Source organism: Cyprinus carpio, chromosome B19, assembly GCF_018340385.1.
Source record: "Cyprinus carpio isolate SPL01 chromosome B19, ASM1834038v1, whole genome shotgun sequence".
Lineage (NCBI taxonomy): Eukaryota > Metazoa > Chordata > Actinopteri > Cypriniformes > Cyprinidae > Cyprinus > Cyprinus carpio.
In genome coordinates, this window is record NC_056615.1 from 21,686,981 (window position 1) to 21,752,585 (window position 65,605).

General features: G+C 37.2%; 1 protein-coding gene and 4 pseudogenes across 1 annotated transcript; 2 read left to right on the forward strand and 3 right to left on the reverse strand.

Annotated features, from left to right (window-relative positions):
• Nucleotides 1-5,412: 5,412 nt before the first annotated feature.
• On the reverse strand, nucleotides 5,413-16,474 carry LOC122140837 (annotated as a pseudogene).
• A 2,439-nt stretch (nucleotides 16,475-18,913) lies between these two features.
• On the reverse strand, nucleotides 18,914-19,354 carry LOC122140838 (annotated as a pseudogene).
• Nucleotides 19,355-23,457: 4,103 nt separating this feature from the next.
• On the forward strand, nucleotides 23,458-27,960 carry LOC122140839 (annotated as a pseudogene).
• Nucleotides 27,961-47,330: 19,370 nt separating this feature from the next.
• On the forward strand, nucleotides 47,331-48,003 carry LOC122140758 (dolichol-phosphate mannosyltransferase subunit 3-like). Its single transcript, XM_042745632.1, has one exon. It carries the CDS (start codon nucleotides 47,383-47,385, stop codon nucleotides 47,659-47,661), a length of 279 nt encoding a protein of 92 aa, XP_042601566.1. The 5' UTR covers nucleotides 47,331-47,382; the 3' UTR covers nucleotides 47,662-48,003.
• A 10,001-nt stretch (nucleotides 48,004-58,004) lies between these two features.
• Nucleotides 58,005-65,605, reverse strand: part of LOC122140840 — a 32,433-nt pseudogene continuing 24,832 nt past the window's right edge.

The window sequence follows — 65,605 nt, forward strand, 5'->3', positions numbered from 1 at the left end:
AGGGTATAAGGTGGTATTTTAACTCCAGAAGCAATATATACAGCAGGATCACAACAATGAGATTTATTCTTATTATGAATACAGGATGATTTCTTTATGAAACGCTGGTTTCTTTTATTGTTTCATTGTTTATTTAAGTTAAATTAATTCTTAAAGGTGCTATGTTTGTCTTGAAGCATGCATACGCTAACTACCTTTTCAGCTCATTTGACTTTAACAAAACATATTTCAGAGTACAGCATGAAATGTTGCATTAATAGACATGACATACCTTAAGATTAAGTGCGGTGTCTTTTCCTGTTTTTAAGTCTGATAAGTGTTGTTTTGTTGAGATGATACCGGTAAACACGCAATTAAAAGTACAATTTGTGCGCCATTATCAGAACCAAACTACAAACTAATGACGTTTCTAAACCTAATTCCCAATATGCTTAATTTCTATTGGTCGAGCCGACGAGTAGTCCCGCCCCAGACTAACGCTATTTGGCAGAGAACAGCCTCAACGTTTTCTGATTGGTTAAAAGGGTCGCGTTGTACCAAAACCTACAACGTAAAAAAGAGCACGAAAGATAAAAAAAACAATGATTAACACATGAACTCGTTTTTTAACTTACTTTTATTTTCAATAGTTCATTTTATTTAAAATAGTATGTTACAATGTTTCAACCTACATGATGTTTCTTCAAAGTTTTTTTTTTTTTGTTTGTTTGTTTCATGTTTTTATAACTCTGGTGTAGTTTAACCTTCACACATTTCAGATATAAAACTATTGTATCCCGATATTATTGTTAATTTATGCCACTATCTAGGCTACATGAAAGAATGCAACGCCCGTTTATCTCCTTCACTTATGCATTATCTCTTTTTCCATACAAAGCCCCTTTCTAAAACCCACCACAGCAAAGGCTTGTTTCAAATACCCCTTGATTTCAGCAGAAAAATAAATTAATGTTTTCAGTCAGAAAAAGCTACAAAAGACTCTGTCAGTATTAACACATACGCAGTAAAATGTACAGATGAAGCGCAGAACAAAGACATATAGCCATTAAACCTGTCAGTAATCGTCCCGACACACAAATTTTAGGAAAAAAAACTTAAAACATTAATAAAACTTTCAAGGTGGGCCTAACGTTAAGAAAACACTCAGTGGAAGGTTAAAAGCTGGTTAGTGTCTTAACTTTTAAACTGAAGCGTTGTGATGATCTTAACTGGTTGCAGTTCAAGTTAATGTCCAAGAAACGCTTATAATCATCCATGTTATAAATACAAGTTCTGGTACATTCATATTCTTTTTTCTTTCCCCCTGGCACACTTGACACAAAATAAAAAACACACTGACCCAACAATTAATATTTTATAGCGCTGTAGGTGAACATTACGAGGTGGAACCTTTTGACATTTCCGAACAATACAAAAAGTGTCGCACCTGCACTCCTGACGAAAGACAAATTACACAAGCGTAACACACATAGGTCTTAACTTTTTTTTTTTTCTTCATTCACATTGATAAAACTGGCTGAACTAATCAAATACAGAAAATACTGAAGACACCAAATGATGTTTTGTAAATATGCTTAGACCACAGATGCTACTGGTGCTGCTATAATAGGAGCCTTTACCTCTACCCAGAGAGCAATCTGATGTAGAACACACACACACACACACACACACACACACACATATATAACAAACTCATTTATTGATCAGGGAATCGTAGCCAAGGTGGGCTTAAGCATCTGGATTGAGGATAAGCTGATTGATCACTGTATTGTGCTGGAATGGCAAAGCTTTTGACTTGCATTTAACATGCATGTCTGTCAAAGGAACAGTTTCACACCCCAAATGAACATCTGATGAATATTTACTCACCCTCAGGCCATCCAAATGTAAATGAGTTTGGGTGAAAATTAAGCACTGCATCACTTGCTCACCAGTGGATCCTCTGCAGTGAATGGGTGAAGCCGTCAGAATGAGAGTGCCAAACAGCTGATAAAAACATCATAATAATCCACACCAACTCCAATCCCCTCAATTTACATCTTGTGAAGTGAAAAGCGAAGAAGAAACGAACTGAGAGTGAGTACATTTTCATTTTTAGTGAGCTATTCCGTTTTAAGAGAAAATGGTCAAAGTGTGCCTGGTTCCTGTGACAAGGGGGACCCACTAATGTCCTTTATTTATATAATCTTTCCAGCTATACTACATTTTAATCTCTGGTTCTCTCTCTTATGCGTTAAAAAATAAGAAGAAAGAGAAACCTGAAAAATATCAAACAGACCACTTTGAAAAACAAAATGGTTTGTTTATTTTCGCATTCTGTGGGAGAATTTGTAAATGAAATTGAAAGCAGTTGCCTGCTGCCCCAGTTCTTTTACTACTCAGAACCATATAAGAGAAGAAACAATGTGCAACTATTCCTGATATTCTCAATCTATTCCTTGTTTTTTCCACTTCGGATCCTGTCAGCAGGTACGGTGTGGTGCTATTGTCTCTCTATGACATGAGCAAGGGAAGCCTCTGCAGTCTTAAAAACAACTAAAATACACTAAACCAACTCAGACTAAGCCTCCATTATGCTTCCTCTGAGAGCAACAAATAAACTGACCTGTATCCTGAGCGCAGCTGCTTATGTGTTTGATGCTGGGGCCCCCTGCAGGTCGCTAATATAAACTACACGGGTCTATAAACACTCACTGTCCCCGTCACTTCACACACACACTTGTTAACTCCCTCATTTAATGAGAAATAAGATGAAGAATGAACTCATTTTGAATCAGCAATACTGGGAAAATCAAGCAATAATGCCATCACAATTTTTTGTTAAGGCAATGACTTCCCCCTCCCATATATCATACTGATTTTTATTTTTTTTTTTTAACAGTTGCCATAGCGGCTACTGTACAAATCACAAAGTGGTCATTCGTTACTCTACTCGCTGCCGTTGATAAACAGCGCACCTCTAAAAGTAGACTTAGAGAAGAGCGTGTCTCCTAAACCGATGGCGTGGAAGATCTTTATGTCTGGCACCTATGTGGTATTTACATGTACTTAAGCGAGTTTCAAAGTATCTATTGATGAAATGACCAGCAGAACCCACATGGGTGCGAAAATCAATCCCCGCAGCGATAGTTTTGCGTCTGCATTGCCAAGATGGGATGGCAATTTTGCGTTGCGTTGTGTCGTCCAACAATCTGCATCTGAAAGGCACACTTTTGTCTCCGTGGGGAAACAGAGATAGGTGGTATGTTAGGGCGTCGCTAGTGTTAGTGTTGCCGTGGTGGTAAGATATGGTCATTATGGTCTGCTTCAGTGTGATGATCCAGCACACAATTCCACAGGGGCTCATCGAGGGGAGTTTTAGGAAGTGGCCAATCTCCGCCCCCTAGGTGGCGCCCATCCCTTCTGCTGCTCCAGTGGCGAGAGACGGTAATCTGCAATACAGAATCGTCTTCATTATCCATAGGCTTTTCTGAACAATTAATAGAATTTTAATAAATTCTGCTTTCTGTTTATATAGGCCCCACCAAGTTTAAAATCACATTCAACACTCTCAGACATCCGTCATTTATCGTGTGGCGTGTCAGGTGGATATAATTTGATGATGAATACTTTACCCTCACTTTCATCAGCGTAAAAGTTCCGTATAAGGGAATGTTGTGGTTCATCACCCCCATTGAAACAAAAACAGAGCTAAATATTATACTTGTATATAAATGTTTAAAATCCAATAAATACACAATAAAACCATGCATAAATTAAAATATGTATAAGTTTTTTATATATAACAAAAAAGATAACTATATATTTTAACATTTCAACAAAATGAATATATAACTAAATTTTTAAATATTTATAAATATATTTCATATTTATTATAAATAATAATGTATCACAAAATGTATTAAACAATCTTCACATTTACACCATATATATATATATATATTTATAGTACTATATAGATATATATATATATACCTAAATATAGCCTATACACTACACACACACACAACACAAAACCCATTCACATTATAATTTTTGGAAAAATGATTATCAAATAAATACTATACTTCATATTTAAAAAAAAAAAAATTCTATATATTTTTTATTTTGTTAAAAAATGATGTATTCATCATATATAAAATGTATTAAATATCTTTATATTTAAAAATATGTGTACATTTAAAATATATTATATATATATATCTATATACTATTTATAAATATAGAACATATATACACACACATACATACACACACACCCACATATATATACATAATCATATTATATTATACATCATACTTTTAAAATAAATTATTTATATAATATCTTTACATTTAAAGAAATAATGAAAAATTAACAATCTAATTCTTTATATTTAAATTAATATAAATTAAATGAATATATTTTACCATTATGAATTGATATAAAATATTATTATAAAAATGTAGTACAGAAAAACTATTAACATTTATTGTATAATTAATTTCACATATTCCCTTCTATTGCAGCACAAGCACAATTCCAAGTGGTGGCAATATTATTATCGCGTTAATGAATAAAAACAGTGTTCAATAATAAAAAGCACATTTGCGGCGATTTCCAATCACATGCTGGCCCTACAAGTGCTAGAATAAGAATCAGTTTCCTGAGCATTTTTGTTTTTAGACGATAATAAAGCGAATACATTTCCAATTAAATTTGAATCTTTTGGGAGATGTGCAGGTTCATTTTTATGCATTGACTCGCATCAAACAGCAAGCATCACAAGCGCATGAGCAAATGGGACTCTATACTTGTACTTCAGTTAAAATGTTGTGTAAGAATGAACCAGTATTTCAGGTTGTGAGTGCGAGTATGGTTACATCACACATGAGTACACTCAGAAAAAATCCCATTAATCGTGTGTGTGTGTGTGATAAATGAGGGCAAAAGGTTTTTCCTTCTTACCATTATTACTACAGTTCTTATTGCCTTTGTCGAGGCCTCGGCTTCAACCTCTTGACATCTAAAAAGCACAAAAAAAAAAAAAAAAAAAAAAAAAAAAACTACGTAAGAAGACGTAAATAATTAACAAATGACAAGAAAAGGTACAAGAAAACTCTTAACACCTAAATGCAAGTTATTAATACCTGTCTTTCGCTCCATTTGTTTTTGCTTGACACCCCCATGAAAACTCCTCGCAAAAAAACACTTTTCGTCGGCATGTAGTTATAACTGGGAGAAAGGGAACACAGGCACACACAATTCAAGGACTATTTCTGTTCAAAATGTTTCTACAAAACTACATTCGAAGTTTGTAAATAACTTGACAGCTCACTAATTCCTAATATTTGGGTGACTTACATAAGGATGTTGAATATTTTTTGACCCCACCAGCGAGGTTTCTTTTCCTTCCGCAACATCCCACATATTCAAAGCCAGAAGGCCATTCCCTCTTCATCTGTGTCCCCATCTCTGGCATCTCTGACCATTCGAAGACGATCACCTGAATGCTGTGAGGTCACAGATAAATTTATTTACTAAGGGACAAGCAAACCAAACACGTTCTCACAGAAGTTTGGTGATACGCTTTAATATGTATAGAGACAAATAAAGCATTCTAGGCTATAAAAACGGTTTTGGTACACTCTGAGCATCACCTGGCCCACCTCAAGGAGTGCCGTCCTCTGTGCAGGCGCGTGAGTTTTTGAAATGCTTCATACTGATTGCTGTGATCACATGACCTTTCCTCCGTGAGTCACATGCACAGTGAGGGGACATCACCTCATTATATCCCTCACATGAGCGCAACAGACTCCCAGATACTGAAAAAAGTACACACAATTGAGTATTGCATGTTAAAAATGAACATCTTTTTACATGTTATATAATTTTGATTGTGCTTGGTGAACCAAAAAGGTAAAGGTGGTCCCCAGGTCACATTCACCCCCAAATCGAAAAAAAAAGAAGAAGACACCCGATGAAGAAATTGTTCGAAAAACAGTAACAGGATTTGTATTGGCCAATGTAAGTTAAAACGACCAATAATCTATACTTTTTTATTATTTGTTTAATTTCAAATAAAAACTGAAAAAAAAAAACAAAAAATAGAAGAAAAACTCTAAATACATAAAATGTTGCCGTGGCAACTTGATCTTAAATAAAATACGTTTAGTGCCCTTAAAATTACTCAATCACAATTAGTAAATGTAAAAAAACGTACTAAAACATGACAAAAACATAGAATTACGAGAACTTAAACACTAGAAAAAAAACAATTGAAAACAAATTCCAAATATCAATAAAAAACTAAAACAGTGTTTTAAATAATACTTTGTGCCATTTGTGCCATATTATATGTATTTTACATTACACTAATAGAGAAAGATTTGTTTTGGTTGCTTTAATTAGGATTTTTAAGGGACATTAAAATAAAGTTTGCCTTTTAATTTGTGATTTTATTTTTATTATATCATTTTTATTTTGATTTTGAGGTGAAGTGGGGCCTGGAACTTGTTATTGACAGGTTTCAACAAAAAGATAAATAGCATTGTCTATGCAGCATTTTAATGATGGATAAGTATGAGAGACCGTTGTCAATCTTTCGCTCTCTGTTTCTGCTAGTTTTTGCAGCTGGTACGCTTTATCCTCTGCTTTAATGAATCCCTTCTTTACATCATCCGTGCCTGAAAAAACAAACACAGAATGTAAAAGATGAACAGCTCTGACTGATATGATTATATGAGGATACGCTGAAGAGCTGTTGAGTACACCAAACCATGAATTTGTTTTTAGAGGCAATCTTATATGACTTCTGGATATACAAATATGCTGAATAAAATGTAAATGAGCATGTGAGACATTAACAAGAAACCTTGCTAGCTGTACAAAGTCCATTTGTGCTGTTTATGGCCTGAATTTATTTTAATGTGTTTGTACTCATTGTTTTAGTCTCAAAGAGTTTCGTCATAAAGAACGTTTTAAAAAGTCTGGAGACACTATATTAATTTAATTTGCCATGAAGGAGAGAAGTGACAATAAAGTACTGGTTAAGGCCATTGGGAACTGACCTGATGGAAGCAGTCCCGTGCAGGGCAAGAGGGTTGTCCCGCAAGCAGTTCCTCTTCCTGTGTGCTGAAGAGCCACTTCCGCATTGTGAGACACGTCCCGGGCACAGCAGATGTGTAGTTCTGAACATAGAGCTTGTGCGGGAACTCATTAGGAGCCAATTTGCGCACTGACAACACAGAGTTTTCAGAACAGTTTAGTGATTTATGGTAAGTCTAATTTATTAGACAGCAGCTTTGTATGATGTACAAAATTAAATCTGGTAATTTCACAGAAAATCTTGAAACCTTGAAAATGAATGGGGTCATTACGTTTTTGTTGGAAAGTAATAAATTATACTCTAATTATTACATTTTTTTCATTTATCAAAGAATTCTGAAAATGTAGTATTACAGTTTCAACAAAAAATATGAAACAGCACAACTGTTTTCAAGATTAGTAATAATAATAAATATTTCTGAAAATCAATCTTTGGATTAATCAGGATATATTTTAAAATATAATAATAATAATCATTTTTTATTCAAATAAACAGCCTTTTGAGTTGGATAACTTTTCTATGAATTAGCTAATCCAGTTCACAAACTAATTTATTAAAAGATGCACTGACTCACATGATCTCGTCCAGCTCAACACACAAAGCTATCGTATAAACTAGGAATTGTGCATAACATTACATGGACCACTTTAATCATAATTTGCTGGTACATTTTCTCCTCCATTTTTGAAGCTTAAAAGCCCCATGCAAGTTATGTTTTCTACACTATTTGATATTGAAAAAAAACTATTTAAAAACTATTTAGTCACATGTGGCATAACCACAAACATTATTTCACAGACAAAAAAAAAACATTCTTCAATTTCAGAAAAAAGTACAAAGCTGTATATATAGAATATATATATAGAATATATATAGAATTAGGTGCATTTGACCTGTTCCAAAAATCCCCGTTTTTGCAAAAACCAATAAACACATAAAATAAAAACAACAAATATGTAAACTTAAAATTCCAAAAAAATCCCCTTATATATATAATATATATATATATATATATATATATATACATATACGCACATATACATCTTTGCACACTTATTTACCCCTAATTTATTAGTAGTAGCTCAAAGGGTACATTTTGTTAACACAAGTTGATGACATTCACAACGTTAAAACTACTTGGGATAAGCTGATTGTTGTCATGCTGCATACGCAGCCAATACAGCTTGCTGCTTTACATTTAAATGGCTGGTGAGTATCCACTAGACCATTACACAGCATGCTTTCAGAGTTCCTCTAAAACTCCCCACCCAGGGTTCCCACACCTTGATTAACTTCAAATTCAAGTACCTTTCAAGGACTTTCTTCCAGCTCCAATAATCCCTCAAATTCCAGGACTTGATGTGGGACACATTTTCAATTGAGAGCGAGGTTACGTCGTGTTATATTGTAAGAAACATTGTTACAGTTTTCATGTCTCAAACACAACTATGCAAAAAAGCTTTTTTTTGCATTTATTTTTGGCCATGATAGAGATCTGATATTCTGTTGGTTGTATTTCTGTTTTGCATAAAACTGAAGAATATTCAGTACATCCTATACTGTATTTTAAAATGATCTGATATTAACTTTTGCATGGACTTTATTGTAAAGAGTTTAGGCTCATGTAACCAGAAGTTTTAAGATATATGAATATGCTTTTAAGTTTTTCTTGCCTCATGGGTTTACATTATCTTAACAAGCAAAGCTATTCAACATTAATTTCACGGATTGTCCTGTGAAACGGTGAGGTACCATTGTAGTAGTTTTGTGCGCTTATGAACGTCATGTAGGGTGACCATATTTTAGTTTTACAAAAACAGGTCTGGTTGGTTGGTGGTTAAAGTAGTGCCCAAAGTAGTGCAATGACCATATCCCGAATATCAAAACTGAAGTTATGTCATTTCCATACCTAAAATACATTTTTTACAGTTACTGTTATGCATATTGATCATAACCACAGCTAAAAAGCTTCCTACCAGTGGCCCTCCTTCACAAAACTTAACATCTAGCACAGTTTTATCATAGGCAGAATGCAAAAATGTTTCCATACAAACATGTCAGTCAAATGTAATTAAACAACATTTGAAACCTTTAACCCACGGGGGAAAATCAACCCATTAACAGTTTAAAATAGCCATAGGAAAAAAAAAATTCAGACTTGGCAGCCCTGCATTCAACACGAGCTGCAGGAGTCAGATTTGACTGATCACGGGTTGAGGAGATAGAGATGGCTGATAGACCATGCTGGAGGTCCTGAGCTTAATGACAAATATCTGACCTAACTCAAAAAAAACAATCAATAACCCAAAAAACAGAAGTGAAAGTGAACAGCGAGCGCTCATTTAAAAGAGATTTAAATACTCTGCATATTGATAGATGCTCCCTGATGCACGAAAATTATGCAAAATTGAAATGTTTGTGGGAGCGGGGGGACTGGACACAAAAATCACAGGAGCGGGCAGTAATGGTCAGAAATTCAGTGGGAGCAGATTAAGAAAACAGTTCTAATACAAAAACCACACACAATGCATTTGCCGACTGTATAAACGCAAAGGCCGAATCCCCCCAACATTTTGGCCGATTCAGAATCCCAATTTTTTAAGATCCAAAAAGAGGACATGTCCGGAAAAAGAGGAAATATGGTCACTCTAACCGTCATTGCAATGTACAACACAAAGTACCTTCACGTGGAAAACCCTTAACGTAACACGTAAATCCACGTAACTAATGTAATTCAAGCCAGCTAGTACGCATAGGCCATGAAGTGTTCGGCGAAATAACACATTAGCGGACCAGAGGGAAATAATATGGAATTTTTTTTCCAGAAAACATCTGGCACAAAATAGATTCAAGCAGTTTCAAGGACCTGTGTCAATGTATGCTTATTTTCAAAAACTTTCTAGAGCCTTGAAATTTTTTTTTCAGATTCACAAACTTTCAAGGAATTCAAGGACCCGTGGGAACCCTGCCCACCTTCCCCAGCTCCACCTGTATAGATCTGCTACGGGTTATTATTTGTGCAGCAGCAGTATGTCTTAAATACTCACAGCACTGTATTGCCATATGCACTGGCTGTAGCAAGTGCCTGTACTTGCTTTGCAGCAGCAGCAATAATTTACAAACAAAGCAATAACCAACAGCAGCAGCAGCGTAGCAGACCTATTCCGCCAATACCAAACACATTAATAATGTCATATCCATTACCATGCTAAAATCTTCCAAGAGTTGTCATGATAGATATTAGTAGTACATGTGTACGTTAGTACCTTTTTAAAGGGTAACCAGTGATAGCTTTGTAACTTTTTTTCTCTGAGAGTGTTCTGTAAGTCTACGTAAGAAGGGTTTTGCAAAATGATTTACACTTAAATTTGTTTCTGTTCATGTTTCATTAACAAGGCTCAGTGTCCTTTATGTGCTAGGTAGCACCTTATCTGAGCTTGCCAGCTGGGTCAAAAATACAGAGGGTTTGTTTGTTTGATTAAGAGGGTATCACAAAGTGGCAGTTTAATTGCTCTTAATAATCATAAATAATTACTTTTGACTTCATAGCAAGGTCAACCAATTTCCACAGTGAAAACCTAAAAGTTTAACCTAAGAGTCAGAAACTGATTCAAAACATAAATGCTTGAAGGAAAATGGAGCAATTCCTCACCAAACGAGTGGTTAATAACTTCAAAGAGAGCAAAGTAACTGGCCATGATGCTGTCCATCCCAACCTTTATGACAAGAGCCTGAAAAAGAGGGGAAAATGATGATTTATGACAAGGATGCTAAAGGCTTCTGTTGAGGTCATTTGATATTTGAATAGTCAGACTGGTGTATTATATTTTACCTGGTAGACCTGGTCAGTGGTGCTATTCTTTCTTACTCTAACTGAGGCTGTGGTTTTATCAGGCAGTGCTATTCGTAGCTCGACATCACTTATGCCGTTGTGGTTCTTTAACACAAGACACGCGATGAAACGGTGTTGCTGAGCAAAACTATTTTGTTCTTGCACACATATATTGTACTTACCTCGTTCGATTCAGACAGGAATTCTTGCATAATGTCACTCTCACCCTATGACCCGCACTGAACATACTGAAACATGTCGACAGACAGAGTGAAAGACAGGATGTATATTTATAGAGAGATGTGCATTTCATAGCTCGTGCATCTATCACAAAGTCTCTGTAAACAAGCGTGCAAAACCACTTCCATTTTGGCTTAGTGGAAAGATGACAAAAACAAAAAACAGCCTCAAAGCAATACAAGTCATTTGTAATAAAAAAGAAGTTGTGTAATCAAAATTAATCACTGTGTAAAATCAGGACAGTCTGACAAAAAAAAAAAAAAAAAAATTAAATTAAATTTCCAGGTCACTCCCCAGTCCCCCCCACCAACAAGAAAAAAGAAAAGACACAATGAAGACTGTTTTATAACTATTAATATGTTTTTGTATTTACCTAGTGTTGTAAAAAAAAAAAAGAATAAAATATAAATATTTGATGAAAAATAAAATACTGTAACTGTAATAGAGAAATTAATGTGCATTAATAAACAATGTGCAATAAAAAAAAATAAATAAATCTATGTGTAAATCATAAAGGTAATAGAATGCTGATTATCTACAATTCTGTTTGAGAGATTTAAAATGTATTGTAAAAAAATAACTTAGAAAATGTATTTATAAAAATAACTTGTAAAATTATTATTTGTTTTATTAACCCCATATGCAGTTTTGAATTAATTTGTTTTAAAATAATATTTAGTGGGTGAAAAATTAGGACTATATATATATATATATATATATATCATGATTGTAATAAAAAAATAATGCATAAGAATTAAAGGCCCGAGGTTAATTTGACACATTTTACTTCCTCCACTCTCTGTCCTCTGTCTCACCTCTCTCCAGGTATTCCTCCAACCCCCTCCTGCGAGCGTCCAGCTGCTGTTCAGACAGAGAAAAGGGCCATTTCCCTGGCAGCTTTGGGAAATTGTAGTTGGAAAACTCTCTCTTTAGGTTCTGATTAAGTATTGCAAACTCCCTGTAGCGCTTCGAGCACAGCTGTCTGCCTGACATGTACACATTATACACCTAAGACAGGAGGAGCAAGACCAGATTAGCAAGATTATCAACACCAAACAATAGCCAAAAAGTAAAACGCTTTCGTTCTTTCTACACGACTCACCACAAACTTCTCTGAATGCTGTTCCACATGTTTGTATGTGGGGATTGAAATGGGGACGGCCTGCTTGTCGCTGTAGTCGTAATTGGGCTGCACTGAGCTTTCCTCGCCACCTTCAAGTCCGTCCGCTTCCTGTGCCGGCACAGAGAGGACGGTCAACACCAGCTCCCTCTCTCCAGCCCTGATCAGATCCACCACCTGCTTGTGCGTCGCCCCCTCCACGCTCACCCCGTTACTGCAGGAGAGATGCAAAAAAGTGTGTCATGTTACAGGGGGTGAAAAATTAAGATGCGGTCAGTAGTCTCTCTACGCCTATGAATCTTCAGCCTTTAATCCAGGCTTCAGTGTCACATGATCCTTCAGAAATCATTCTAATATGCTGATTTGGTGCTCAAGAAACATTTCTTATTATCAATGTACCCAATATCTGCGTTTGAAGACACTGGACAAAATTTTTTTTATTTTATATGTTTAACTGTCATTTGCATGCACTTTAACATACAGTTTTAATTGGACATCTGCCACCAAGGAACTGCTAATGTCTTTTTAAAAAAGTCTGTAGTTATAATTTTTTTTTTTGAGTTGCCTGGTTTACTGAGTTTTTCAGTTAATAAAGGTTAAGGGTCATTGGGATCTCCATTTAGATATGATTTAATATTGCATATGCACATGAGCCCACCAACAATGAAAGAGAAAGCACATGCCACCACTGCCCATCACTTATTTCCACCTCACTAATTCATAACCCAGGAGACAGATGGAGGGAGACCGTATATTTCATGATGGGACACACAATGGTGGCAGACAGAGCTGACAGTCAGCCTTCTACACTCCCACAGAAACAAATCCATAGTGATTTCATTACATTAAAGGGGGAGAGGGAAATTAAAAATCTAAAACTCTTCAGGAATGACTGATTTACATCCCCAATAGGGAACAACATTATTAAAATATTATTGGACAATAGAAACACTTTTTTTAAAACAAACAAAAAAAACTGAACACTTAGGTTCTCTTAAGAGTTAGGTTCTCTTATGTCAAGGTGTCATACTTTCATCTGATTCATCTAAAATCACGTGCTTGAAAACTTGAACATACTGAATAATGAGTTTGGAACAGGAACAAACTGTTGTATAACATGACATTCACCATGACCAGCTAGTGACTGCAATGATTCCTTACTGCAAACTTCCTCATTTCAGACTGGAAGTACTGCTAACTGTTAAGTGAAAACTTGATATAGGGCCCTGTAAACATACCACATTTAATTTCTTTTTTCCTTCTTAAAACTTATTCATGTTTACAGTATATTATTGAACTGAGGACTGGAGAGACACTCACCAAAAACTAAATGGAAAAACAGCTCAGCGCTCATAAATAAACTTGGGTTTGTGAACCCACTCCTTCTTCCTCAAAGGAGTTCCTCAGGAAATCAGCCTTGGGCTGATGAATCCTTTTACGTATTAGGAACATTTCCAGACAGAAAAAAGATCATGCTAAAACATTACGAAAATAAGTAAATCAAATCTTGGAAACTCCAGTTCACAATTATTATCCCAAACCGCTAGATTCTTTAAGATGGTCTAGATGCAACATTAAAAGACATGGTCCACCGAAAATTAAACTTTTGTCATCATTTACTGACTCCCTATGAGAATACATTGTGTTGTTTACGTTCAGATCAAAGTGTACATACTGTACGTATGTGATACTCTCCAAAAAGGTGCTGTAGGGTGACTGGAAGAGACGAATTGTTGAATAAAGTTTGTTATTTTTTTGTTTTCTTTGCACACAAAAAGAATTCTCGTAGATTTATAACATTACAGTTGAACCCCTGATGTCATGTGGAATTATTTTAACAATGTCCCTGCTACGGTTCTGAGCCTTGATCGTGTAAGGATCCTTGCTGTCTATAGGAGGTCAGAGAGGGCTCTCGGACTTCATCAAAAAATATCTTCATTTGTGTTCCGAAGATGAACAAAGGTCTTACATGTTTGGATGACATGAGGGTGAGTAATTAATGACAGAATTTTCATTTTTGGGTGAACTAGGTTCTCCCTTTAAAGTAAACTTGACCGAGGCTCAGTAAGTAACAAACTTCATGTCCCTAAGAACCCTTCACGTTTCCTTCCTTTCAAGGAGGGGTAAATGTTTTCATGACATTTTCAATGAATGTAATATTTCAACATGGGATAAAATTAGCAACATCGAATCAGATCGTGCTCAATGTGAAGAAAAGTTTTGTTTTAAAGAGAACAATGATCGATTTTTTTTTTTTTTTAAAAAAAGAATATGGAATAGTGCAGCATCATTTTTATATAGAAAACAGAATAATAATAGAAAACAACTTATAGGTCCCTGACACTAGTGTGCAGCACACAAACAATTTCATTGTTTACATACACATGCCTTGAGTTATCTATTACACACAAATTAGTCATGACCGCACTGCATATCAAGTTCAGGTGATAAAGACCGTCTGGGGGGAAAGCGGTTTTTGAGTGAAGCTGGCAAAGGTGCACCACTAACATTTGAGTTTATTGACTGGGACTGACATTATGAAGACTACAGCACATTCGGCAGCCCTTGTGAAGCCTTATTCTACTTCTGAATTTCCCTTAAGATAAAACAGTGACCCCAATATGTCTCATTTTTTTAATGCTGATCACGTTACCTGTGACACCTCCAATGACTAATTATGGCCAGCGGCGTGGCTCTATACATGCATAATGCAGCTTATGAATAAGTATGCAATGTACAGCGTCTGCAAAAATATTCACTGAAGGAAGATACTTGAAGGAAGATACACTAAGATATTTCTTAAAACTGTTCTCAGCGTTCACACAGTTGTTCAGTGCAGTAAAAACTGCACATTACACCACTACACAAATATTATTATATAGTAAATGTCCAATCAATCAGCCGATATTTTTAAATTAATGTTATTAGCACTGGCCTATTAATAAGATCTGTTATTCTGCCTTATGTGAAAATTTATAGACATATGTTATGTATTTTCATATATTCTTTAGTGAGGTTTAAGCAAATAGGCTATTATTTGTGGTTGACATGACATAATACTGCTAATATAATACTGACATATATGTAATATAGGTTAATATAGCTTTTGGCATCAAAGTTGTATGCATATATATACTAATAATATTTACTAAAAATAACCAGAAAACAGAAATTGAGTATTCATTTTTAAGCTTGTTGGAACTGACACAAGGGACACTCTATTAAAAGCAGGAAAATGGACATCTCAAAGCTGCCAAAACATTGGAATATTTATCACTAAATATCATGTAAAACCTGTGTTTCTTTAAATGTATCAATTTTATGTAGTCTCATTTGCTATTATATGTGCATTATATTTTTGACTGCTTACTTTTTAAAATCATCAATTATGCACTTCCCAGGACAAACAATATTAAAATCAAGCACAGTTCAGGATGCGAACGTGACAGGAACTGCATTTATCAGCTGCACCATGATAAGAAATCAATATGACAGCATGTTGCGATCATGCATCTGTCTTGTATCAACAAGTCACCGAGTGCGAGACACTTCTGGATGTATAAGCTTCAACGGAGCCACGCACAATTATTGAATACACCAAACCAATGATCCTGTTGCACAACAACCGTTCAGCGTTTGAGAAGTGCCCAGTACGCGTTATCTGCTCTCAAGTCTTACATAATGACGATCTGTTATTGTACAGTATTAGCAGGGGTTGTGTTGGCATGCACGGCCACCGAAAGCTTAAACAAGTCCACAGATCCCTATTGTAACGTATTAAAACAAACGTCAAGCCAACAGTGCGCTGTTTCAAACAGACTGACAGCAGAGCAATGCCTGATTTCTAGGCTAAAATGAGTAATAAAGTGGCAGGTATGGAAGACTTACACCTCTAGTATTCGGTCTCCTTTCACTATACCGGCCCGGTCCCGCCGCCACCCCCGGTAACACGGCGCTGACATGCCTGCTGGAGAGGAGCGTACAGCTCCCCGTTAATGCTCCGCAGCTGGCCGCCTTCACTCACTTGAACCGCGGACGTTGAACCCGTATCCCGATTCCGACTTTACGATCCGAACCATACGCGGACCCGAGGTCACCATGGTTGGGGTCTGGTGACCAGAACGACCATCCCTGATCCGTTAACGCGGGCGCTGCTGCGGGCCGAGCAGTCTCATCTCCTTCGATTTCCGCCATCTTTAACTCGGGTTTTTTTTTTACACCCCCCCCGCCAGTCTCCTCCCGTAGGCCTTCAAAACAATAAACCAGAAATCCAGTACGCTTGACCCGCCCAGCCATCGCAAGACTACTTTCACTTTCCCTCGCAGACTGTGTCCAGTGTCTTTAGATGGGACCAAAGAGCCCCTGTGGAGCCTGTCAGTTTGTTTTGGTGAATTACGTAAGAGGATATCTTGTAGCTATACATTCACAAGGCACAACCTGAGAGTTAGTTGAGCTAGAAGACGCTACTACTAGATCGATACAATTTTACCATAGCTAATTATAAAAAGTATCATCAGATTACCAGAAACAGAATGCAATATAAAAAGGGACCGGGGATAATTGTCACTAATAGTATGTATTTATTTTATTTATTTATTGTACGTTGGTTTCAGACACCTAGTTCATATATATATATTTTTATTTATCTCCAAAAATACTATTTATATTACGTCATCTTGTTTTTTTCATTAAAGCTGTTGTGTAAACAATTGAACTCAATAAAACCACACTGACATGCATTCTGACAAATATCAACATATCAACAAATATTTGACTTCATTTTTTAGATTTATTATTTTTTCAGATTTTTAACAAAGGTTGAACTGTTTTCATGTGCAAGAATATGTTTTCATATGTAGGGGCAAGCTGTCATATTTTGACCAAAACATTTTGTAAATTTATTTATTTGCTCAGTCACTCATTAGTAAGAACAATTGTTGTATTTTGACCATTTGATGGTGATGTGTTGTCCGAAATAATGATAAAGCGTCATAAAGTAACAGAAATTTTGACAGCAAACATACCTTTGGAAAAAAAGCAACATTGTGCAAAAATTGCACTTCATGCAATTTTCCATCAACTCTGTGTTGGGCTTCCTGCGGATTATAAAGCGCTTCCAAGAGCGACATCTAGTGTAGCTATTTGTTATCACAGTTCAAATGGGTATGACACAACAGGTGGACACATATACTTATTTTATTTTATTTTATTTTATATTTTATTTTATTTTATTTTATATTTTCATGTCTGCAGAGTGTATATCAATATAAATGCTAATATGGATCTTTTCTGCCCAACTTGTGGCATACAAGGAAACATACGAGAAACATTATTTGCAGTTGGGATTATTTGGTTTTGCACGAGGCGGGGTGGTTTGCTATTTGTATTTTTTTAGCCAGTGCAAACAAGTGGGTGGCAACTGTCTGAAAATGTCAGCAACTTTTGCAAAGCCCTGTATAAGTAAGCAACAGACACTGTGATGACTTGGCAATGTGCTGTGGTCAAAATTATCTAATTCATCCATATTTGTTCTTGTGGCAGTGTGTGATGGCAAGGCTTAAATTTTAGTTTCTTTTTATTTAGGTTATTATTATTATAGTAGGTAACACTAGGATATTAATAGCTGTACATAGTACATGTATTATGAATATTATGGATAACAAAATGCTAAAACTGAATTGTAATACAGAAAATTACATGACCACAAGGAAGCCACAAAATTACAGGTTTCTATAAACATAAGCAAGAAATAGTTTTCCCCTTGGAGCCTTTACTTGCTTTGACTAATGACAACATTTTACTGTAAATAAAGAAATGTGTGCCCATTTGTATTCATCTATATAAAATTATTAATCCAAAAATGTCTGTACTTTGCAGAAAAATGAACTGGACATAAAAGTAAAATGTATGCATGCAACACTTTCATTGTGTTCATTTGTGTGTAACTGTAATTTTCACACACCTTTCATGGCTGTTTTTTGTTTACAAAAAACAAAACATTTCATTAGCTAAACATTTGGTATGGTTTTTTAAAACAACAGTACAATCCATTTAAATTCACTGTACTTCTGTTCCTTAACCTCATTTTCATTTTTGTCACAAAAAATTTAATATGGTGATACCCTGTCTCTGACTAAGGCTTATTGAATTTCCATAACCCTTTTTTTTTTTTTTTTGCCAAACAGCCTTGGGTTTACATTGTAACCATTAACAACTTGGATCACACCCTAGTTAAAGTATTGTGACACGAGAGGTAAAGAGAGAGAGAGTACAAAAAACTGCAGGATATGAATCACACTTGGTCATAACCTGAATAGACATTTTAAAAATAAAGTTTTGCACATGAAGACGATTCCACATGAAGACGTTTGAATATTTTAAAGCTTTTATTTTAAATAAAAACATATTTTGCTTTCAGTACAGACAGTGTAAAGCTCAAAAAGTCATACACACACCCACTGTACTTTAACCTGCCAGCGAAATACTCATGTTTTTATGTTTCATGGTTTTCATCCGATACTGATGTACACACACAAACTCAAAATCAAAAGAAAAGTAAAAAAACCAATCAGATATCCATTAATAGACAACAGGACCAACTTTACAGTTTGTCTGCATGGATCATTTTCCTCTTCATTTCCAGCTCTGTGTCTTCTTTAACTGCATTCTATAGCACGGCTCCACAAAGCGATGGACACAAACCACAACCAAAGACACAAACTCCTCAAAGTTCACCTCCCCATCTCCATGGCATCCAAGTCCTTCATTCTTCTGTCTATGGTGGTCGGATCCTTCTGAGACTGTGGGAAAAGAGAGGTAAAATAAGTTTGATAAACGAGAGATGTAGCCTGGATTTCCTTTCTCTTGCGAAATGAAAGAGAGGGAGACCAGAAATTATAGTATTTGTGAGAGAATGACATAAGTTCCTCACCTTGAGGAAAAACCCAGAGAGCTCGTTCTCCATCAGGATTTCGGAGTTCACACGGCGGGTTTCAGGGTGCCGCTCTTGCCCTCTTTCCCAGCGTAGCGGTGGTCGAAACTACCCATGATGAGGGACTCCATGGCAGTCTCTAGCTCGGGATGGCATGGCTGCTCACTGTAGAAAGCTAGTATGAATCTAATATTAACACAACTGATCTTGACAGTGCATTCAAAAGGCTAAACATCAGAATGAAGAGCTTACCGTTTGGTTGTCTGACTGAAGAATTTGAGAAATGCTGGCTATCTCTCTCAACACTTTATATGACCGAGCTCATGGGCAGGAGAAGGTCTTATCAGGGGGAAGTTGAGCAATACACTGATTACAGCACAGCATACCTAAGTGAATGAGTTGTGCGGGACATTGTATGTTCAATAGGTTTTGCATGACTCAATGGGGCACAGTAATGTTAGTACTTAATAGATGAAACACCAGAAATTGTACAATATACATACTTTACTAGCAGTCAAAGGTTTGAAATAATTCAGATTTTTCTATGTTTTTGAAAAAGAAGTCTCTTATATTCAGTATAAGGCTGCATTTATTTTGATCAAAAATACAGTAAAAACAGTAATATTATAAAAATACTATTAAAATTTAAATTTAAATTTAATTAATTTATTCCTGTGGTGGCAAAGCTGAATTTTCAGCATCATTACTCCAGTCTTCAGTGTCACATGATTCTTGAGAAATCATTAATCATCAATATGCTGATTTGGTACTCACAAATATTATTATGTTGAAAACAGTTTTTGCTTTATTATTTATTTATTTATTTATTTATTTGTGAATCTGTGATACACTATTACTATCCAAAACTTTGGGATACTTAAAATAAATAGTAATAAAATAACAAAATAAAAATTATGAAAAAATTATTATAGCAGGTACACATTAAAGTAACAGCAAAGACATTTATAATGTTACAAAGATTTCTATTTCAAATAAATGCTGTTCTGTATCACAGTTTTATAGAGAATACTGATGAATCATTTAAAATAGTATACAGTAAGAGACACTAACTATTTTTATTTGATTTTTGTGTGTGTGTGTTTCTTAATCTCTGGTCAGTGATCACCTTCCGATAGTGCTAGGAAAAACGAAGCTTTTCGAATCTCTGAATCAATTGAACCGACTGCTTCGCAAAATGATTCACTCTTTGAAGCGCTCGAAACACCTCATGCTCGCGCCATTTGCTGATCAAAACGCTGTAAGTGCAACGAAAAAACTCAGCCCAAAACTTTTTACACCTTTTACAAACCAATTTGCAAATAGGTTCATGAAAGTGTAATCTAAATGTATATTTAAATACCATTATGAAGGCTCTGTAAAATTCTTGTTCTTTTTGTTTTATTTTTGTGTGTTATTAGGCAGGGAAAGGCATTCTCCTTTATTACTATACTCGCATAGACATATTAAAAATTCATTCAAACGCGGGAAAATGAACCCATACTACCGTGACACTGAACACTCGTTCATGGGTTAACCAGATCAAAGCCATCTGGCGGCGAACCATCGGAATTTAAAATATTTCTAAACCAGCCCTGCGTTCCAATGTCATACTATCAAAGACTGTAGTGTAGAACATTAGGGTCCTTGATACTATCCACCTATCTGCCCTAAATAGTATTGAAAACTACTAATATCACAATAGATTTAGGATGGATAGTGTGGCACACTGGCGATGCAGGCTCAGATTCTAACTCAGTACAACCTAACAAAGCCCGTTTCGTGACTTGAGGGAGTTCAATACAAGCCTCCCAAATCCAATAGTGCTTCGTAAACATTTCGAAGCTTTCGAAACACTGTCTTCAGGTAACACCTGCACGGGTTTACTTTTTTATAGTGGTTTTATGTTACCTGATTGGATTAAGACTGTCAGTTTGACTAAAAACGCATGTTAAATTGTTTTTATACAGTCTAAATGGTTGTGACTCGGTATGCTCAGGAGTACCACTTGCAGCGTGCTTGCTGCTGAAGAGGACGTGCTTGTTGCCAGGGAAACGGGATGCGGGTTTGAGACTGAGAGTGTCGGTGTATGAAGCATCTTCCAGTTGCGTGAGCATGTAGCGACATCTCCTACTAACCTACATTTCAGCCTGAAAGAGGCATGGGCGGACGACGGAACATTTCCCTATTGACATATGATGATTACTGCGACGAAAGGAAACTAAACATAAACGGTATGCTTTACAAGAAATAATAGACAAAGTATAAATCCGCGTCGTTTGCTTGTTTTCTGGCAGTGATGCTTATACCAGCATGCGGTGTTTTCTCGATGTAATATTTTGTAGCTGGCTGGAACCGCGTGTATGCTTTTCATGCTTGGCGAATTAAGGTGTGTAGTCTATCTCGGTAAGTCCCGCACTGATTTGCGACAGCAGTGCTGTTCATATGAAGTAAAGACAGCAGCATCACGCGTAATGGCGCCCCAGATTACAGGTGAAGGTAAGGGCGCTGCCGAATACAGCACGAAACCGTTGCACGTTGCTAACCGATACTACGTAAACGTCTGTAGGTCAGACCTCGGTTTATTTTGCGGTAAAATCACGTTAATTCTGTAGTAATAATGAGATGGACACTGTGACCTATAAGGCCAGGTGACATGGACTGAATGACCGGCGTGAGGAAAAAGATAGCCATTAAGCTGCTGTAGGCCTTCCTTAAATCATGCGTTTCGGTTTTTAAAGTATGATTTAAAGGGAAATACGTGTCTAAGACAATGACTATGCGGTTAGATTTTAAAGAACAATTCCCTATGGTAATTGAACGGGCCGGTGGTTAAAATAATGAACGAGCGTACTAATAATTCTAGGCTAGGCCTAGTTGTATTTGCACTGGAAAATGGTGTCAGATTCAGTTTAACTGAGAATTTATTTTTCGCTGTGGTTTTCTAAAGCGTGAAAGTAGGCTAACTGCACAATTTGTTTTTACCAGTTTTGTGTGTCCATACTATGTGCTTTTTTTTTGTTTTCTTTTTTTTTAATGGAGATGCAAATTGTGTATGGGCCTGTTTTAGTAAAACAGGGTTGTCAGATTTGGTTGTGGTGTTGATGCTCAGTCACTCTTCAAACAAGACGACCAAACATATGTCTATACTGTGCTAGGATGTTGGAACTAGGGGTCAGGCTTGAGCTAAAAGTGTGGGGCCATTGCCAGAAGCTTCCAAGTCACCCAGTTGTCCTGACTTCAATCATCAGTGGGTCAGAATCCATTTTAAAGACGCATTGCACGGCCAGTAGCAGGGCTACCCGAGAAAGCTATTTATAAAGGTGTGCATGACTCTCGCAGGCATAACAGGCAGCATGGAAATATAGTCTCTTCACTAATTTTATCCACCACTTTCCTTACTTTTTGTAAAAATCAGTGTGAACAGAGACATAATTCTTAATAGGAGCTCAAAGAATTCTGTCCCACACAGAGACTTGACGGAACTTAATATTAAGACCCAAAGTTATAATAGAAGGGGCTACTGCTAAATATTTGGTAAAAAAATTTTTTTCTGGTAGTTCTAACTGTTAGTGCATGGAGGCAAACTACTGTTAAGACAACTGAACATTTTTTAGTGAATACCAAAAATGAATATTTGTAGCAAGGACAACTTATATTGAGAAGAATTGACAGTAAGGAATACTGTTCCTTTGGAATTATAAAGAAACAGTAATAATTGTGGTTTCCACACAAATTTAGTCATTTATTAAGCAGCACCTGTTTTTTCATTTTTGATACTAATAAGAAATGTTACTTTGAGACATCAAGTCAGCATATATAAATAAAAATAAATTTAAAATAAATGATTTTTAATCCGTTATTTATAGCTCAGAGCGTAGTTTTATATGTGATTTCTTGAAGGATCATGTTAATCCCCCTCCCCCTTCCCCCCCACAGTGTGAAATCCTACTCACTGAATAAAATAAAAAAAAGTCAGCTTTATTTTTGATCAAATGCCGCCTTTAAGGAAGAAGAAGATGACGTTCAAAAACATAAAAAAAAAATTACTCTTGAATAGTAGACAGTACGTCCTGTGTCCTAAATTTAAAAAAAAAAATTTTTATCTGGTTAATAAGGTCTCTTTATACGTTGTAAGCACATGCAATGTTTTTTTATAATGGTTTTTCATGTCGTCAATATTTGTGAAGATATTCTATTATCTTTTCTTCAATAGCCCTTTGTTTCACTCCTCCATCATCAGTCCAATATGAAGAGGATGGAGCAGGCATTGCAGGTTCTTTTTTTTTTTTTTCCCCCTGTGTGCAAGGACATTGTGAAGCAGCCTATTGTACTGCCCTGACGCACAGCGTGTGTCTCATGTGTGCCTCCGAGGTGCTGGTAAGAGCGGGTATCCCGCAGCCCGAGCTCCCCCCGGAGCCCAAATCGCCCGCTTCCACCCCCAAACCCCGGTTCCCCCCGGCAGATACGCAGAACCCATACCTAAGGTCTGACGCGCAGTGGACCCGCCTGGTTGCGCTCAGGGGTGTAGAGGGACAGAAAGAGTATGTGCCATCTCCAATGTCAAAACAACAGGTTGATACTATACTTAGTTTATCTCACTTTGTTTGTATGGTGTTAGGTCTGGGACATGACCCAGGCCGCAGGCGAACGGAAGGAAGGAAGGCCCTCCAAACTCTCATGCTTTTCCTCTGCGCCCCAGTGGACGAGATGGTAGAACTAGGTGAGATGAGGACTGGCCTGAGTGCATGAGGAAACCTTACACTGGAGAGGATTGTCAGAAAGTTTAATAAATACACTCATTCAGATACCACTTAAGTTATCTATTATATCTATACTATTTACAGTGTAATAATATAAAATTTTTCAGTGTTTCTACCTTAAAATTATTTGATTAGTGACCTAGTTATCTTGAATAGAACACTTAAATGCAACACTATTATATTGTTTGTATTAAAATATATATCATGTTTGAACATTTATACTTGTTATTTGATTAGTGATCTAGTAATATTAAATAGCGATCTTACAATACACAATATTAAATATATCATTACATTGAGGATTTCTACTTATTTTCTTGTTGATTAGTGGACCTTAAAAAAAATCTTTAAATAGAACCTTAAATACACAAATTTAATATTATTAAGAATAGCATATTTATATAATATAACCAATATAACAATATAAATATATTATTTTGAGGATTTAAATTTATTTGCTTGCCTCTGCTTACTGACCCTTAGTAAGCTTAAATAAAATTAAGTACACAATATTTATGAATGATATTCTCATGTTCTATTATATAATATTAATTGTTAATAATTTAAATAATATACTATAATATAACTATAATATAATATAATATAAATATAATTATAAATATATTTCCAGCATTTATATTATGTACTTGTTTCATTAAGTGGCACTAATAATCTCAACTAAAATATTAATACACAATTGTCTATTCCATTTAATATTTTGTATAGTATATGGGTATAGTGTAACAACAATGATTTAATTATTAAAAACAAAATATCATTTGAGCATTCATATTATTTACTTATTTGATTAGTGAATCTAGATCTAATATTAATATAGAATGTTAAATATATAATATAGTATAAATGCAGGATTTATAACATTTGTACTATTTGATTAGTGTATTTTCGTGAAATAGAATCTTAAATACTACAAATTGCTATAGTATAATCATAAATAAATACATAAATCATCATTTTCAGCATTTATATGTGTGTAATATTTGAATTAGTGACATAGTGATCTTTATAGTAGAATCTTGAATACACAATTTTCCGTGTGTGTTCTATATACTACATGAATAAAACCACATAGACAAATGAACAAACCTCTTCACTTGCAGGATTCTCTTCTTCTCTTTGCTTTCTCTAGGTATAGGCACACAGTGAGTTTTGGGCAGTGTGGCTGTGATGTTCGTCCAGTTTCTCGTGAAACCCACCCACAGGACCTGGAGGGCCACTAAAGGCTTGTGCTGACTGCAGAGCCAGCTTCTGTAATGAGTGAACTTCAAACGTCTACCACCCCTGGGGCACTCCACGCGAACCAGCATGAACATGTTCAGCCCACACCTCAACTTCAGGCCAAAGGTGAGCCGCATCAGGATTCACAAACCGATTACACTTTCACACCATACCTACATTCACAACCCTGTTTGCTTCCATAATATGCTGTATTTCTAAAATGAGTATGCAGATGCAGCTTTATTTTATCCATTGTGTATCGTAAAGTTTTTTTCCTTCTCTCTAGGTGTTTGACATGCCCAGACCTATGGGATTCAGGAGAGGCTGCAGTTAACTGTAAGTCATTGTCCAGATGCTTCTTTGTTCCACTCTGTTAAACTGCGTCGAATCCACACGGGTCCACAAGATTGCGCCCGTTACCCAAGCCTACCAGACTCTTAAGGTTATGTTTTCATATTCATCTCGATTTTACGGATGTACCTGCTATAATCCACTGTCATGTTTTTCTCTCGGTTAGAGAAAAATTGTATTTAAAAAATTTTTTTTTAAAGCAAAAGTATGGGCAAATAAAATCGTTTTTTTAACCAAGCAACAAACAGGGCCACCCAATGGCTTAGTGCCATGTGCATTATCTAACGCCATGATGACTGACATCATCTGGAGTTAGAAGCATTCTTAAAAAAAAACTGCAACAGTCGGGGAAGGTCATGTGATTCAGAATGAGTTTATCCCCCCGTCCCCCACCATTTTGCACAATGGGTGTTCAGTTTGTTTAGCTTGTGGATTTTTAAGTCTATTCATCGCATGTCTGTAGATCTATAGTTTATGAACTCTTGAAGCCAGGAATTCAGAAGTAAAACAAACCCATGTGAGTGATTCTTCTGTAGCTTTTATTTTCTGATTTACTTTAACAGAACTGTTTTTTCTTTAGGAGACAATATTCCCTGATCCAAAGGATGTGAGAGAGAGGGCCAGTAAATGAAATCCAATAAGATTATATTTCTCATCACAATGACGTTGGTGAAAACTTTACAAAATCTGATCACAAATGGGCTCTAATATTCATCTCATTTTCTTTACTGTTAAAAATCAAATGCATCTATACTTAAAAACAAGTATTCACATCTTCATTTTTTTTTTACATTTCTACTTTGTCGAATATCGAAGCCAAACTAAAACTGAAGAAAGGCAAACATCACTATTATTAACCTTCTCAATAAAGGCACCAATTTTTTTTTACTTTGTGTGTTGTTTTTAAACCCTAGGACAAGATCACCAAGGAGCTGAACTACATCCTGTCCAATCAGGACATGGTGTTGACTCAGATCACACAACTGGAAAATGCCATCACTCAAACTGAGGTACGGCCACCTTTCCCATCTCTTTCACAAAAGGAAAGCAGGTGTTTGACGTGCTGAGCAATCGTCTGTGTGCACGAATGCAGGTGAACAGCGTATCAGCCAAAGAGCAGCTCTCTCACTGCGTGAAGGAGATAATGGCATTGCTGACCGATCGGCAGACAATGCTGGCCCAGGCTCTGGAAAGCTCACGGCAGAGAAGGGCAGAGGCTTTGGCCAATCAGGTGGCCGAAAAAACGGAGCCTGCTGGAGCATGCCAGCTTGATGGCTTTCACTCAAGAGCTGCTCAAAGAAAATGACCCATCGAGCTTTGTGCATGCAGCCAGAATAACACACAACAGGTGGGATGGCTTACCCACCTTACTATCTGCCGATAACACTGATGTCTGTTCCCAAAATCCGAAAACACTGGACTGTTATCTCTCTTTCTGGCAGATTGGCCCAGTCTATTGAATCTATGCAGCGTTTCTCTCTCTCTGCTGATCCTGTAGCTTCCGTTTCCAGAGACACTTCCAGCTTGATGTTTCCAGAGAGCTCAAACTCCTCACAGACCTGAGCTTCATTCAGGGTTTGTAAAAAAACAGGCAAATTCTTTTATCAGTTTGATTCACTAAAATAATTGACTCATCAAGACTCATTTGTTGTATTATGGGACTACACTGGTCACTGTAGACTCATTTTTGATATTCACCCATAAATAACCAATATAGCACAAACACTATAGTCTGATTCTGTAACAGCTTTTATTTCAACACATTTATTATCATAACAGCAAAATCCAACATCAGTTAACTTCTAATTCACATGTATTGTATGTTAGTACAATAAACTACTTTCAGTCCAAAGGTTTATTGAAATAAAAAATATCTAAGTATTTTAAACCGCCATATGCTGTTCATTTATTTGTGCAGACTTACACATGGTCTTAAGGTCTAAAAATATGATTTAAAACTCTGCAGAATCCCTGCTGATATAATAATATTGTGTTATAACAGATATATTAGTATACACTAATGCACAGAAAAAGCTTACAGAAAGTTACGCGGGAAAGTGTCATATTTGTCAGTAAATAAATACATAGAAAAGTAACTTATCTGAAACATAAGATATTATGGTGAAAACTGGGTGTTACTTTACTTGCAAAAAGTAATCTGATTGTCATGTAATCTACCCCAACCTAAATGACCTATTCCCATCATCCCTCCTTGCTCCTGTGATTGACATATGACCTCAGCGAACCCTCGCCTACGACAATCTCTTCTTGTTCTGGCGCGGTGTGCCTCAGACCCCTCCTGTTCATTACCCTGTGGAATTCCGGCGTGGCGGGGAGTGGTCTCCCATAGGGCGGGGCAAGTAGGGTGATTCGCTGGGGGAGTGGCTGCTGCTCGTTAGGGGGCTGTGCAGCGATTTGGAGGAGTACTGCGGTTCGACCTGTGCGGTGCTATTGACACCTGATATGGCCATTGTTGTAACGTTTGCGTGAAGTGGGTTGATAGGTGCAAAAGGCCGCGGTGGTGCGAATACAGGTGAGAATATAGTTACACACCCACCACTCCATAGAAACAAACCTTCTGATGTTTTCAACACAAACAAATCGCAAATGATCCCTTCCCCATCGCTCATTTTCTGCTGTTCTCTTTATCGTGTTATCCATCCCATCGCCTTCTCGGCTACTCACCATTGTCGCCGTTGGTTTTTTCCATGGGTTTCCAGCTGTTAGGTGGCAACAGCGCGGATTACACGCCACCTTCAGCTGCCTCCCTTGTTTAAAAAAGCCCTTAAACGAAGTCTTTCTCATGTTCGTAAATTCGCTTTTCTTGTTTTAGGATGAGAGGTTCTCATCACTTTGCTTCTTTGCGCGCTTTAATTCTTTAAATCACCAGTAATATTTATTGCCCCAGCCCATAACACCCGAGTACTGCACTTTTTATGCCCGACATGCCTTTGTGACAGCATCATGTCTGCCATGGCCCGTGCCTTTTTCAAGTGTTCGGGGTCGCTATGCTAGGCGTGCCGTCTCCTTTAATTGTTCGCTCCTATCACCACGCTGTTTGAACGACTGCGCGTATGAGTCCCAACTAATCTGAGCCCGTTACCATAATAATCAAGATGTGAAAAATCCAACGCAAGCAAGGCAGATGTTCACGACAAAACACAAGATTGAGCTTCTGTTATAATGAAAAAAACAACGGGATAACCAAAGACATGACTCAGATGCGTACGATTAAGAACAATCAGTTTTTTGAGGTGAATATACTTTACTTATGGAAGACGCAATGAGGAAATGCACCTTGGATCGTCTCTGCCGGGGCTGCCGGAACGCAAAATCCTTTGGCTCGTCGCATTTCTCTTTTGTTCTTCTGTTCTTGTTTACTGTTTGCCCTGCATATGCTTTGTTTGTTTTTAGCCCCCATTGTGTTCTTTCGGTGGGGGCGCCGCCAAACGTCTGGCGGGGGAGCATGATTTTCATCTTGGCTTAGAGCTTGAGGTCATGCGATGACAAGTGGGTCGCAGTTGGGTCTCCCTGGGGCGCGCAGCTAGTCAAGACCGGATATGTGTTATCTCGTCTTACACGGGCGCGTGTGGCGTCCCGCCTTTTGGGGACATTACCGGTTCCCCTCCTCCGGGAGCGTTAAACATTCATTCTCGTGCTAGCTGCTTAGCACGCCGGGCTGTTGTCGGCCGCCCCCGCCTGTCCCTGACAGCGTGGGGATGTGTTCCCGACTGGACTCTCGGTGGTAGTTCTGCATCGCGGACAGGACTTGGTGGTGAGTAAGGAAGCAGAGGTGTGCCGCGCAGTAGTGCCCGGTCGCTCCACACTGAGGCAGGACCCGATCGCTTGCCCTCACTCTGTGCTTTATCCTGTCAACCGACAGCTGATTCTGCTTGTGGGTGATGTGCGCCTAACCGACAGAGAGACAATACTATTGGGCATGCTCAGTGGCGCCCGGCTCTAGATCTGGTTAATGCACCGTTGCCTGTAAAGACGAAAAATCTATTAACTGTCTTCCACTGGTAAACTTTTCGTTTTAGATCACTTTTTCCCTCCTTTGTTTTCATTGAGTCGGTCTACAGGGTGGAGTGGGCCTTGGAGTTCCGAAAATGTCAGGAAGCCTTTTGTGCGTTCATCTGCCTCAAGAATTATGGGCGAGCGTCAAAACGGGTAAGACCAAAATCTCAACACAATGCAAATGAGAACAGGACAGACAGAAAAGAACTGCTGAAAGAAGAAGAGGAAGTAGATATGTTAAATGTGTAAGATCCTATATGCAGTAAGGTAATACTCATCCAATTTTTGCTTTTATGATGGTTCAAATAAGATTGCCATCATTCATTTAACACACATTAACAAGTTCTTGACAGGCTCGGATGTTACAGTGATTGCAAGAAAATGATCCATTTTCAGTTCCCCAAAAAACATTCTTAAATAGATACATTAGTTTGTCATTAGCAGACCTTTTGTTTTTTTAAATATGTGAACCCTTTTCCACCTTTGTGTAATGAGAAAAAGTTCTATGGATATCAGAGGTTGAGATATTTATAGCTGGCACGGACACTTCTAACTGAGAAACAAAAACACTGGCCACGGGAATGAGCGGTTATTCCGGATGATGACCATCCAGTGTCTTCAAAATCATTTGTAATGCTATCTTTATACCTATTGAATCCATCTTGTCGTTCCTGATAGATATGCTCTCCAGGGACTGCGGACCAGTGAAAGTGGAGCCGAGGGATCGTCGGATTCTCTCCTCCCACTTTTATCCTTTCCTGCAGGCAATGGGATGGGCAAGATCTACCTGCCCTCCTCTGACAACTCCCATCACACCGACACCAATTACAGAGAGGGCCTGGCTTCACTGAATGGCAGACGGGGCCTTCGATCGCGCAAATGGCGTCACCTATCCCCTGCACTCCGAGACTAGGAGTGTGTCTCGGACTTGAAGGACGGGGCGTGTCACGTTTTAACGATGCGCAATTCTCTCCGCCAAATTAGCTGGGCGGGGCCTTCTGTGGACTGCGTCTGCCCCTGTTGTGCCCTGCTTTCTGTTGTCTTTGCAGGGCGTGGCGCGGCAGATACAGGAGCTGGTAGCCAATACGTAAATGCAAATCAAGAAAACCCCTGGTAAAGGGACGAGTGCACTATTCAATCACGTGGTTACGTGAATCCTGCAACTGAACTCTGATTGATGTACCATTTTTATAATTCGCATTTGTTAGAGACCGTTGTTTTTCAATTGCACCCAATATCAATCTCTTGCTTATTTTTCTTTTTGTTTTGAGATGGGCCTTTCGTGCTTGGCGACTGCTCATGCCAGAATTACTGGATAATTATTAATTTACTGATTGCCACCTATATTACGCCAAGAGGAAAACTTAGTTAAAATCATATCACCTAGACACACATACACACCACACACAATACATAATGCATACTACTTTGTCAAAAATATATGTTTCAGAGACCTCTCTGTTTCCAATGTAGGAAGAAAAATCGTGCACTCATCATTTTTTATACGAGATTTCCTCCACACTATGAATTGGGTAGTGGAGGATAGAATATACCTTGTATTGAAAGTGTTTTTGTGTTTGTTTTCATAACAGAGCAGAATTATTCCGATGACTGTTACACACAGGTTTCATTGGGGAACCCAGTAATACAATTTTCAAACATCTGCTCTTTTAAAACTCTAGCTATGTGCTTTCAGGACCAGACCTGTCAGGTACTCTTCTCGAGCTAGTCAACTGGAGCATTTACAAAGAGATTTACTCAACACACATCTAATTGCCAGACCAAATGCTTCTCGCTGCCTGGTTTGGTTTGCCTTAGATGATTAAGCAAGAAATTTTGAATTTGTTGAAATATGTTGGCTTCTAGAGCTGCAGTGGATGTAAAAAAAATGACTTTTTTCCTGAGTAATATTATTAGGGGCACACTTAGCCTTATCTCGCTACACAATAATGTAATTGTTTTGAAGGTCAGCCATAATGCTATTGAACAACTGGAAAATATTCTAGAAGCTAAATGTATTAAGCGAGAGCTTCTTAAGAATTGAAGCAATCTGTCGATGCAAATTAGATTTGGAAGGGCACTGCTTTGCTCTGTACTTTATGTGATTGAAAGGGGTATGGTGTGTGTGCATAACCCATCCATTATCGGCCACTTAATGCACAATTATACTTGAAGCTTGTAGGAGTAATATTTTTTAAGAGTTTGACTCCTTCGATTGATTTCAGTGTCAGCCTAGAAGCGTGTGCTTGCCTGGAATGGCTTTAAGTGTGTAGTTTGAATCTTTGTTAGGAGAGAATGGTGGGCTTTTGCCTGCTGGTAATAAAATTAATTCTAATAAATAATTCTCTAGTCCTTAATATCATTCACAGATTCTCCTTAGAACAAAATGGTGTATTATCTAGTTTTCTCTATCAGACGTAGGGTGCAGCAGTTGTAGTTCAAAACCACGTTGTGCGCTGGTTTCTCGTGCAAGGTGGATTTCGACTTGAAACTACTGCAACCTGCCTCCATTTAACTTATAACATTTGGCTATCAAAGGAATCTGGTCACATATGAAAACACAGATATAGTTGGCCTTCCGTACTGCCACTATACACTTCGTGACACTATACTAAACAGTGTAGTGTCTGAATTTTAGTAAGGTTTCGTATCTGCCTCATCCAACACATTCGACACTTCATGTTCAATTGCACCTTTTTTTTTTCTCATTGTGAACCACACTGCTTGCTACTATATATATTACAAAAATGTCTATAAGAATGAGTGCCTAAGTCTGCAAATTAAGATGGCGGCATTCTTTACCTCTAATGTCATGTTAGGTTCTGGTGGGAACATGCATGGCACGGGGTTCGCGTAATTTTGTAAAATGGGTAAGCATTTTGCATACTTTTTTATTCAAGTAAAATAAATTTATAATAGTGTTAAACCATTTCTAAATTACGAGATTTTCGATTAAACACAATCTATGGTGCCAAACCCTAGTTTTACTTTCAGTTTTATATTGGTTAGAATTCAAAGAAACCCTCCCCACTGACCAATAAGTGTTTGATACTATGCAGATACGCATGTTCTGTATTTGCGTCTTTAGAGAAACTTCTTATAATGATATACAAGCCAACATATGTCTTTATTGCTGCCATATGGTTTAGAACACAAGAAAGTCGTAGTGGTTAGGTATGTTTCAGCTTAGGACCGAGACTTTGAGAGAGCGAGTGAGCCAAAGGAGGGGTTAGCCAGTGTTTTTCTTTCTTCTCATGGGAATGTAACGTTTCAGGACAATGTTAAGTTTAAAAGCCCACGATTTCTCTCTTTTGGCTAACGTTGTCTGGTGGACATAGGATCGCAAGGATCCCATGTTGCTTCTTTCTCCTCCGCTTCATCACACGACACACTTGCCTCACACTCTCAAAATCATTGCGTCTCAGGCGTGTAATTGTGTCGAAGTAAGAAGCCGAGGGGGACTATGTTCCGTAAAGATTGTGTGTCATAGGTGATTTTCTCCAGCCTTTCATCTCCAGCTTTATCTAAATCGTACAGATTCCACAATGCCCGTCTCCTCCATCAGTCTCTCCCATATTCCACGATTCATATCCCACCAAGTTTTGACACCTTTATCTTCACATGAATTCTTTCTTTCTCTCGTCTATTGTCTCCCCCTCTCCATCATTTGGGGCTTTTAGCGAGTTCTCAGCCTGAGGTGAGAAGGAAACACTGAAGCACCTCAAGTTTGGGGTTTTGACCTGAATCTTGATAGTGATCCGCCTGTGTACCCGATCACAACACCACATGTAGCCTCGGCACTGCTCTCTAATCCACAACCAAGGAAGTCTTTCGTGCAACAGTCAGGGGGAAGGAACTAGTCAGGGGGGAATTTTGTAAATCCCTCGCAGAAGCTTGCAGCTTGCTTAGACCTTATGTGATTTTCCGTTTAATAAGATCAGTCATTTCCCCGAAGCCCCACAGACTAAATATATCTGTAAAGCGTCCGTCCGTGTAGTATCGGTGGCTTGTCATATGCTGTGACCGTTGATCCATTTTGTTACGATCTTAGACCTATTACCAGGCTGTTGTAGGTCTAACTCCATGGTTGTTGCCAATCTGCGTCCAAGCGCTCCTAGCTGAACTATGGACTAAAGCGGGAGGGCTAAGACGGTGGTTAAGACTCCTTTATTGGAGGTTAAGACTCTCGACGACCACTGCACTGCTCACATTTTGATTTTTTATTCACCGCTATGGACTATTGGACTAATTGTAGGATGAGTTTCATGGCATTTGCAGATGTCATTCTAAAATCGCTTCGGTATCAAAGACGCTGTCGAACTCCCTGCACTTCTCAAAAACATAATTTAGAAAGGATCTCAGATGCTGGATCTATTTAGTGTGTTGTCTTCAATCAAATAGGGAAACTGGGGTTGCATTGTTGTCACACGTGGGAGAAATATAAATTTCAGTAACTAAAGGTTGACAGTGAAATGTCAAACTTTGTTTTTATTATGTGATGAATTATTTTTACAGGTTGTTTATGAAGCAACTAGCCTAAAACAATCTATTAAAACTATTGGGGACGGGTTTTTCACAAAATCTTAATGTATGGAAGTTAAATAATATTTTTTTGTCCTTGAGCAATTACTGTTTTCCTGTTTCTGTAACTTTTGTCTGGTACAGGTTCAAATCTGACTTATAAATATAATCTATAGTAGTAAAATTGTGATCATATAGCCCTGGGGGGGGCTGCATTTAAACAACTTATATAAAAACTCCGACTTGTGCCTGCTACTCGTACACAAAGTCCGGTCTTAACCAAACATTTGCTTCTCAAAACAAAACAAAACAAATTACAAACACAACAATATAAAACAACAAAAAAAGGTAAATTCTAACTATCTATAACCTATTCAAAAGTAATATATCACAATTAAAAACCCATAATTTTTTAATCTCGAAACTTTTGCGAAACTCCTAGTTCAAAACTACACCTTAGTTTAAAACTACTGAGGCATGTGTCACAAAATCCCTCAAGGAGTTCGTGTACTTTCAAATACTAATATAATAATAGTAATGCTGACATTTTTTTGTGAGCCAAGGTTGTTGTCAGATGTTAGAGACTGCTTTCAATGAAATCACCTATTCACAATCATGCCTATCTAAGGTGAAAAGTGTTGGACAACTTGCCCCAAATGAACGAACCTTCCTCTGCAGCAACGCTTTTTCTACACCACATTGTCTTTTAAACAGCGAAATCTGTGATGTTTTCATCTTTTATCTAAAGCTGCTAGCAACCCAGCCCTAAGCCATTTTCGGCACAATAACGCTACTGGAAGGAATGCATTAGCAAAGTGCATTACTACTGAACTTCAGCAAGATTCCTTCGCCCCACATGAAACGCAACAGCATAGGGTGATCTAAATCACTCCGTTTCATTACTTGTTAAAAATTTGTAGAGGTTAAGCTGTGCGTACCTGACTACCCTTCCCCTCTATGTATACATGAAGTTACACTAATACTCTTGCAATTCGTCTCCATATGGATCCTCTCGTGTGCTGGACAGCAGCGCTGCGAGTGGAGGAGATAGACCCCACCACTGTTTTTTAACTTGTTTACGCTTCACCCTCACCCTCACATAGCCGTCCATACAATCTGTCCTGCTATTAGTAAAATCTCCACTAGATAAATACGACAGCTTTTTAGGATCAATTGCCTAGGCAGGTTTTCTATGGTTGGAAGCAAAGACTGAAGTGGTGGCTGACCTCGACAAGATCCACACTTGCACCAGCATTTTGCGTTTTTTTGCTTGCACTGACCTATGTGCAAGTGTAATCCACCCGCAGCTCCATCCTGTGCAAAACCAGGTTCATTGTACGCTAATATTAGAGCTATACGTTCTGAGCAACTAATTGCTGGTGAATTTAGTCCAGGCCAGCACATCATACTGAAACTCATTTTTCTCAAAGGAGCACCTGTTTGTTTCTGCATCGTAAGATGACCCATGAGTTTATCATCAATGTTAGTATCATATGTATGGAATGAAGGTACCAGTTACATGAGAGTTCGCGCTTTCCAGGTGTTGCTCATTTCCATCTGAATAAGTCAGTTCAGACATCTGAAAATGACGTTGATGGCCGATGTCTGGAGTACAGTCATTGAATGGTTTTAAAAATACACGCTGCCAGGGGTGTTTGGTCACTTTTTCACATAGAAGCATTGAATCATTGATTTGACAGTTGTCTCGCTGGCCTGGTGTGAGATTTTTTTCTGGTGTCTTTTTCTTTGTTTAAAACCTAGGTTAATTCTATAAATAAGCACATTGAAACAATTTTTATATTTCATCAAGTTGAAAAAGGTTAGTAGATGGCATTTTAATTATGAAGGCGGATTTTGTAAAAATTCACTCAAAAATGCAGGTTTTGCATCAGGCCCATCCAGATGTAATGAGTCTTAATAGTTAGATCTCATACAGTTTAAGGAGAAATTTAGAAGCTTCCACACCTATGGATCCCTGCAGTGAATGGGCTGGCGTCAGTCAGAATGAGAGTCCAAAGTAGCTGAATAAAACTTGACAATAACCACACACTCATAATCCACACCACTCCAGGTCCATCAATTACACATCTTGTGTTGTTGTAAGAAACACATCCATCCATTTAAACCATTTCTTCTTGCCAAAATATGTCGTCCAAAATCCATAATAATGCTTCCTCCGTGAAAAAAGCAACATGTTTTGTTTAGAACTGTTGTGGACGGTTTTCACTTTTGAACCATGCTTTGTGAAGGCTGTGCATAGCTTCTCGACTGATTCACCCTGAATCAAAGCCAGATTACGGACAGTAGGCGCTCTATATTATTAGTTAGAAGCATTAGAAGAAGGGTTATGTTGGTTACAAGCGCATGCAGCTTGTTGACATTAATCTGATGGACTGGAGTTGTGCTGGGATTATTGGTTATATTGTTAATCCTTCAGCTGTCTGGACCTTCTCATTCTGACTGGCACCCAGTCACTCACAGAGGATCCATTGGTGAGCAAGTGATGTAATGCTAATTTTTTTTAAAATCTGCTGTGAGATGACGATAGCAGCCTTGGATTGGCCCAAGGGCGTGAATACATTTTTTTGGGGGAAAATTCATAGGATTCTTAGATGAACTATTCCTTTAATGTTTGAACATCACAACAATGAATCAGGGTTTCATTTCTATGATCTTCCAGAAGCACGTCCATCAAACCCGGAATGCTGTGATTAAGGTCACTAATGGACATTGGCAAAAATTGCTCGTTTAAACAAAACCAGATTTAATGGGAATCATGCTACTTCATGCTTTCAGTCATGCCAACCATCCAACCAGTATGATTCTTTGCCGTCTAAGGTAGCACTTTTCAACATTCACCCTCAAGTCTATACAGTATACTGCATCACTATGGAAATGACCAGCAATCTGTTCAGTATTTCCATTTTGTTCCAAAATGTCTTGGAGTCACAACTGGAAGCATCGAGAGTTTTGTTATGTTTCAGTTTGATTTTTAGCTTAGTTTCTAATAAATCCTCATGATGTTATACAGCACGAGGTTAAAGAACTGAATGTTAACCTTATTCACAACAACATCATTGAGAGTATGAGACCTGTTGAGAGCAGATACATCAGTCTTAAAAACATCAGGTAAAATGTATATCCTTATTTGTATTGCTATTAGTCCTGTATTTTGTTTTTTTGCTGAACAGCGTTTCATGAGAGTGTTCAAACATAGCAGATTTTAGTTGCTGATGGAGGTAAAGGTGAACCTCAGACAGACGTCTAATGGTGAGCACATAACCTCACTGCGAGCAGGTTAATCGCTGTTCCCGATGGTGTAAAAAATCACAGGAATCGTTCGCTGGTGTTCGTCTCTTTTAAAACTGGACAGAATATAAGAAACAGGTTTTATGAGGTTGTTTTTATAGTTTAAATAGGTGTGTTTTGGTAAAAAAGGTTTTTAATTTTGTAATTAAAAAACAATGATATATAATTTTATGTGTGTTATCTATATATATACAATATTATATATATATATACAAAAACAGCTTATATTAAATTTAATCTATAAAATTAATTATAAAAATAACATATTAAAAATAAAAAGCATTTTTATATTATTTATATTATTTTTCATTTACATTTATAATTAGAATTTAAATAATTTTTTTGTGCTTATATAATAAGTAAGATTTAAAAATAGGCAAATAGGTCAATGTGAATGGCTGGACATTTGTACAATTTAATATTTTTTTGTCATTTTCTATGTATCGTTACCATGCATTTTTTGAGCATTATTCTGACCACTTGTCAAAACACACACGTGGCTGTAAAAATTCCAGATCCCATGAAAAGCGAAAAGGCGAGGCGAGGCATAGTCAACAGGGGGTTTGTAAGGAAAACACATGTTTCATACGCGCAGGCGCGCGCCTTCAAGAACAGCTGTGCAGGATACATCGAGAACTTATAATGAATGGTCACTAAGAGACAGAATGAATCAGGGACAGAAAGACAAAAAACGAAGGGTAAACAAGTAAACAGTGGAGGGACAGGGAACCTTGTCACATGGGGGAGACTGGTCTGGAGGAGAAGGACGAAATGACAGAGAGTGAGACAGATAAACCATCAGGAGAGAGATCGAAAGCAGAATGGAGACCAGGGGATAAGATGAAGCTGGAGAGGTCAGAACAGTTGACCTTTATATAGGAGAGAACCTAAGAGAGAGAGAAAAAAATAGTGATGGTCTCTGTTTCACGGTCAACACATGCTTCATTTCTCCTCCTTGACGCTCCCTGTAGGGTTTAAAGGTCAAAGGTTTGACAGATGCAAGAAAGGGGGAGGGAGGGAGAGAAATCGTAGAAAGTCACTAAAGTTCTAGGGTCAGTACATCTTCACAGGTCAAGCTATAGGAAATAAACCCATAATAATCTAAAAAAAAAATCCCTCTTTTGTTTACCACAGAAAAAACAGTTTGGAATGACAGGAAGGGTTCATTTTTTGGCCAAACTACTCCTTGTTGAACGTTTTTGAGACAGCTTGAACGATAAACCATCAATCATATTTTATTTCTGTAAACACACTTTTAACCATGACAGAGGACTGTCTACTTTCAACTCCGCTGACCCTTTTTCCATCCTTCATACCTCAGAGAAGACACACAGACCGCTTGTGTCCTGAAGGGAAGAACAGTTCAGACTAACACTCAGTACTGTTTACAGAGACTGCTTATGGCCTCACTGCTAAAGACGCATAAAGACTTTGATTTATTAAACGATTTTATAATCACTTAGCCATTATTAATGCTGCGTCTTTATTTACTGTTTGTTTTGAATCAATTCATCAGGGGGCATTTCAGTTCAACTCTGAGTCACAGCACCAAAACAAACATGAACACAACTGTAAACCAATCAGATCCATCTCAGGAGCAAGTCTGTCTCAAAACAGATTTTTACAAAGGGCTGTTCTTGTGCTAGTTTTCTTCAGTCTCAAAGTAAAGCATGGTAAACCTCCTAGGGAGGTCACAACGGTCCGTCCTACATTAGCTCATTAAAACTGATGTCTGTTGCAGTCCCCGTGCGCAAACTGAACTGCTAGAAATAACCGTCCACAGCATGTGTTCACTTAACTATGATGTCAATAGCTGTATTTAAAAGGGCATGACAGGCAGGCCGAGGCTAAAATGGGCTTTTTGGTACAATGTTTATGCATGCTGTCACTTTGGGTTTGGTTTATGGGAGCAAGTTAATGTACATGTAGTTAATGAGGGATTACTCACCTACTGGCTGCAAAAATTGACCCGTAAAAGCATGCTAAAGATTTATAGACTTTTAGTAATGGCTTGACTTAATTTACATTTATTAAAATGTTATAAAATTAAATGCAATAATAATAATATAATAATAATAATAATAATAATAATAATAATAATAATAAAACGATGTAATGTAAAATAGCATATATTATTTTAAATATTTATAATATTTCAGACTATTTATAATCTTCAGCATGTATTTCATATAATTATATTCATATATAAAACATGACAAAAAATTAAAAAAAAAATTATAACATGAAATGTAATAATAATAAACATTGTAGGTCATTGTTATAAATAAAGTCTAACTATTTATATAGTTGTTATAGTACATTTTTAATATTCATAATATTTTCATATATTATATATTTATATATAAAATGATGAAATGTGTTAAATAAATATTATGAAAACTAAATTTAATAATATTAGTAATAATAATCAATTGTACTAATTGTTATAATGACATTTTTTATATTTATTTTTATAATAGCCTACATTTTAATATTCATAAGATTTGCTCACACACACTCACACACCACCACACACCAGACACACACGACACACAACCAAACCCACACAACCACACACACACACACACACACAACCAAACACACACACACACACACACACACCACACAACACACCACCACGCTGACATTTGTAAATAAAATTATGAAAATCACTTATAAATGTACATACTAATAAACAAGTGTATTTTTATAATTAAACTATTTATATGGGTTAGTTTTTATATTTCATTTTAATATTCATATGTTCATATGTACGTATTATATTTCTATATGGAAAATGATAAACTTTGTTTTCTTCAAAAAATTACATTTAATAATAATAACAAAGACTTTTGTGCTGATGAGTAATCTAAATGTTTATATTTTTCGATTACCATTTTTCATATTAGAATATTTTCGTTACAAACATACTGTATATAAAGTATAAATAAAATACATTTGTGAAAATTAAAACTAAATGAACGTAAAATAATAATAGTTGTTTTTTTATTAATGGCTAAATGCCTCCAACACATTGAACTGTCCAGACATAGCATATTTTCCTGAATGTTTTATGGTCAACGATTTTTCTTTGTTCATCCATTTCACTTTCTGTTGAGCATATTTTTCCCAGCTCGCATTTTCCATTTTAATGTCACTATTCTGGGTGGTGAGAGCTCATGCCAATCAAAACAAGAAGGATGGGCCAGAACTGTCCTTACTAAAATAAATATGACAGTGGCCTAGTTTATTGTTTTATAAAAGCAGGGCTTCATAACCCTGGACCACACAGACATGGCATGAGTTTTGAGAGGGACAGAGACCTCTGGCATGAAGCTCACACAGAGCCGCTAAGTAATGGAATCAGATGATTGGCCTGTACATCTGAAAGTGAGATGTTCCTTTTAAAAGGATTTGTTTCAAGCCCCGAGCGTTTCCCGTCCCGATGTATGTCATATAGGAAGGGCTGTAGTTTTGTTCGTTCTGCGTGAATGACCAGAAGAAAAGAGCTCTCAATAGACATGCTGTCATATCGATTTATATCAATAACAATATATAACAGCTCTCTGGTGCATTTTTACGTGCTCAAGTAACACTCTGGGACTCCAACAGAGATCAAATATGCAAACATATACTTTCATAGATGTGTTTGTACCCTCAGAATGAAGCTTGACTTCAAGTGTTTCTGAGGGTTCCCTTCACTGGCTTTCATAACCAAAATAGTTTTTCTACTGTCAATCTGACTGGTCACAAGTACACTCATTTTACACTTACAGCAGAATGACTTCTCAAGCTCATGTAGCACTTGTGGGCAGTGACATATAGTTTACAATAAAGTACACAGTGTCAGTGCTTGATTGGTTTTTAGTAAGCTGCTAAAACTGGTTTTCAATACCTAACCTACAGATGTCATATTTCTGGGATGCGAGTCAGGTTTAAAGTTTTCAATGTCAGTGTATTTTCCACAGAGGTTAGAGCACTGCAGCTAGGAAAGCACTGTCAAGTTGTAATATGTCCATCTGAGAGTTATATACAGACGCACTGTATGTATGCATGCATACTTCAAACAAAATGTTAGGTAGTATGCCATTATACTGTTGCTTTACACAGTGATTGACCTCAGATTCACCTAAACAAAACAATAGGAACATCAAAAGTCTCTGATGCAGTATTATCCTGAATAGAAACAATGCACTGTAAGGAATCTTATTCAACATTTGCACCAAACATTTACATGTTTATATTTTAGCAATTCAATGTCCTCTCTCAGTTCGAAACATAAACTGAAGCATTACAGGAACTGCCCCGCAATTTTTAATATTAAAAAAAATTCGTAGTTTTTTTTTGTCTTACCAACACCAGGTGTTCTGTTGGTACCAAAACATGCAGTTTTTCTGAAAACTGTTATACTTTTAGAAATTTGAAACACAGCTAGGTAAAATCAGCCTTCATCAAGGGATGTTTTTAAAAGAGCAGGACACAAAAATATTGCTGAGACCAGATTAATTATTTCTGTACAGATGTTGATGGTGCGCCAACCATTAATGTATAAAATGTGTCTGCTAAGAACTGGAAGTAGGTGTTCCTGTTTTTAAAAAATCCAACCTTTTTGGGAACATTTGGTGGTCCTATGAATTCATTATGGCAATTTGATATTTAATTTTCTGACTATTAATAATAAAAAAAAATTTAAAATCCCTATTGTGGTGTATTTTTTTTGACTTTTTACAATGTATTTTATATTTTTTATTTACTTTTTTGTATTTAAATTTATAATTATATTTGATGTATATTTATTTAAAATATATATATTTTTATTTTTAATGTTTTAGAAAGAAGCCTCCTAATGCTCATCCAGGGTGCTTTATTTGATGAAAAATCCAGTAAAAACAATAATATTGTGATTTTTTTTATTTATTATATTTATTTTTTTACAATATAACTGTTTTCTATTTGAATAACATTTACGAATGCAATTTATTCCTGGTGATGGCAAAGCCTAATTTTCAGCATCATTACTCCAGTCTTCAGTGTCACATGATCCTTCTAATATGCTGGCTTGGTGCTCAGAAACATTTCTTATTATTGCCACTGTTTAATATTTTTATGAAAAACTGTGATAGGATTTTTTTAAGAGTATAGAGTGAAAAGAAACAGCATTTATTTAAAAAATGAATATTTTATAACAGTCGTCACTGTCACTTTTGATCAATGCATCCTTATATATACTATGAAAAAAAAAACACTTCATATGAGATGTTTTGCTTATGTGTAGAAACACTGTAATTGTGCAGACCACAGATGCATGGTGGGATTCTAAAATAGACCATAGAACTGCTGAACATGGGGATGAGAAAAGCACATTCCTTGTTTCCACATGTCTTTCTTTCCATCCTTTTTGTCTCTCTGGTCTTTTTCCCACGGCAGAAAGGCAGAAACAGGTGGACTTTGACAGGAAGGGGACAAATCCCTTGCTTAGACTCGCATACACCTTCTGACTTTGTATTTAGGCACTGAACGTCAGGTTAGAATTTATGCTGTTTATATTTCCTCCATACTGTGAATATTTATGAGTCCAGTTGTCCCTTGCTCAGTTGTCTTCATTAATGAAGCGTTTGACTTGTATGAAAAACTATCAACAAAATGCCTAAAAACCCACTGTAGGAGATCAAAGCTCAGACCAAAAACACACCGCCAAGACATCTTGACTGTCCATGTCAGGATTTGGCCAGGACTGAGCCTAACCGAGGAATGCTTTTCAGACTGAAGACAAGAATAATGGGACCATTCCTCCAACATACACAGATACTGGAAAATGACGGCAGATCCTGCCAGTTGAGTCTGAATAGCATAGATACATTCCATCAAAATCACATCTGTGTAAATATGTTAGATCAGTTAAAATATTTAAAAACGTAACAGCGGCCAAATGAATATGTGTCCAAATTTAGATTTTCACATTTTGAAAGAAATTTATAGTGTTGTAAGTGTGTTTCAGCATGTTGCTATGCAGTTGCTGGGGAGTTATGTGTGATTTATTGAGTCTTTGTTATTCTACGTGATTTTTTTTTTGTACTCATTTTATAATGCACCAGGTAAAAATATTAAGCACAATATTACTTACAAAAGCACACCTGTCTGCAACTAGCCGCACAATCATGCAGCACAAACCAAAATTGTCCTTAGTTACTTTCTTCATGCATGTTCCTATAGTCTTCTTGTGAATGATTCATCAGGGCACGTTACTGCAAAGAAAAATAAATCACATTGACTCTTAGGGGTTTAGGTCCGTGTGTTCAAGTCCACCTAATCCTATGAGCAATTCACTGCTTCAGAAAGTATCACTAATATAATGCCTTTTAACAGATAATGCAAAACCTTCATGCAAGCAATTTGTACAACAAAATATAATGTCACTGCATGAGATGGTCCCGAGCCAGGCGCTACGCTCTGACCGTGTGTGTGTGAAAAAGAGAGTAGACTGAGACTGAGATCTCAGGCACAGGAAACAGAGGGTTCCTGTTTTTTTGAGCCAGGCGCTATTGTCTCCCTCCCTCTCTTTCTCTCTCTCACTCATAAACACACTTATCTGCAATTGTTCCCCTTAAATCATAGTTTGTCTGCCCCATCCTAGAGGCTCGCATTGGAGCCATGGAACTGTCCACTGTGCTTTCTTGAACCCTGAATGGAGGTACATTTTCAGCTTTTTTTGTGAACTTTCTATTCATCAAGGAAGCTTGAAGCACAAAATATAAGTCAGTACAACTGTTTTCAACAAGAAAAATGAGCAGTAAATCAGCATATCAGAATGATTTCTGAAGGATCATGTGACAATGAAGACTGGAGTAATGATGCTGAAAATTCATCTTCGCCATCATTGAAAATAAATTACATTTTAAAATATATTCAAATAGAAAATTTTTATTTTACATTTACATTTAATTATTTAGCAGACGCTTTTATCAAAAGACAATGGAAGCAATCAAAATCACCAAATGAGCAATGATGCAATGCAAGTGCTATGCTACACAATTCTCCGTTAGCTTAACACAGTACACGTAGCAAGTTTTTTATTAAATTATATAATAAATAAAAAGAAAAGACTTTTTTTTTGCTTTTGTTAATTGTATAATAAATAAAATAAAACAAATGTATAGAATACAAAAACAAAATAATAAAAAAAAAAGAAAACAAATAGAATACAAAAGAATAGAGAAGCTATAGTGTGTTTTTTTTAAGAAAACAAGCAGTAAATGAATAGAGTACAGGTCTAAAAGGGGCCTTTTTTTAAAGAATAGAATAAGAATTAATAAAGAGATATTTTAAATTGTACTACTATTTTACAATATTATAGTTTCACTGCATTTTTATCAAAAACACTTTTTTTTTCTCAAAACAATTCAAAAGATACCCATATATATATATATCTTATATATATATATCAATATATATATAATATATATCTTATATATATATATATATATATATATATATATATATCATAATATGCCACAAAATTAAGCCTTTGTCCCAATTTAGTGCACGTATGGGGAAAATTTTGGACCCAAAGTGTAGCTAAGTAAACCTACCCCAAAATACACACACTCAGACTCAGAGAGCAGATCTCTTCTCGCTGGGTGGTGGCAGGGGACCAGGGTTTAAGCATGTAAGCTATTTAAGCATCTGGATTTAATGCACCATTAAGGTCAATGGCTGACCAGTCTGCACCTGTAGCGGGGGGTCCTCACCAAACCCAGCAGCCCCCTCCTCTCATTCAGCTGCCGGTGGTCACTATTTATCCCACTTTCAAAGAAGCAAGCATCACATTCTCAAAACTCAATTCCCAATTGGAAGAAAAAAAAAAAAAGTTTTATAGCCTGATGCCACTGCAGAATGTTTTTAAGAGTTGTGTCCCTAGCCGCCGAGCCTGACCTTCATCTTCTCATCTCATTCGCTGTTAAGTTGTTCTCCTCACACCCTCGCTCGCTCCCCTCACCCCCTCCGTCTCAGTGCAGCCTGTTTCTGTTGTGTCTGCCAACTGCTCTCTGCTGGATCAGGTTTCCTGAGCTGGAGAGCCGGGGACTGGCAGTCTCAAACACTGTGAACGGCCAACTTGCTTTTTTCCCACTGCGCTTGGTGTTCGTTTCCTCTCACTGAACACGTACTCCTACGCAAACGCCCAGGCAGCAAAGAGTCACAACCAGGCTAAGGCCATTACGAAAAGAATCACAGTCATAACTGTCCCGACAGACATAGAAAGATAAAACGACAGAACAATAGAATGAAAGTTAGACAGACAGACAGATAGATAGATAGATAATGATAAGAATGAACATTAGATAGATACATAGATAGATAGATAGTAAATTTTAGCAACAGAACGATAGAGCAAATAGAACAATAGACAGACAGACAGACAGATAGAACATAATGACAGAATGATAGACATACAGATAGATAGATAGATAGATAGATAGATAGATAGATAGATAAGTTGAGTATATTAGAGGCTGTGCAGAAAACTACAAATAGATGTCTTGATGGAAAAATAGAGCTCTTTTGCATTTTTTTTCCTTCTTCTTTATGTTGCATTTGTATGGCCAATCATGCTCTTTGAAATATTTAGTAATAAAGGTAGTGCTGAACAAAAAGTCGACGAAAGCTGCCAAACCCCTCACAAATGCCCCGTTTTGTTACATTTCTTCTTTACAGACACTGAAAGAGAAAAGAGACACTCGCTGACAAGTGTAAACATCACTAAGAATAACCTCGCGTTTGCTGTGAGGGTGATGTTTTTCAGGAGCCTCAGTGCTGTCTGTGAGCGATGTTTATACCTCTTTTGGCTGGTGAGGAGGTGTGAAGGGTCACGGACTCGCGTCTGTTCTGTGGGCTGAATGGGCGGATGTCACCCGCGGCATCCACAAGACACCGAACCGCGCCAAGACATAGCTTCAGACTGATACCGCGCAGGCGTCACTTCCCTGCCAGCATTACAGACAAACGACTGAATCCGAGGTTTAATAGACCTAATATTATGCATAGGCTAAAGCCTGTTTAAAGAAATTAGAATAGAAAGGCTTAATTAAAAAAAATAATAATAATATAATAATAATAATAATAAATAAACTCCAAAAATATTATTGTAAATTGTTTATTACATATACATAAATAAACGAAATACAATAAATAAAAACACATCGTTAATTTTTTTCTTTCCTTTCTTTTAATATTAAGAGACAGACAGTTGAAAAAAACTCTTAAACCTGTTTCACTATTATTATTGAAACAGGTTTAAGAACAGATTATTCGAATTTAGTCTTGTAGTAAATCTTTGAAATGCACTGCATGTTCCATAATGCTTTTCGGCATCCACGTCATCAACCTGCGTTATTATTCCGAAAGTGGTGAGCTGGCTTTGAACAGCGGGTAAGAGAGTGTGTTTCAATATTATCGGGTGTATTTTCAATGTGCGTATTTATGATTTGGGAGCTGGCTATTGTTACTAAGCTAAAGTATTGCCTCCGTTTTATCGTTGTTTGTGAGATTTCATTGTAAACACCATGTAATCGTTAGCATTCGTGCTAACGTTAGCTGTTCAAAATAATTTTAAACAACAGTGGTGTAACGTATATTTACAATTATTTTTCTGTAATATTTATGATTTCTTTATCATCCAATTTCGCCTGTCTCACTAGTAGTAGACATTCTGATTATCACCTTTAATCGAATGCCATTTCATGAAAGTTTTTTTTTTTTTTTTGATAATGTATTATATATATACTAATATAGTCTATATGATTTATTTCATACAGTGTTTCATGTATGGCCACTTTAAAATTACGTTTTACAGTGTGTGCTATTTACAATAAAACATAATATATGAAACAGACCTGTCTAACAGAAACACATTTATCCTCACAGGTGGATTTTTCATTTATAATTTTGCCCTTCACCGTCCCACAATCTTCATCACAATGACAAAGCTTCTGGAGTGGCTTCTTGGTGTGTCACTGATTGGTGTGGCATGGGGACTCGTTACCTTTGACCTCCTTGATTTGCAGTTGCCTCCCCAGTATAGAGAGCTGGCGTGGCCCATGCCTGTATATCTGCTGGTGGTGTTTGGGTGTTATTCACTGGCAACTGTCGGCTACCGTGTGGCCACGTTTAATGACTGTGAGGATGCGGCCAAAGAGTTGCAAGCCCAAATAAAAGAAGCCAAAGAGGATTTAAAGAAGAAGGGATTGAAGATGTGAGAATTACATCTTAGCTTCTGTTCTTTTTATATACAAATGCAAACGTAGTCCTATTATTTCTGTTTACTTTGTGATGTCTGTACTACAATATGCACTCAAAGCTGTAGCTCAAAGCTGTCCAACTTTTTCCAAGTCTTTTTTTTTTTCAACATGATGTAAATAATGGTTTGAAATGTCAACACACTGCACACCTGTGAATGATCTATTTCCAGCATTGTGACAGTCTTATTTTAAACATTACAGGCACATGCATGTATTGTCAATGGAGAGCAGTGCAGTCAGCTTCTCTAGAGTGTGTATTTGTATTGGCCAGGGAATGAATACATCTTTTTTGAACCAGTTTCTTTTTAATGAGTCCGAATTCTGAGTCAGACTTAGAAATGAACCCACTGTGTAGTTGCACAAGGGCAGCATTTCCAGTAAATCAAATTACTAAGATTTGATTTAAAATATAAAATAATGGGACTGTGTTAAGGCTCCCCTGTTGTTGTCCTTTTTTACCTTAAATTAAGGTTATGAGCATTTTTTTGTAATTGGAGTAGGCTACAAGTGTTGTAAGTACAAGCATTTAATGTGAATATATAAAAGAAGTGGTATACATAGGGCTTTTCACACTTGAAATAGTTGACCCTGTGTCACTTTAAAGCTCAGGTAAAAGAAATCCAGGGTCATTTTGCTTTACTTTTTCACACTGCCCATAACCTACCCGGATTAAAAAGGAATGCTATTTATTCACAAGCTGACATGTCACACTGTGCATTTACCCCCGGGTTTACGGTCTTATTTGCGGTGTTAGTGTCACTGATTGGATGAACGCAGCATGCAGCCTTTTTCCATAATGATTCTTGCATCCTTGTATTAGCAGCTATTATTTGCAGAATGTAATTAAGTTTTTCCTGAATAGACTTTTAGGACTACAAAGGTATGAATACAATAGTCTCTTCACTTAAATTTATGTGTTTTCCTTTAACCATTTTGATGTTTTTTTGCTCAGTGTCCCCATGGCTGTTTAACCCCTCTAGTATTGTTTGGTCATTTCAGACGGGGGAAAAAATGTTTAGACATTTTAAAAAATCGCTACTTTCATTGGAGTGGTATGAAACTCAACTTTCATGTCTAACCACAAAAAAAAAAAAAAAACTTGATTCGAAAAAGCTAAATGGTCGTAAAAAAAATTGTCACACTTGTGTTGTTCGTGGTAAAAATGACCGCTGTTGGAAATGAATTGGAAAAACATACAAATCGTGAAGTAAAATTGATAATTCAGCCACAATGCAGTAAAAACACAGACACCAACGAAGGGGTTACACTCTAAAACATCAGTACCTAACAGACAGACACACACAAATGAACTGGTGTGTCTGTAACAATATGGCAAAATTGAGCCACAAGACTCAAATAAGAGGTTGAAATTCAGATTGATTAATCTCTGATAAAGAATTCTTGTTGATTTTTGTTTCATTTTTTTACACTTGTGAATGTCTTTCCTGTGTTCAGGTTTGACTTTAGTAAAATTAATGCAAAAACTAATAAAAAAATAAAAATAAATAATACAATTACATATAAAAACAACTAGAGATAAGCCTTTTATATTGAGCTACATAGGAATGTAGTTGCCAAACCATGGAATTGCAGAATGTGTTCTTTTTTTTTAAACTCCAAACAGATGGAATAATCTGACTTCAAAATTGGATTTTAAAGGCATTATCTCTATTTTAACATGAAATAATAATAATAATTATTATTATTGCATAAATATTAATTAGTGCCATGAAATTCTCTCAAAATACAAAAAAAAAAAAAAAAAAACAATTGAAAAAAAATATATTACCTTGATTTTTACTGAAAATAAAAAAAGTTAAATTTCAGGTGCCCGGTTACTTTTGACCGCAAACAACATAAGTGTGACTCCCAAATGAACAATACCAGAGGGTTAAAGGTATGAATATGAGACAAGCGATTGGTGTTGAGACGGAACAATGACCCACATCGGTTCACACTGCACAAGTTTGGCACAGCAATGTAGGGTTAATGCCAGAAAAGAGCTGCTTTAATGGCCACCGGTAAAAAGAGCCGCTACCCCCGCTTCTAAATTACAAGTGTGACACGTAGGCCTACCTTTCTCTGGGGTTAAACCCAATGTTAAAATACATCATGTGTGTTCACCATTTCATTGTTCACCTTTTTTTGCGTTTCCTCAGACATTCTATATGATGAAAATTAATGTTTGATACAAAATACAGCGTGATTCATTCTCAGTTGTGTTGAATTTTTGCACTGCTGTACTCTGCCTTAGATTCTGATCTCAAAAAAACTGAACTTCTGTGCACATAAAATTCTGAAATGTGATACACGTCCATGTGTTGGCTCTTAAAACACTAATCCCAAAGCCACTAAGTGCACACGGGGCGCTGTATGTAGTGCTGAATTAATCTGGTGTTTTTGGCACGTAAAGCTCATTCGTTCTCTTCAAGCTTAAAGTAGGCTCTTGTAACCTTCTTTTTTTTTTAGGCCCTTTCAATGCCGCTGTGAACAGGCCTATACCTGTTTGCAGAAAAAAGTAGGTTTTTCATAAGTTTGCAGTTTTCTTGTAAGACTAGGCTCCGCCTGACTGCTGATTGGCACCTGTTCAAATCTCTGATGTCACCCCCTGCAGCCTCTTACAAGCTGATGTTAGTTAAGGCCTGTTTTTCACAAACCCATAGTAGCATATGAGAGAACAGAATCAGCATTTTCTCCTGAAACCACAGAATGATTAACACCACGTTTATGCTTTGAGACGCAGTTTAAACCACTGAGGAGCTAAGCAAATTATTTCTATCACAGATTTTGAGACGCAGTTTTGAATAGGACTTTCTGTGCTGGATTTAAGAAAGATTCAATGATCCATTATTGAGAAGAAAGAGAAAATTGCAGACTTTGCTTTCTGATCCACGGTAATTTTCTGGTCCTGATCAATAAATCTCTCTGAAATGTAGGCATTGTTAGCCAGGGCATGTTTAAAGCAAACAAGTGAAAAACAAACATGCATTCCCTTTTGTGTTCCACTGAGGAATAAAACTACAGATTTAAAGACATGAGGGTGAGTATATAATTTTTGCGTGGACTGTTTCTTTAAGAAAATGTATAAAATTCAACAAATAGATGCTAGTAAACAGAATTAATGGTAGTTATTTTCACTGTTGGTTTTCAAAAATCACTGAAAGCAATATTTTGTACAACATGGCTTTAAAAACAAGCACATTTGTCTCAGCTGACCTGTTTCAACTGCCTTTAGGGGTTAGAGACGCCACATTTTGCGAAATATAAGACAGGTTATGCCGCTGTTGTACGTCAAGAGACCTTTATATATGCCCCATACTTCACATTTGTCTGTTATGCAACGTGATATTTCTTCTGGTCTGTTATTGTTGGGAGAATGAACTGTATGTGCCTCATTTAGATTGAATACATGGTTCAAACTCAAACCAACAGTGACCCAAAAATGGATCTGGACACTTAAGAAGAGAAACATTTGAATGTTGTTGTATTTGATTATAAAATGGTTTAATTTAATAAAAAATATAAAAATGTATAGTTAATAATTATACATTCATAAAGGTGTTTTAAGTAAACAAAAATATAGCCTACAAAATAAAATATATTAATAAATTCTCTAAATATAATCTCTAATTCTGCATATTTGTATCTACCTAAAGTAAATAGTATATACAGTGTTTAAGTATTTGCATTTTGTGGTTCTCAAATTTAGAGGACAATGGCTATGAAAAATAAAACAATGTCTAAATAGCTATTTGGCTACCAGTTAACATTTTTCCAATAGCATGTACACATTTCTGAGTTATTACATTTTGATTACAAAGATTACAAAGGCAAACATTATTTTCCCGTTAGAATAACATGCACTGACGAATCATACACAATAAAACTAGGAATGTGTTTCAATAATGTAAATAGCATCAAATTTTGATTCTATGTCGACTTGAAATGACATTCAGTAAAACCTCAAGCACACCAAGCATCTGAATGGCCTAAAACGTCTAAAAATGTCTGAGTACTGTGCTGCCAACATATGAACAAAGAGAAATCCTATCTGGAGTGCCAGCTGCCAAACTTTCTCTAGAGCCTTGTTAAAATAAATACGAATGTAAAAAAGACGGAAAAATTAGTGGAAGTGTAGAGTAATGACTGAAATCTTTAGCTCCTCTGAAGGTATGTACGTCAGTGAATGTAAACCTTATTGTTTAAGCTAATTAGCTCACTGTTTCAGTAACATGTGCTAGCAAGGTGTGTTTGTCAAAGAATCCAACACTGTGGAACACTTCCAGGTTTCTTTGCCCGTGACCCAGAAGTCAATATTCAAATATGCCTTTATTAGGACAGGAACCAGCCCATATAAGAGTATGTAGAAGGTAATACATCCTGTAAAATGGCTAAATTCAGTTGGTGTTCACTCTAAGAGTTACATGTTTGACTCAGTAGCTTATTACACTGCCAGATCAAAATCTTACTAGTGTTTAGCTAGTTTTTGGCTTGAGTGACTCTGTGAGACTTATTTTCACCTCTTAATCTAAATCTTTACTAATTTTTTTCAAAATTGCATAATGAACTGTTGAACAGATGTCTGAAATCAGCAGCTCTGTAAGAAAATGGGCTGTATCAAACTAAGTAGAATGGTGTGTGCTTTTGAAAGTTGTATCAAGGTTGATTTCTTCTGAAATTTTTGGCAAGCATAGCTTGAAATTCAATCTCATTTTCATTGTCTGAACAAGAATTTATGCGCAATCCATCAAGCAGAGCTTAAATCTAGATGCAGCGTCCCCCGACCCCATTCTGAGAAGCTGCAAGACAGTCTTTGTTGTTTAAATGGCTTGAAAATAATTACGGGGTTTATGCATTCATATTTCTGATATTGTTGGACTGGTATAGTATGTCTCTGGGTTTGGCTATGTGTCTTTGAAATAGGATAACTCATTCAGCAGTGAAAATGGAGCATTTTTTTAAAAAATGTATTAATATATTTGCTTGCTCTCAATCCCCAATGAATAAAAAAACAAAACACGAAGAAATCCAGGTTTTACTCAGTGCTCACAAAGACATCATAACATTATTGTCTTTGTTTTAGGAACCACATCTTGCTGGAAGTGTCCCATGTTTACTCAGGGTTCACTGAGCAGTATGCCTTTTAAGGCCAAATGTGGTCAAAAAGCTGATTTCTCCAGCTATCTCGACTTGATCTAAAATCAGGGATATTTAGTTGTTACATTAGGCTTTAACACAGAGGAACTAAAATAATTATTGTTCAAATTGTTCAAATGCCAATTCGTGCAACAAAAATGATTCAGAAAAGGTGGTAAGTCTTTGGAGGAAAAAATATCATCAATTAATTTTTATTAATTCCTTATCATATATTAATTTGTTATATGCTTAAAAATACATATATGAATCATATATGGAAATATATGCTTTAAAATACATATAAATACATACCTTTATAAAGAGTTCTTTTTCTCTGCCTACACATTAATGTCATCATTCTTTTCTGTACAGAGTTTCTGCAGCCCCCGTTCATGTTGGATAACAGTATGAGACATATGCTGTCTGAGGAAGACTTGTGTCATATTTCTCTCCACGTGATGCCCATGCTGCGTCCAGACAAGTAGCTGCTGTTCTCCAACCTGCTTCCTGCACTGATGACTGAATATGAGAAGCAAATATGATATTAGACAAAACACATACATGAACAGCCTTATTGATTTCAACATATACTTCATGTTACATTATGTGGCTTTCATCCAAGCTTCCTGTTTTGATTGTATAGCCCCATAATTATAAATTAAGTGTGTTATCATCTAATGAATGCTCTTTGTCTTTTTACAGCACATTTTATCAGATGAGTAACAGAAATGGGATACAAAGCCACAGTATTTGCCCCAACTTGTGCAAGGATAAAACATGCTAAGCATATTTCTTGATCAAAGTTGTGTGTGTGTGTGTGTGAATGTAGACTCTCTCAAAATGTGTATTTGTAGCTCAAGGACAAAAGATTAACATATTTATCATCAGCACAGAAACAGATGTGCAGGACCAACTTAATGCATTATCTTAAAAGCAGAAAAATGCAGAAGTAACATTCTCAATCTTCAGGACATATTAAAAGCTGATAAGAGAGGGACAACATTTTTTCCAGATGTGAGATGAATAATATCCAGGAAGGAGGGAGAGATCTTGCCCTCTTGTTTTTAGAGTCTCTTTGACACCGCAGTTGAAGTTCATTCAATTCAAGTGCAGTTCATTTTTAAAAGGAAAAAGATTTGTGGAACTACAATCCCGCCCATCTAAGAACAGAAAAATATTTTGACTCATCTGTTCAGTTTTTAAAGGGAAAATTGCATTTGCAGTAATGCACTTACAATGGAAGTCTATGCAAGACAGATTAGAAATTAGAAATAAGTTATAAATTATATTAATATAAATAAAATTCACATAAATAATATTACTCATTAATTATTTTGAATTTTATATATAAAAAAAGAATTTTTTCCCTACCATTTTGTTTATTTATTTTTTACAAACTTTTCTACTATCTGTTCTTAAACAGATGTCCCTTTTCCGCATCATACTAAGCTCTTTGTCGCCAGACATAATTTTTCATACGGCTCCTGTTGTTGTTCTTTTGTCGCTCATTTTGACTGACTCTTTGTGGTTTCTCTTTAGCAATAATAACTACTTAAAGCAAAAGTCCTCTAGTGAAGTGCCACTTATTCCATTTAAACTCCCTAAACTCTTGAGGAGGTCAAACGGTTAAGAGAGGAGCTGATTTACAGTCGGAGGTCAAAGATCTGAAAACACACGGTCAGGGTGTGAGCTGCTAAACCAGTCTGCAGTGTGACAGCTGCTTTTACGGTCACAACCATAAAATAGAAGAAAAAAGAAAAGAAAAGAGAGGCCTCTGGAGATGAGCAGGAGGAAGGGTGGAACAATAGTGTGTAGGAGACAGAGACAGACACAGAGAGACGGAGAGAGAAAAAAGAGAGAGCTTTAGGGAAGGTAAACGAAGAACTGAGGCTGAAAGAAACGAAGAGAGAGGGAGAAAATGAGATGCTGCCATACAGAAAGAGATGGAGACAATGATAGGTAAATAAAACAAAATAAGGTGTGAAAGAAAAGGTCATGCTGGAATGTACTGTACATGAGGAGGGTATATAATACATTCTGAAAAAAGTTTATTTTTTCCTTTTTTGACTATTGGTCCAAAAAAAAAAAAAAAAGAGGTGTTTAACCTTCAGATTGTGTTGAGATAAACCATTATATCTTTCTATCCTATTCATTTTCTGTGATTTGTCATGTGTCAGTTTTTTTGTGAATATGTCATTTTCTAACAATAAAAACACATTAAATGGGTGGTTGATTGCAATTTCACCTTTTTTAAACATTAGTTAGTGTCTAATGTTCCTGTTTGAGCATAAACAATATCTGCCAAGTTACAAAGATGAAAGTTCAATGCAAACTGAGATATCGTCTTTTAAAATTTGGTCAGTTTAATTACATACACACACACACACACACACACACACACACACACACACACACACACACACACGTCTACATATTTCTCATTTTAATTTAGTTTAACGATGTACTTAAATAACTAAAACCGAAATAAAAATAGAAAAACTAAATAGATATACCTAAAAATGAACTTCTAAAAAAATAAATAAAATAAAATTTAAATGAAAGATATAAAAATTCTGATTTATATGTATATATATATATATATATACACACACTTTCAGAAAAAAAGGCACAAAAACTGTCACTGGGGCAGTACCTTTTCAAAAAGTACACTTTTGTACCTTTTAGGTACTAATATGTACACTATGTACATCGCCTAAGTAACAGCTTTTGTACCTTTTTTCTGAGAGTGTATATATGCACTACAATAATACTGGTTTAAGCTTGAAGCATACAGTCAAAAACATTTTTTTAAAGATAGGAATGAACTGATTGAGATTTTCTAAAATGGAAGACAATAACAGAAGAGGTGTGCGTATGTTTACTGAGCCATCTGGCAAAAGCCCAAGTTTAGGAAGAAAACAAAGGGAAGAGTCACACCTGTGCATTATCCTCCTGAATCACACACACATGGTCAAAAACTGATGCCTCTGACCTCCGACCATTGTGATCTTTTTTCCTGTCACCAGTGAAACATAAACCCTGAGAGACAAAATACTTCATCCTATTGACACACGGACAGTACAATATGTGCTTTCACTCTGCTTGGGAATTATCATTGTCCTAAATGAGCTCATATAGTTCTGGTCCATGCTGCTAAATTATGAAAATATACAATATAGTAAGAAACACAGTTAGCAAAAGGAAGGAATATCAATACAACATTGTTTTGCATGCACTAAATAAATACAAGCAGGACAACTGTATGAATGTCACAGGAAATGACATCACATCTCTGCAAAAAACACAAGGTGGCGACAATCGCATTTTCCAAAAAATATCATTTATTTTCACATAAGAATCTTCACATTAACTGTTTTTTTTTCTTATCAAAGGTCTCTTTTTTTAATATAATCCTCTTTATATACATAATATACATTTTACACAATAAATGTACAAAATAAGAATATGAGAATGAAAAAAGGAAAACAAAAGTCAAAAAATGAATGGCAGTGATCTGATGTTAGTTGTATACAGCTGCGTCAGTCGAACGAACAACTGCCCGGAATTGAGCTCAAACAGCTACATCATGTCAGAGTCAGTGTACAGTATGTACTGTTGTTCATAGTGCTTTAGTGGATTAGTGTTAGAAACTTGTGTCCTTCTCAAATTGTAAACCCGGTCCAGTTTCCCCACACAAACAGTTCCTGGTAGTGTAGTATATGTAGATTAAAAACAAACATTGCAGACTTACATTGTAGTAACAGACTGATATATCAGGCAGGTAAATTAATCAGCAGATATTTGGCCATTTTGAGATTCATAAGACAATAACAGTGGCTTATTTTGAGAACTGTAATTAAATAATAGGTAAAAATAAATGTTATAAATAAATCATTTGCTATTATTAAATTGCATTATATACTGTGTATAAATATTGCAATTTAATGATTTTAAGTGTCTCATTTTCTAGCATTAATTTGTGTTTTGCTTTTTTTAATTTTTAATTTCATATTGTTTTTTATTGGACATGGGCAACCCCATATATCCCATAACCCATATAATTTGGGTTAATAATATATATCATTAATATCAATATTTTGCATTATTTAGTATTTTCCAATTACCGATACAAATCAGTTGAATTACTTTACATAGGTTGTTTTCTGTGTTAAAACCCTTCTGTTGCCTTCCAGTTGTCCACTTGTGATGTGTGTGTGTGCGCGCTTCTCATTGATTGTGCTTGGCATCACATCTCCTCTGTTAACACAAACACACATTTGAGAGGCAGTGTGTGTTTCTGGACATATCAACATTTCCTTTTTTGCCAGCATTTCTTCCTGTCTTTCATCTACATACACATGAATCCAACGAGTCTCTCCTCTCTCACGTCTCATTCTCTCTCTCTCTCTGTCTACTCTCTCTCTCTCTCTCTCTGGTCTCTCTCCCTATCACACAGTAAACATTTTTGGTCACTATATACAGTCATTTGTTCTGCAGCATACCTAATAATTTACAAACTCTTTAAACAATGAATGTACAAAAACAACAGCATTTGTGAATGGAAGTGTGTCAGTGGGTTTGGTAAACAGTATCGGATGCCCCCGTTTTCCGCTGACAGGGTGCCGGCGCTCAATCTGACATACTCTGTTAAATTCCTCAGATGTCCCATCACAATAGCCAGCACCATTTCAGTGGAAAAGGGGTTTGTGTGTGTTCTGTGCTGCATTACCAGGTTTAAATCCAGGTACAGCACACAGTCTTGTAAAATCATGAGAAAATCGTGAGAATAAAACCCACTGAGCTGATGCTACATAAATTAATACGAAACACAATTATTTCTGTGGATCAACAAAAACAGGAGAAAAACAATAAAAGGTTTGATCGCTCTGCTCCTTCTGAGAAACTTTGTGGTCTTTGGCTCATTCTTGGCTTGCGTCCCCTCATTATGAAACTTGAACAAAGAGGTTGCCATATTTGAAGTACGTGCTATTTCAAATTCTCATTACTGTTTCAGTTTTGTTCTTATCCAGGTTTTGTGTTAGTCCGGCGTTAATATCGAGGAACAAAAAATGGAAAGGAAAAAAAATCCCTTTGCATGAACATTATTTCCAGAAAAATACTGACTTCTTGTTTTGTTTTCTGTAGAAGTGTCCAAAAGTTTCAAAGCCCTCTTCATTCAAGTTTCGCTTCTCCACCAGCACCAGCGGTGTGAGAGAGCTCCACTTCCTGTACGCGTCTCCCAATGGCCAGCACTGGGATGTAAAGAGCTACCCCTGTGTGCTTCCATCAACACAGGCTGCCGTCATTATAATCTTTTGTAATTTAGGGTCCAATGTTCATCTCACTGTAAGACCAGCAATAATAAAATGGGGAGTAGAGTTGTGAGAACAGTCCAGGATGCTATTGAAATGGCGGAGTTTGTCCGCATGCTTTTTCTGTCCTTCAGGAAGAGCCACAACAGGATCATCTGTAACAGCGAAGCAATAAATATTTTGTTTTTAGTAGTTGTAGACTGGTAATAACAACGATAAGGCCAGAGATCATAATTGCATGCATTTATCATGTTTAAGTTTTTACATTTTATTGAAATATATTATAAATGTTTATAATGTTACAAATATCTTATGCCGACCAAGGCTGCCATTTATTTATCAAAAATACAGTAAAAACTCAATTTTGCGTGACCGGACCTGCTGGTAAAACCGATTAGATGGTGTGAGTGAGCTCCTCCCCCTGTGCCCCCCCTTGGTTCCGCCTCCTGTGCTGACCCTGGCTTCTTGAGAACCTGAATGGAAACAAACACCAGTGAATACACAGATCAACTGAAATGTGCACTTTTAAGATCTGCCTACACACACACCAGGGAACAATACTTACCATCATTGGCAACAACTACGTCCACCGGCGGTCGGAGTCTCAGACACTCCTGTCCGTGGGGGTGCAGTGGTTTGGCTATAAGGCAAAAAAAGAAGACCATCAGGATTGAGGGAGATAAAAGTATAGAGAGAGGTAAATAAGTAAAAATGAGTATAGCACACACTAGAGTTCACAGGTGTTTCAGAGCTGCAAATCCACTGATTTAAACTGCGACATTGAAAATTGGATTTAGTTTCTGCTGTATTTGGCATTGGACTAACTGACATTGATCTTTTTCCACCACTATCAAACAGACCTAAGCATTTTTATCCAGGAAACGCTCCACCTTTGACTGCACAATGTTTGCACAATTAGCTTTTTTTTTAGCAGTAACGCTTTTCCTAGAAGGGTCTAAATTGGGTTGTCGAATTTTTGCCATTGTTAATTTTCTAGACCTCCCCTATTCCAGTCCACATGCTGGCTGAATTGCGCTCCTCCTTGTGTTTCCAACTCCCCAGGGATAGCCCGTGGGATGCCAAAAGACACTTAGTGGTTTTGCTTGCCAGTTTAGCAGTCCACAACATGAAATGAAATGTATTCATTACTGTGGTGCTAAAGGAGGGCTCAAATTGACTCACAGACTTAACATTCAGTGCATGGTTTGTGGGGCAATAATCTATAACGGGTTTTCGGATGTTTCAAAAAATTTTCCACCCCTAATCATTCTTCAAAACGATCAACCATAAAGTTACATTCATAGTTTAGGCCTGTACTCACAGATGTAGTAGTAGCTCTCTCCCGCCCTGTCGGAACTCTTTTCCCAGAGTGGAATGGCGTGAAACGCTGGAACTTCTCCGAGAACTTCTCGGGTGCGTGTGGGCGAAAGGGTGGCCGCATTCCCCAGCGCATCTGGGGGTCTTAGGATTGTGGGCGGCAGGAGTCATAGTCTTCACGATCCCACCATATAGAGAACATAGCGCTCGGCGTCCTCGTGATGGCACCTTCACCAGGTGGGTAGTGAGGGCAAACGATGTCCAGTAGTAGTGCAGTTCAGGGCTTACCTCAACCGCATAGCTGCCCTGCTGGAACACCTGAAAGATTGAGTGATTTCATAAATACTTTGTATTAAAATATAGATAATGCAAAATAACAAAGACCATGAGACACAGACCATCTAGCACTATAGATCTGCAGAAAACAAGAAAAACTTCAGTGATGTCCGTCCCAATCTGTGACAAGAAATTTCTTCATTCAGAGAACTTTCACGGAACGCCTTGACTTGAATGCCAAGTCTGATGCAATCACATTTTCAATTGCCCCTGCATTGATCTACAATAGCATCTCAAAGACGACCAGACGGCAAATCACAAAGGGACAATGGCAGGAAGAAAAGACAAAAATGTGACAATGGAAAGACAGATGAGTATGTTGATTTCTTGTAGAAGAAGAGCCCAGACAGATGCATGAATATAGATTGATCTGAACATTGGTTCACCGATCGAACCCAGCACGCTGTCCGTAGTCAGAGAACATGTCAGAGGCAACAGGAACATGGACATTGCGTATTGATCTCGTTTGCCTCATGAGAGCAGAATCTTATTTACGCAAAGACATTAGCAATCTGTCAGGTTGCATCACCAGTTGATGACTATTGACTATCTGCAGAAACACACTCACCCTCACAAACACAAATGGAGAAATAAATCTTCGCTTCGTCAACACTCCCCTTACTCATTACAGATAAACACACGCACTCCAGTTGACGGAGTCATACACACGTCTGTCTACGCCACACTTCTCCCTTTCTCATTTGACACATGGAGGGAGGAGACGGAGACAGTCTGCCTGTCTGCTCCTCTCCACGCCCTCCCTCTCGCCAGCATTTGCTTCATTCTTGGTTCCTGCTCCTGTAGCTCTTCCATGGCAGTATGCTATCTCTGTTTATGTGCTGCCCAATGATAGAAAACGCCAGAGGTAGAAAAGAATGCCCCTCGCTTATTTATTCATCCATCCTCATCGGATGCCACTTTAGCTTCCATATGTTCATTTCTGAGCTCATGTTCAGACTTTTTCATTATGAGCTCATTTCAGGCAGGTTTAAGATCAAGCTATAAAAACTTTTTGGGCTCCCTGGGCACAACTTTTTGGATGGTGATCAGTTTGTGCTCTAAAACGGTTTTGTTTAAAAATATAGTCTGAAATTTGCTGTTAAAGGTCAAGTTTATTAGTGATCCTTGTTAAGGGGTGGCTTGCTAGCCCACGTTAAAGTTAACGATTAAACGGAGCCGAAAAAGGTGAACGATAATTTCTTTCATTTTGTGATGGCACATCCAAGGGACGGATACTTGGTTAAAATTCTTTGGTTGTTGTCACAAGACTTTGCATTCGATTGAAAAAAAAAGGGTTAAAGTGGGACTAAATGATTAGGGAATGTCCCCCGCGAGAGGAGTCTGACGTTTTCACCAGAAGATTGAGTTGAGATGTTTCGATTCAAGAAGTTGTAACAGGCATTGCTGAATTGTTTCACAAGGAGATCAATAACATGCATTAAAAAAAAACAATTACTCTAAAAATACAAATTTCATTTCATACTGACTGCAAAGTGCTAGTACTTTGGTGCATAATTTGTCTGCCGCTGTTTATTCTAAGGATGTGATTGATACCTCAAATTATGTGGCTTCTGGAAAAACGTAAAACACCTAAACTAGGGTAAACTCCCATTTTTTACCTGGAAACATCGCAATTACTTATTATAAAGGAGTAAAAACAAGGAGCCATTTCTAGAATAATCATAAAGACTTGGATGGACTCTCTCTTCACTTGGACTAGTAAGTCATTCCAACCAACAAATGCCCTTGTAGCCGTCTAGAAGAACCTAACAACCACATAGCACCACCTTGGCAACCACCCAGAACCACTCTAGCTTTATGGTAGTGGGTCTTGCTCAAGCGATCACCACTCCAGATTTTCTTTTGAAAGTGTAATACTCTGCTAATGGATAAAGTATCAGTTGACACTGAAATATTGGTGAACACAAACCTCTCAAGGGCCTAAATGAGCTTCATAGACACTAACTGGAATCCTCCTAACTTCTGGAGAATTTCAGCTTTTCTCCTTGTCTGCTGGAAACAGCAGTAGCGTTATTTCCCAGAGTGGGTGTTTCTGTCGGTGTGTGACAACATCCACACGTCTGCTCGATGATCAAAGTCTCCAAAGTCTGTCGTCGGTCTCTCTTTTTCTTGTTTGTGATGGGGGGGACCATTTGGTCTTAGGACAGACGATCTGCTCCAGACCTCTTCTAGTCTTACACACACACAGCCCTTTTAATTGGCCTGCTGCTTTCACTCACTGCTGATCCAAACACACACACACACGCAACGCACCCACGCTTGCACACACACACACACACACCCACACACACACACACACACACACACACACACACACACACACACACACACACCACAGACACACACACACACACACACACACACACATAACACACACACACACACACACACACACACACACACACACACACACCACACAGAGTTACACTTTAAGCCAAACTTAGCACACCCCCAGTCACACACTTCAATTCTCTGGAGGCCGTGTACGGGAGTCACACACTGACGCATCTTGTTTGATGAATGAAGCAAATATACCTCACCACCCAATAATAATTTACATGTCTCACATTCTTTAACTGCTGTCACCAGATGCTTGGATCAGAGCAGTCATCTGGCACACCAGCACACACACACCCTGTTAAAAGCCCTGATTAAAATCTGTTTGTGGTATGGCCCCAATGTGTTTCATCAAAAGGGGGTCGGGAGGGGGGGCAATTAAAACACAAAGACTGGAATTAAAGTGGTCCCAGAGGGGGGCAATTATGCTGGCTCCCCCCTCAGCCCCCAGGGCTGGTAGTCCAGTGGGTGGGTGGGGAGAAAGCAGACGTGGGGGATGGACCCCAGTCTCAATACAGGGGTCAGCTGGGTGCTCCAAGCGCCAGTGTCCTTTCAACGCTACATTTACCTTTTATCAATGCCTTTATTCCTACGTAGTGGCCATTTGCTCATTCTTTGCATCTTCATCAGCACTACTGGGCCAGACTTCATCTTGATCATCCATAAATGAACCTAAATCATTTAATGCTTTCTGTTTTGTCCTCTGATTTTTGGTCCAGGCTTCAGGCTAGGCTCCATAATGGTTTTAAGGTTTAACAAAAGGGACAGTCTGAAAATTTTAAAATGTTCTCTTCATCTCAGTTTTAATCTTACAAATGACTATGCTTTATTATTTATTATATATGCTTTTATTAGTATTAGTATTATAATTTTTAGTAGTATTACTATATTGTCAAAGCAGTGATGAAAATTGATAAAAGGAAAGATAATACTGAAAACGGAATAACAAGTAGTAATCACAAACAAATATCCCCCTATATATATATATACATATATATATATATATACAAATATATAGATATACTATAGATATGATATAATATATATATAATATATACTATATATATTGATTAGTATATACAGAAAATAACAAAATAAACTAACATAAACAAAAATTACACCCCAGTTTTAATCCTTATCCTTTCAACTGATAAATAATGTGTGAGAATGATATGAACGCTGTGATTATTTATGAACACTGAAACTTGGCAGATAAAGAATACGGGGGTGCTTGTGAGGTCATGTCCGTGCTTACCGGTAAAATATGTATAGCTTGACGTTTTTTTCATCCTGAACTCATCTGTATGTAAATGTCAGTGGCACGATTCCCCAAAGAAAGAATTGACTTAATGCCAAATGGGTGAGTGGGTTAATCTCAGGTCTCTTTAATCTTTAGTTCAAAGTTTTGTATTTTTGCTGTTCTTTTTTTAGCCCCTCTAAGTGGTCGTATCATTTGGTCCCCTCCTCCCTTTCCGCTCTCTGCATTTCAACACTTCTATCACTTTGCTGGAATGTCGGCGCGCAGAGAAAGGGGGGATGATCAGCGGGAGGTGAGAGGGTGAGGAACTACTCGGAGTCGCAGTGCAGACACACTTAACACACAGATGCAGGGATTTGGCTAATACTAGACTAACTAGAAAAAGTTACCTATTCTTTCCCACATTCAACCTGTTTAAAAGGGAAGATCTGAGGAATTTAAACGCACCACCCACCCACAACACAACACACACATTAGTCACTCGCTTCCAACAGATAAGGTCCGCCAACATCCCCTGTCATTTGATCTGTGACCTTTTGTTAGCTTTCACCACCACCACCTGTACTACAGTCTAAACGGTAATGAATTCTGAAATTCTGCCCCACACGATTCCATCGCTTCACTCTCACCCGCACAACCTGCCATTGCTGGTTAAAAAAACGACTATGTGTTATTAAGCCCCTGTCGTTTTAATTCAGCGCTAATGCAGGCAGCATTGTTTCCGGGTGACTGTTTCGGAATGCATTTGCGGTGCAGGATCATCGGGTGCTCTGTGCTCTGGGATTACCCGGCCTAGGTATGCCGAGGGGGCCAGGGGCCTCGATCAGTTTAGTGCAAGCAGAAAGAGGCCAGCGAGAGATGAGGAGGTTGCCCATAGACAAGCTCTTTTTATTGTTTCTTTAACGACAGTTGGGAGGCGTTACAGTGGAGATGGTTCGGTTTGGAAACGCAACAAAGACTGGCAGGGAGACAGAAAAGAGCGCAGATACGAAGGAAAAGGTAGGAAGGAATTGATGAGTGTGTTCAAGCCCAGAAGGAAGATTTTGCCTATATTTTCACACACACACACACACACACACACACACACACACACACACACACACACACACACACACACACACACACACACACACACAAAAAACACACACACACACAAAAAAACTTTTGTACTGTGCAGGTGTAAGAGCGATAAAGAATGCAAAGAAAGTGAAAAAAAAGTGAGGATTCCTTTGATAAACCCCAGAAACGGGCCGCTCTTGTACTTTCCCTCGCCCTGACTCGGACCAGACATGCTTTTTTCATCTTTTCTTCAATCCATCCATCTCTGTCCACTCTCTCGGATCGTCTCTCCAGCCTCAATAAGCCTGTTTGATCCCCCATTCATTCTCCCGGTAGCCCAGCCCACATGCATTCTCAACCCAATCAGAGAGCAGCTCGCTGGAATTCGAGGCATGTTAGTTAGCGGAACCCTAAGCTTGTTGGAGCACTAAACTCTGGCCCTGTGCAACTTGCCATGGAACCCCAACCAATCGAAAAAAAAAAAATCGGTTTTTGTTTTTCCCCCCAAATCGTGACAATATGCCACACCCGCGAGCTGTTTCAAATATATCTTGGTAACATAACATCTTATCCCCATCAATCTTTTCTTTCCACTTCAAGCGCTCAATCATCTTTTGTCTCTCAGCACCATTGATCAAGTTGTCAGATTTTGCTTTCCTCACATGACTGAACTCATTCCTCTTTTGTGAAGAAATGGTAGTGTGATAACAGATCTACTCAGCAATGCAATGTTTGTGTCCGCTTAAAATGTTTTAAATGAAGATAACATAAGATGTGTATAATAATTCCAGAGCTATATTTTAAACTATTAATTCATCCAGTGTCTTAAAAGGCGAATTTAGGAATTGCCAGCTAATTCCTTGTTTGTTCAATCTGTCAAAACTATATAACAGATCCGACCGGTCAACTATCCCAGCCGGTTCTGCTCAGCTCTGATGTCCTCTCAAAGATAAATTAATTACATAAATAAGAAACATGGGAGCACTCGTGTGTGAAGGGAAATTAGAAGTACACAAGGCGACTCATATCGCTATGAAAATGGCCGTCAGTAGTTCCTAGCATTGTTTAGGAATTAGGCATCCTGCAGGGGGAGTGGCCTCTCGCAGTCCCGTAATAAAATGCGTGC

Coding starts and splice junctions, on each gene's coding strand:
- LOC122140758 (XM_042745632.1), top strand. CDS start 47,383: ATGACAAAGCTTCTGGAGTGGCTTCTTGGTGTGTCACTGATTGGTGTG.